Source organism: Meles meles, chromosome 15 (assembly GCF_922984935.1).
Source record: "Meles meles chromosome 15, mMelMel3.1 paternal haplotype, whole genome shotgun sequence".
NCBI classification, from domain to species: domain Eukaryota; kingdom Metazoa; phylum Chordata; class Mammalia; order Carnivora; family Mustelidae; genus Meles; species Meles meles.
Window position 1 is genome coordinate 30,936,832 of NC_060080.1, and position 72,089 is coordinate 31,008,920.

The window sequence follows — 72,089 nt, forward strand, 5'->3', positions numbered from 1 at the left end:
TAATTAGGAAGATAAGTCACCTGTCATTAAGTATTTCTTTTAAAAACCTTCCATATTAAAAAAAACAAAAACCTTCAATATTACATGGGTTACTACAAAATTGTTCCACAGAGAATATACTAACACCAAAGTTACATCAGTCAACAGTTTTGAATATGTCTTTAATCCCTTTTATTGCTTCTTACTTAACCATTACTTTCAGAGTCTTCCAGCTGAAACCCAAATGTTTTATCTTGGAATTCTTTATAGAATTTTATCTTCTTTGCGGAAAACACATTCTCCAACAAGAAATACTAACAAATCGATGGCCAAGATTTCACAATTCTTTTGTTTTTTAAAAAAGTAAGCTCTGTGTTTTTAACTGCAGAAGAATTGCTATTATACAACAAACTTTTTATTTTTTCATTCATAAAAACAGTCCACAGCATTCATAAAACAGGGTGTTAGAAGAAATAAAAAGACCTTTCAAGTGGATTCTTTGTTTTAAGAACAGATGAGTTGGTAGCAATTTAATACAGATGGAAACAAATACAATCCATATAAAAACAGGATTTGAGAGGAGGAGGGGAGGAGATTATACCAACCGAAGTAAATTTAGAACTTTCAGGCATGCAACGCAACATCTGAATTTTCTTCACTTAAAAACCAAACTAGGTGCTTTAATAATAGGTGTTTATAAAGGCTACAAAAATATTGCAAAAATGTTAGCCTTACATATACCACCAAAAAAAAAAAAAAAAAAGAAAGAAAGAAAAAGAAAAGGAAAGCGAGAGAGGGACAAAAGAAATTAACAAATCCCCAGCTATACCTAGGCTAATCACAAGTTTTCCCTAACAGAGACAAAGAAAAATAGTTTTTACAAGCTTAGCTTTGGGTACAATACCTTAGAGCTCTCACTTGGGTGTTTCCTGCTCATGCTCTTTTCAGTATGAACAAACATGGTTTATGTAATGGAATACATACTTGAAGGATTCCTTAAAAAAGAATCACAAGTTTCATTTTATATATACAACAAATTTTTAATTATGTACTGAAAATAAATTACAGGAAATAACTTTAAAATGCAACAGAGGACAAAGTCACGATAAACATTCCCACTGAATTCCCTTGGGGGTGGGGGTGAGATTGCAGTGCTCAAGGAAGATAAATATCACAAATATATCAAAAACTTCAAATTGTCTATGCATTCACACACTGACATGAGCCACAAACATTCCTTCACAGGGACTGTACTTAGCCTACCACAGAACCAGATTTTGCCATAAACTACAAAACTTTTAATACAAAATCGTATTTATATATTTATAATTCATATACATGCCCTATCTGTGATTTTAGAAAATAAAAGCTACACACTGTACAGACACTCTTAACTCATAGCTGTAGGCAACATTTTTGGATGGAATTTCTCCCCCAATAAAATTAATGGCATATTTTATGTACATGAAGGCTAAACTGCATAAAGACAGTTCAGTTTCCCAGATATGCATCTCCTTTTAGGGCAGGTTTATAAATTTAAAAAGGCAAGACAAATGTACACCTCAGAATCACTTTCTTAGCTACAAGAGTTGTCATGTAATTTCTGTGAAATTTCTGATACATGCACTTATGTAATACTGGTATTGAAGGCAATAAAGCAATATATACTTTTAATGTAGTGGCTCAAGAAAAGCTTCATTGTCATTCTGATTCTTGATACAGTGATTCATAACTTCACTAAAATTAAAATTTCAAGGGGATACTGGTGTTAGACTCTAAATAGATTTCTTAAAATATTTCCCTGAAATATCCTTTTACACAAGACAAATTTCACGAACATTAGATTAAAAGGAAGAAAAAAAATAAAAGAAACATGGCACAAATGTGCATGATAAACTAACGCTCCTCAGCCAATCTCCGTGTCTTAGGAGCCAAGAACAGAATGCTTAAAACCAACAAACAATTTTCACACTCTGTGGCAGCCATCTGTGAAGCCAGTTATACTAAACTACTTCTACAGTTGATTGTAAACTTTGGTTTATTTTTATTTGAGTTCTCATTGTACAGCAAGCATGAAAAAAAGGGAGAGTGGAGTCCATGAGGAGATGAACTGTCAGTCTGTCTTTAATCTGGCATGATGAGACACCTGGTCAGTCAGGCCTGCTTTGATAGAGTTTGTTACAGACTGCCTTATGTTTTCCTCCATCAAATTATCACCCAGGGGCTTCAATACCTGTGGTATGAGAAATGTGCAAAACAAATAAAAACATGAGGTAAAAAAAGAGTTACATATAAAAATAGATATAAAAATTCAATTCAAAGCAATGATGAAAATAACCAGGAATGTGGGAAATAAAAAGATGCTTCTCCCAAAAAAAGTTATGATGCTACAAATAATGCAGTTAGACATTTGATAATGCAACACAAACTACTTTCCTCCTAATCAAACCATTTACAATTCCTAGGAGACGGATGTGCAATTCCATACCCTATATGCAGCATCAAATCTGGTAAGTATACAGCATTTATGCAGACCGGCCCAGACGGTCCTGCTTATTGTCCTACATGTATAAGTGGGAACACTTCAGATAGAGAAAAAAGTTAAAAATACTGTCTAATTTTTCTTCTTGTTATTGTTGGATGACAGTCTCTGTCGCTGTGCTGATGAAAGAGCACGATGGACCATTCGACGTCTAGTAACTTCAAACAGTTTGGAAAATACCTAAAACATGGAGTGATTCGTTAGGACAATGACTGAGAGTGCCTGAAGTTAAAGAGTTTAAGACTACAAGAATCTGAGACTTTGTGGGTTTCTCACCTTCCTGGGACTCCTCTGAAGCAAAAGAAAAGAGAAAGGCAAGAAAATTTAGGCAAGGTTTGTTGACACAGCACAGATCTTCTCTGACTAGTGATGAACTTACCTTAACTATACTGAAAATAATTTTACCACCTTAGATTCTTCTATTTAATTGTTTTGTAATAATGGAACCTCTAAAGTCCTAGAACCAATGCTATACAGGAGAAGGACTGGTTTTCAAAATAAGACACTGTACAATGATTAAAATTCATGCTGCAGAAAATCAGTAAAGATAAAAAATTTTAAAGTAGGTAATTTTTTTAAAAAGTGAAGTTGCTGATAGCTTTTAATCCATCTTCTAGCAGAAGGTATCAAAGGGATATGAAGAGAGAGATTTTTTGAGATAAAGGATTAAAGTTAACAAATATCCAAACACAAGCTTCCAAATCAGATCTGAATAAATCGAGCATTTCTCTGAAGAATAAATACAAAATCCAAATTAATACAGTGGGTCACTTTATAATAATGACATTATTATAAGAAAAGTCAATACCCAATCAACCTTCCTCAAAAAATGATTTTCTTCAGTCTTTAAAGCCAAAACCAACATGAACCTGCATATCCTAGATCTTCAAATAAGCCCGATACTGCACTTGCCCAGAAATGGTATCTGAAAATGCCTATTATACTGTCCATCAATAATATCTGCAGCTTTCATCCTGATCCTCGACATGATGCTCAAGTATTTCACGAAGATCATTTTAATGACAGCCCTGAATGGAATTTTCGGCCAATATACAATATGGCTTTCTTTAGTAGATTCTTGTCAGGCTGACTTTGAATTCTCTGAGTTTGAGGTAAAAGATTATGACTGGAATTCTGGCTGAGATAAAAGATTATGATTAAGAGAAGCTGGCTGGGTGCCTGGGCGGCTCAGTGGGTTAAAGTCTCTGCCTTCGGCTCAGGTCATGATCTCAGGGTCCTGGGATCGAGTTCCGCATGGGGTTCTCTGCTCAGCAGAGAGACTACTTCCTCCTCTCTCTCTCTCTACCTACTTGTGATCTGTCAAATAAACAAATAAAATCTTTAAAAAAAAAAAGAGAGAGAGAGAGAGAGAGAGAGAGAAGCTGGTTCTCTTTGTGGCACTTTGCTTTGTTCATTAGTGTTTCCATAGTACAGATGTCAAAATTCCTTTGGTAAAAGAAATCCCTACAGGATTGTTACTTGTGCATCAGTAAATCACTAGTATCTGTATGGAAGGCAACAAACACCTCAATGCCATCCACTATCGTTCCTCAAATATTAAGCATGTATTGCTTCTTGCCAGTATTACTACGAAACTTTTGCTTTCCTAACGCACTACACTTCCAAATTTCTTTTCCTTACACTGACTGTATTTTCTTTCCTCTAAGAAAATAATCCTTAGATACTCTGGCCCTGCCCATGGTCTGACATCATCAGGCCTATGACTAAGAATCTATCCAAAGGATATTACAGATTCCAGCCAATCAAGCACACTATTAGTTATGACTTGAAGAAAAAAATTCTCCGGTTCATACTTTATATTCAGATTATACAACCAAACAAAACAGCAAACATCCTTTTGACATTCCTCATGTAAAGGAAAAGCAGGTGTGCAAATACTGCAGGAGAAGGGTGGGAAAGTGTCACAGGAATGATATTAGGCACTGAAAAACCAAAAGACAGATACCAACCTGTTCCCATAGTGTTTCAGCAATCTGATCAATCATTGTTCCAATTTCTCTGAACTCCCCAGAGTATTTTACATATGCCCAAGTACAAAGAGATGTCAGTGCTAACCCCATGATAAGGTTACACAAGACGGCTATAGAGTTTAGGCCAATGAAGCCAGTCAGTCCTGAGATTATATACATAGCAAACATGACTGCAAACAGTGTGGCAGGAGTACGAGCAGCATAGAAGATATTTTTGCCATCATTGTGCTTTATAAAATTTGCATAGGTTTCTTCAATTTCAGCTTCAAGCTGGTCCTGATAACGATGGCAGAATTCATCTCCACCCATTTTCTTCACTGAACGAAACTGTTTAATCGCCACTTCCTTGAGATCCAGGTGTTTTCGCTCCAGATCTGAAGGTGCAATGTAAGGCTTGTCCCCACCACACACCTGTCCAGACAGGATTACAGAAGGACACATTACAGGCTAGAAATAATTCACACATGAGAGAAGCTCGCTGCTCACAGTTTTTAGTCTCAAAAGTCAAGCCACCTACATAGTTGAGTTTTAAACTTTTTCATAATACCTCACACATAATCATAACTGATTTCTTATATGTTTAACTGACTCGGGCAAAATAAGCCTTCCAAGTATGACTAATACCTGTAAAGACAAAGAAAATTACACTTCAATCTGCACCTGACTTCACTTGACCCACCAACACACCACGAGAATACAGAAAGACTGCTGGCACGGAGCGGGTAAAAGAGAACACAGAAAAAAAGGTACTTTAATTTCAAGTTAGCAAGGTTAGCACAGAAGACGCTATTGGCCTTAAACTAGTATTACATGAGAAGCTACTAATAAGAGTGCTCTGAATCATGTGTCAAAACTATTTTAGTACGATTTATGTAATAACTCGCCACCTGTACCCTGCACTCTAACCACGCGAATTATTTTTTTAGTTTATTTCTAGCAGAGATGATAAAAGGGTAATCAGTAAATGATGTAACGTGACAATGCATAAGGAACACAAATTAGCTCAATTATTTTAAAAGTAAAAATTCTCTATCTCAGTCTAGTGTCAAATTTAAATGTTGGTTACAAACCTGCTCCATACTTTTGCAATAGATCTCTCTTGCTCCTGCTACTGCGGCAAGATTATTAGCTTCAGCTGTTGCCTAAAAAAAAAAGTGCCAATTTTATACAAAAGATATTCAAAGGCTCTATAAATTCTGATTAACACAATAAATTATATACAATGAATAAGCCAAAAAATGAACCAGAGAAAACATTCAACTTCCAGTTTTTCTTTCCAATGGAAGGGAACACAAGTATAAAAGATAAACTAAATTGCTTCTAATAGGACTGTCTAATTTTGTTTCACTTAGGTTTATTAAAATGGGTATCCAGAGGTGTCTGGGTGGCTCAGCTGGTTAGGTGTCTGACTCTTGGTTTCAGCTCAGATTATGATCTCAGTCAGGGTCATGAGATGGAGGCCCACGCTGGGCTCTGTGCTCAGTGCAGAGTCTGAGATTCTCTCTCCCTCTCCCTGCCCCTCCCTGCTCTCTCTAGAAAAAAATCAATCTTTAAAGAAAAACAAAGAATTTGTAACAAACACCACACATACTCAGTAAGTAATAGAGAAATAGACACAACCTTAAATTTGTAAAGCCTTCAGATGTACAAAACCAAGAATTACTGATAAGCTTTACCTCTCGTATCAGTATTACACAAGGACTTTTTTTAATCCACAAAACTGCTTACTGGACTTTTAGAAGAAAATACTGTTTAATCTGTTATAAAACTGAGAAATTACCCAAAATGGCCAATCTTTAAAAATAGGAACTAAATATATATCTGGAAAAAATTAAACATAAATTTGGGTGAAACATTAACAGAACACAATGGTATAAAATTTACTAAGAACAGATCGACATGAATGTAACACTAATTTTTCTTGATTTCTTAAGTTAAGCTGTTTTATCTTTTTTCAAAAAATGAACTAGGTTGGGGTGCCTGGGTGACTTAGTCAGTTAAGCATCTGCCTTCAGCTCAGGTCATGATCCCAGGGTCCTAGGATCAAGTCTCACATCTGCCTCCTTGCTCAGCGAGGACCCTGCTTTTCCCTCTCCCTCTGCCACTCCCCTTGCTTGTGCTCTCTTGTTCTGTCAATAAATAAATTCTTTAAAAAAAAAATTAACTAGGTTAAAATAACATTGTCCCAAAAGAACACCTTTAAAAATATATGTATTTATTTATTTACTTATTTGACACAGAGAGAGAAAGAGTCAGAGAGAGCACACACATGCGCAGACAAGCAGGGGGAGCAGTAGAGGGAGAGGGAAAGGAAAGGCAGGCTCCTCACTAAGCAAGGAGCCCATGTGGGGCTCAATCCCAGGACCCCAGGATCACAACATGAGCTGAAGGCAGATGCTTAACCGAGTCACCCAGGAGCCTCCAAAAGACACCTTTTTAAAAAAAAGGGAGGAAAAAAAGGGGGAAAACCTATATATACTAGAAGCAGCTCTAAATCATTAATATCAAGAAGAAAAATAAGCCTTATTTCAAACATACATTGTCAAAGACTCCAAAAACAGAATAAATCTGGTTTTGACAGGACCATTTTTAGCCATCTCCTGCAAAAGAAATTTTTCTACACTTTTCCAGCAACTGAAGAGAAGATACTGAAAACTCTTATTTCTGATGGCCTATGTGTGTGCAAGGTCTGCAACCATATAAAAACTTCAGGACCCAAGATGTGTATTGCCTTAAATACTTGAAATGTATCTGCATGCAAAGAAGCATGATGCCATTTCCAGCATTTATTTCTAAACCAAAGACTTTTCTCCTTCATTAATAAATGTATGTACAACACACACGCTACCTGAAGCATGGACTTTGGATGTGGAAGTTCCTCTCCTTGATAAATTTTAATGTAAGCCTAAAATACAAAAGACATTATGTTGGCAGGGTAAACAAATTGGCTCTACAGAAGGAAAACCATTAAATATAAAAATAATTCATACTTTGAAAAGGAAAGTCTAGAAAAAAAATCCTAAATAAAAAAATAAGTTGAAAAATATAAATAAAAGGAAAATGAAGACTTGAAAATCATATATTCTCATTTCCACAGTTAACCCTCTTCTCAACATTATTAAAAACAAATGTTGCAGCACCCTAAAATAATATATTTTATGTTAATGAAATAATACGTTGCAAAAAAATTGCTAAATTATATCCTAATGTTTCTAAATGTAATTCTAACTAACATTCAAGTTGTCTCATAGTTAAGTTATATATACAATGCCATCTACCTTATGAAAAGAAATCCATAATTCTCCCCTCCTGCACTGTTTTAATTAGAAAACATTTTTACTCAGTATTTCACTTTGACCAAGTTATTCAGTTGAAGAAAAATTACCTAATTAATGCTTTAAGAGTAAGAAGATGAAAGTTTTTAAATAGTTCATAATAGGAATTGTTCGTCTCAACTTTTTACTGCCTCTAAATTAGTACATAACTAAAGAAAACCAGTATGAAAGTTACCATCAACTGTCCAATAATTAACAAAAACACACTCTTATGTCAATTATTCCCTTCCATCTCTCTGTAACTACTATGAGTAAGAACACTGACAATGGTCTTGCTCTGGTAAGCAAGCAATGATGACTAGAGAAGAGCATAGAGAAAGAAAAAAAAAACTACGTGTAATTTACTTGAACTCAAAAACCAGTTTTGTACTTTCAACTGCTCTTATCAAATCCTCAAGAACTCAAGAGAGAAGGCTTTTATGAGAACTCAAGATACAGAACTGTACTCCCAATATCCATCATCATTCACAAATGATAGAGTGATATTACAATTATATGGTGAATGGTCTTCTTCTCTCTGTATCAGAGCTGGAGAAAAAGTAGGATAATTCCACAAACAAAATCGTTAAGAGATATAAGTTGTCTGCTGTAATTTTAAATATCCTTAAAAACTGATATAACCAATTCAAAGCAGAAAAACAAACTATAAATTTCACTTTTTTGCTTTATAAAGATAAATACATATATGAACATACATATGAGTTTTAAGTCAGCTGTATTTCTAAATGAGACAAAGTCATTTAGTGGTAGTTTTCCTACCTTAAAGTATTCTACAAGATCTCTACAAGTGACTTTAGATCCACTTATCTCTTTTTCTACCAAATTCTCAGGGGCAAGCAGCAATGGAACCAGATTTCGAAGCTCTCGTTTAAAGTCTTCATCAATATCTAGCAGACATGAGATAAAAGCCATGTTAGTCAAAAAACAGAAGGATTAAAGGAGTCCCTATTGGTACGAGTACATAAAATTCTGTTTCATGAAATGAAAATATACAGTATCTATTATTTAAGTAGATTCATTTAGAGAATCTCATCCATAGACATCATATCTCATAGAAAAAAAAATACACTCTGCTACTCCATTTTCCTCATCCCCCAATAATTCTTTCATCTCAAGTAATAGTGGACTACCAAAATAAATTCCATCTCCTTTTCAAAAGGCAAACAATTCATAAAATTATACTAAATTTTAATACTAGAGTTTGTTTTTCCAGCTATACTGTAAAACTTTCATTATTCCTCCAGCCTTTTCCCATCATGCTCCAATCCTAAAACATACTCAAAAAATTGTATCATCCCTAAAACAGAAATTTAAATCTGATTACATGAATATGATATACTGGTAAAACATTTTACAGACTGCAAACAGATGAAATATGAAATGTTCTCAGTTTTTGGAATTTTTAGAACAACAGTGCTGAGCAATAAACCACGTAATAAAATATGCTAATCCATACACTAGATGTCTGGGACAAACCAATGGAAAGCTAGACAGACCACACAAAGCATTAAAATCACCTCCTTTAAAAAAAAAAAAAAAAATCACCTCCTTAACAATGCATCAAAATGTCTTCCAATATAAAACAGAAAATTTAAGGAACCATGTTTTTTTTTTAACTCTCAGCCTCTAAAATATAAGTTTTGATTTTAGCAAGAATGGGAATTCCCACCTTTCAATCTCCCATCAAAACTAGGATTAGTTGCAACTTTAAGACCAGGATGTGGCAAAAGGAAGCAACCAAGATTTGAGAAACAATTGTGAATGTGCTTCCTTACATTCTGTAGCTCTTCATGTTGATTTTGCTTTACCTGAGGGTAGAAAGAGACAAGGCGAAGCTGAAAACAGGAAAAAGAAGTTTTAAAGAAAATACACACACACTCACAAGTGTGCACACTTAACTCAGATGCTACTCCAGATCGGAGTTTTTTGACAAAAAAAAAATTTTTACTTAGGCCTATTTCTGACCACTTAGGTAAGACTCCACTTTGTCTTAAAACTAGAAAAGATGTTTTCCCCAGGTAAGCTCCCAACGAATGAAAAAATACAAATAATAATTAATCGTAATATCCAACACCACACTTACAAGTAGTGCTTGTGGTTTACAAACCAGTAAATAAATTAAGAATTTGCCTTTCAATTACTCATAATGGCAAAAAGAAAAACGAAGTACTAATTTGCCTACAAATAAAAAGGTCAGCCCCTGAGCAAAGTAACAGCCAAAATGAAAAAGCTCCAGTGCAGTCCAAAGGACTTTGAAACTTATTGGGATTTCAGTACTAACCCCAAATAATTACTTATGATTTATGCTAGTTATCAGTGTTTTGGGAAGAGAGACTGCTATGTATTTTCTGGAAGAAAATCTTAAACTTATATTTTTTTAAAATAACTACTTATCCTAGTGTAACTCACATAACTTCTCAAAGACTCTTCTCAAACACCATTTTAAGAAAACATGCACCATTTATAATCAACAAAACCTGGAAACTACCTAAATCTCCATCAAGAATACAATGAAGAAACTGTTGTCTATTCATACAGTAGAATACGGCATAGCAATGAGAATAAATGAATTAAACTAGATGCAACAGTATCTCAGAAACATAATATTGAGCAAGAAGCCAGACACAAAAGAATACATGTTGTATGTGATTCCTTTCATTAAAAGTACACACGAAGCCTGTTAGATGTCAGGAGAGAAGTAGAGGGTTTAGGGGGTAGTGGATGAAGGTTGGGTACTTCTGGGTGCTATTACATGGCTTTGTTCATTTGCATAAATTCATCAAGCTGCACACTTATGACTTGAGCACTTTGCTGTATCACTTATGATAAAATCTTATCTTTGAAGTATATAATTCTGAGTATGCCTGATATGCTGTGTGTTCATTTCTTCTGAACAAACCAGGGGAAACTGATGACTGAAATTATCTCTGACAACAGGGTCTGGAAATGCCTTTCAAATATCCAAGAATGAAGAACTGTTTTAATCCACTTTTAGTAATAAGAAAATTATATTATACCTTATGTTTTTGAATGTGGTTGAAAAACTACATGCATCATCCTACAGGCAAACAAAATTTTATTTACCGAAAGAGAAGACCCTACTACTTATGAATTAAGGGATTTTCACATAACTTCCGTGTATGTGAGTAGATGGGTATATCTGAACTGAGGGCTTCCCCAAGTACTTCCACAGGAGGGTATGTTTAGGAACAAAGGGTCACACTGATGAGGTTATTTTCTAGGAATGCTTTAGTGTAGCATGTTGCATGTAGCATGAGTCTGGGTATTTGGGTCCTAGTCCCAGTTAACAACAATTAGTTAAGAGATCAAAGGCAAGTCACTTTTCTAGGTTCAGTTACATTATATATCTTAAAAAGAAAGCTGAATTAGGTGATGTTTAAGATTCCCTCTTCTGGCTCTATATGCTGTCACTCTAGAAGACAGTATTTTTTGGAGAAAGGATCTCACGTTGTCTGTGTTCAATGTACGCACATTACATTATCCAGTCTGTCCCAAATGTTCAGAAGGTCAGCTGGGCCAGAAAGAGACACACATGCAAGCAGATCAAAAACGTTAAGTCTCCTTCAAACTTTTTTCCTTTGAATATTGATTTATAGTTGGTTCTAAGGAGAAATACTTGTTCCTTAATTTCTATTCAAGGGTACTGGCCTCTTTGGCAGGATACCAATTTACTGTTCATCAATTCTGTATGGAGCCACCCGTGCTAACTTAGGATATGCAATTTCTGGTGGTGGCACTTAGAGACTGGAAGTGTAAGAGCAGTCCAGACAGCCCATTCCTTTATCTGGCTTAGTGCTTATGCTCTCTTCACTAGGAAATGAGGGCTTACCTGCAATCTCTTTTCAAGGAATTGTTTTCCACCTTCCAAACCATATGAATGTTCATAAGGATAACTCCAATCCCGAATTAAAAACATTAATGTCTAGAGATAGAAAAAGGTAGAAATCATTTATTATAAAGTTTGATTTAAAAAAAATCACTACTTTAACAATTTAATAATCATGCACTCCCCTAAATAATCCTTTACCAGAAATTATAATGACCAAGTGGTTAATGCTGCTCACAGTTCTAGCAAGAGCCTTCTTAAGCCTACAACACTCCCATCCCTACACCAAGCAATTGCTTCCATCTGAGAACTTCATGGTATATGAAGAAAGAGTCACCACAAGAAATAATATAGGTTCTTTAAAAAAATGAACAAAAGCATACAGATCATAATTTTAAGTCAAGGCTGTATAACTGAAAGACCAAATAATCTATTTCTAGCCCAACTAATTCTCCTCACTGAAATTTTTACTCATATATGCTTATGTTTCTCAATCTCAGCCCTACTGATATTCTGAACCAGATAATTCTTAGTTGGGCACGGCTGGATGGTAAACAGCATTTCTGGCCTCTATGCACTAATGCCAGTATCATTAACCTCCCTCCAAAACTGTGACAACCAAAATGTCTCTAGACATTGGCAAATGTCCCCTGGGTGACAAAATTAACCCAGTTCAGAAAAATGGCAGAGGCCAAAGAGAGTATATTTCATCCATATATACAAATAAAGCCGTAACCTGCCCAATATCTCATAAAAGTGATCACTTAAGGGGGACAGGAGGGATAAGGTGGCTGGGTGATGGACATCAGGGAGGGTATGTGTTGTGGCAAGCACTGTAAATTGTGTAAGACTGATGAATTGCAGACCTGTACGCCTGAAACAAATAATACATTATGTTAATTAAAAAAAAAAAAGTGATCACTTGAGCCACGTAAGACTGAAGCAGGATCGATGTGAACCCACCAGCACTAAGAATCACCAGCAATGCTGTCACCCAGAAAGGACTTCACATACTGAGAAGTAAACAGGGCGGAGTCATTCTCACAGACTGTAACACATGTGACTAAATAGTACTAATGCCAACTTATAAATTACACTTACTTCAACAAAGAAACTATCTGAAATTAGCTTTGCTTTTTTTTAAATTTAAATCTCTGTCACACAGGACTCCACAGAAGCAAGCAGAGCATATGCTTCTCACATAACTCCACCCAGGTTTATTTCTGACTTAGTACTCTGTACCTGGCATTTAAAAGGAATAAAAACATACAGGGACTGAGGGGGTATTAGGAGGGGAGAGATATAATAAATTGTGAAACTTCTCTGTATGAAACCAAATAAAGAATAACGGGACTAACCTCAACTTGTAATATACCACACACACAAAAAATCTGTAATATTTTGTGATAGTTCCCCATGTAAAAAAGAAATTTACATGACTATCTCAAGTTTAGGAATTGAATCACATCTAATTAAGAGTAACATCAACCTCTCAATCTAAGTATTAGCAATCTAACTATATTCATTTGTTCTATTTCCTATTGTTAGCCTACTACTAGTAAGGTGGTAATAGCATTAGTTTCAACTCCACTGAATCTGTTGCTAAACAATGAGTTTGTTGTAATATCCTCTTATCTTCAGATTTAAAAGATAAGATGGCTTGACAGCTTTTACATGTAAGTTTCTAAAAAAACGAGAAAATACTTATTTACCTGAAATGGTTTCTGGTAGATTTCCTCCATTGCAAGTCTGCCGTACTCTGTAAATAACTATTAAAGCAAGTTATTTAAATTAATGCCGCCAAAGAGACGGAAAGAACTGTAAAGCCATTCTATGTCAGAATAGATAGACAACAGAACCTTTAAAATCTGAAACTCAAGCATTTAATTTTCTAACAGGCTGGATATACCTTAAAATTTCTTCTAGTTAAGAAGTTCTATATCAGTTTAAAATCACATTAATATTGAATTTTCTTACACTGTAATAGGCTTCTAGATGAAAAGTCACAATTAATTAAGAATTTTATTTTCCATTCTTTGGCACACATTCTTTGAAAAATACATACTTGCAAGTGTTGAAGATCATCTTCTTGAATATTCTGAGACAGATTATATACCTGTTAAAACAAAATTGTGTTTTTATTCATTTTTTTAATACCCACCTGTGTATAACTTTACTTGCAGAAATGAAGATTATTTTATATGTCAGCACAAATTAATCACTTAGTCATTAGCTTAACCAGTGGCACAAGACAAAGGATTTTCTCTTCCTAATGGGATAAAACATTAAGGGGAAAGCAGTGATAGTAAATTATGTAAAAACTATGAATATGTAACATTGTGGTCTAGAAAGCGGGAGACATTTTCACACTTGATCTTAGCCAAAAGGCCGAGAAGCGATAAAGCGGGAGACATTTTTAAAAAGTATATTATGTAGTAAGGTTTTTTTTCTCCGTCTTGGAGTTTTTTTAATGTTATGACATGACCATTTTGAGTGAAAATTGTTTCCACAATTATTTTTCTAAGTCAACGAATGTGAGGGGCATAATTCTACAAAGATGTATTCCTCTCTGGTATAATTAATTGTGTGTGTGTGTGTGTGTGTGTGTGTGTGTGTGTGTGTGTGTGTTTGGATGGATGAATGGACGGATCGATAGAGTTTATAATTATTTGAGGGGTCCCTTGACTACCATCAAGTCTACATGGCTCATCTTAGTAACTTAAATTGAAAATTTTAGGACAGCTGAAAAAAAATAACAGTAGGTGGCACTCTTGCCCTTTCTACAGAATATTTTAGGAGGCTTTCCAGGGCACAGTCTAAGTACTGTCAAGGAAGGGAAACCAGAGGAAAGACTGGAATTGCAGAAGAGGTCCAATCCTTCCAAGTCAGGTTAAAAAGTGAAACAGGCAGCTGCAAGAGAAAAGTGGGTGTCCACAGATGTCACTTCTGCTGAGAAATAACTTATGTTTAAGAAAACAGGGTTACTCCAGGGTGCCTGGGTGGCTCAGCGGGTTAAGCCGCTGCCTTCGGCTCAGGTCATGATCTCAGGATCCTGGGATCGAGTCCCACATCGGGCTCTCTGCTCGGCGGGGAGCCTGCTTCCCTCTCTCTCTCTCTCTCTCTGCCAAATAAATAAATAAAAAATCTTAAAAAAAAAAAAAAAAAAAAAAGAAAACAGGGTTACTCCAAAGATAGAACAATTTGTTCTAATGGCAAGTAAGTGATAATCTAGCTCAATCACTTGGAGGTCAAGAATATAAACAGCCAAAATAAGACAGCAAACCTAAAATGACATTCTCAGCTGATTATTTCCAAACATGGTACTTAAAAAATAATTAATGACTGGGGGCACCTGGGTGGCTCAGTGGGTTAAAGCCTCTGCCTTCGGCTCAGGTCATGATCCCAGGGTCCTGGGATCGAGCCCAGCATAGGGCTCTCTGCTCTGTGGGGAGCCTGCTTCCTCCTCTCTCTCTGCCTGCCTCTCTGCCTACTTGTGATCTGTCTGTCAAATAAATAAAAAAAATTAAAAAAAATAATTAATGACTGAGGTGATTATACTAGAGCTAAACTTACAATCCGAAAGCATGACCACCTATTCTTACCCACAGGGGCCTCAGCTTTTAGAAAACAGGTCGAGATACTTTCATTTTCAGGGCCAGGTTGCAAATGGCAAAAAGAGAAGATATGTTTATCTTAGATCATTAGTACTTAGCACACTGCGTTTTACTTAATAGATGTTCAACAATTATTTGTTGAAAGAATAAATGACAAGTGATCTATCAACCAGATAACGTATGTAAGGAAATGTAGACTCAAAGATGAGGGAAAAAAATGAAAATAATTTTCACCTTCATTATTTATGGTTTACAAAGTATTTTCTTATCCATTACCTCATTTAGATCTTATATCTGCCTCCACACAACCATCACATGCAAGATGGGTAAAAATCCTCATTTTACAGATTATTAAGTGGCAGAGTGGCTTTAAGTAGTTGTCCAAAACCAGGCCTCCTATACTATCATAAAGTTGAATAAATAAACAAGAGAACACCAAGGTACAAATTTCAGGACAGAGAATTCCCCGATTGTAATTTAAGGAAAGCCACAGAGGCAGCTAATCTGAAACGTACAATGACTGGCTTCTGTTTGCCTCAGGACAGCAGCTGCACCTCCCTGCAAGATCAGAGGAAATGGCAGAACAAAAGGGAGAAAAGATACCGTAGGGGTCCCCAAAGCATCACTTAACTGGTAGTACCAGAGCTCCCCAACTCTATAAGAAAACTGAAGTCAAGATGAAAAGTACTCTTTTTTTTATCTCATAGTAATATCCAAAATTTGCTTTCCATTCCGACAGCTAGATACTTCAAATTGAGGAAGAAAGGAAATGGAACTTATATAGACTGGACATATACTCCAGATATGACCAGAAAGCCATACAAAAATTCCAAGACACTGTGACAGTTTCACCTATGATCTGCCATCAATAGGAAACATCATCTCAGGAGGAGCACATACTTCTATTATTCATGTATATACTTCTGGGCTCATTATCACCAGTTAGAGCTAACCATCATACTCAATAAATTCTTTAGCCGGAGGAGCATCAACCACAGATGATCTCAGGAAAAAGAAAGTAAAGAGATACAAAACGACATGTGGTGGCTTAATTCAGTCTGTTAGCCTAAATTATACAGAGAAGTGATAGACTAGCTTCAAGAGACTAGAATTTGATATAATACCAAATACAATTAAAAGTACAGAGTTAAGGGAAAACAGAAGGGATTTTACTAAATTAAACAGTTTCTATAAGTCCTTAGTGTATTACAGAAACAGCACATACATTTCCTAAGTTAAATATATGAATTAATTCTTCCACCTCTACCACCATTAGTTCAAATAATCAAGTATTAGTTGTCATACATACCAAGTAGAAAACTAAGTTAATTACTTGAGTTTCTTTGCTTTATTGGTTTAGCCAAAACATAAAAGATATAGATATACTCTACACCTTCATATATCTGGGAACCATATGACTGAATTCAACTAAAGATAACATGCAATATCCTTTCCTTTAAAAATAAAAAAAATTTTTAAAAGCATAGGGGTGCTTGGATGGCTCAGCAGGTTAAGCCTCCAACTCTTGGCATCCGGGGTTGTGAGATTGAGCCCGCTGTCAGGCTCTGCACTCAGTGCAGTCTGCTTGAGATTCTGTCTCTACCTCTACTCCTCCCCCCTTTCATGCGTTCTTTCTCAAATAAACGAACAAATGTTTAAAATATATATATATTTTTACATATATATACATACACACACACACACACATATATATATATATATATATATATTTTTTTTTTTACAATGAAAAATCAAAGGGACTGGCTATTGGTTTAATTCCTTCCGAACCAAAGTATGAAATTTCACACTATGAACCAGAAAAGCATGGAATATAAATGACTATTAAGAAACATAAATAACAAGGGGCGCCTGGGTGGCTCAGTGGGTTGAGCCTCTGCCTTTGGCTCAGGTCATGATCCCAGGGTCCTGGGATCGAGCCCCGCATCGGGCTCTCTGCCTGCCTCTCTGCCTACTTATGATCTGTGAAATAAATAAATAAAATCTTTAAAAAAAAAAAAAACCATAAATAACTCTAATTTTAATCCTTTCTTTAATCAAAAAACTTTTCTTTCCATGTGGATTTTTTTTCTTTTTCAAATTTTTAAATTCTAGCTAGTTAACATATATAGTGTAATACTGATTTCAAAAGCAGAAATTTAGTGATTCATCATTTATATGTAACACCCAGTATGCAACAAAACAAGTGCACTCCTTAATCTCCATCACCCATTTAGCCCATTCCCCACCCCTCCCCTCCAGCAACCCTCAGTTCTCTCTGAGTCTTCTACAGTTCAGTTTGCTTCCCTCTCTTCCCGCCCCCCGTGACCTATGTTCATCTGTTTTGTTTTCAAAAAACATTTTAAGAAAGAGCAAAGGTATTAGGATTATCTGAACTGATCATACCACAGCATTTCATGTCTCACCTGGACAGAGCTAGTCATGGTGCTCAGAGCGAACACCGTTGCACAGTCTTTGATAGTTGACTGGCTATCAAAGGCACCCTGGGTATCCATTAGCAGCACAGCCACCTAGGAATTTAAAAGTTTAAAACACTAAGTAAAATATTCACAATAGTGACTATTAAAACCAAATTTAAAATGATAAATGTCAAAATTGGTAATTAAGAAAAGTACTCTAAGCTAAATATCTCACATATTTTGACATAATAATCCATATATGTTACATTGAAGTTATCAGACATTAATAGTTCTGTGTTGTTTTGATCTTTAATACCATGAAAAGGCTCAAAAATTAATACTGAAGGAAAAAAACAGTAAGAAATATGAACAGTATTTTACTTTTGTTCCATTAGGTCTGTCAATCACAAATACTTCATTCCAAACTTGTATGCCTGTTGTTTCTCTCTCACAACCACCTCGCCATGTAAAGCCAGTCAATGGTTCATTGTTTCCACCAATCCAACTTTGGGAATCCTGTCAAATCAAGCATAAATGTTAAATAAAACACAAAAAATTAAGAACTAAGGAGAAGTGTAAGAAATCACCCATTCTTTATTTTACAGATGAGGCATGTTAAGTCCATCAAGATAAACACACCATAACATTACACATGTAGTTACAAAAGCAATCACAAGTCCCATCTGAGGTGTTTTGTCCTAAAGTTGTAGTCTCCTACAAACTGAACCTTCTCAAATCTCCTATTTTTCACTCTTTAGTTTTCTAGGTTAAGTGAGGTCATACCCACTTTTCCCCCATTTTGAAGATTTCCTATGTTTAAAAATCATAAAAAGTAGATACCAGCTATTGTGACATCTCCTCATACATATAAGCAAAACTAAGTTCCAGAAAGAATGGCTGTCAGAAAAGCACTGCTCTCTTAGAATAGCTTATACTAAAATGTTTTCACACTGCCTTAATTTTCTCTTTAAAATATATCAAGTTTAAAAATAACCACAACATTTGCTTGGAACCTGATTCAAACAATCCAACTGGTTTAAAAAAAAAAAAAAAAGAAAGGAAAGAAAGAAGGCCTTTTTCAAAACCAAGGGAAATCTGATCCCAGACATGGTGTTTTACTAGGCGGTACTTGATTGCTTGGTGTGATAACAGTACTGCAGATAATACTAACAATAGCAAGAGTTCAAAAAAATATACCTGGCATTTGCTTTAAAATATTCCAGCAAAAAATGAAAGGGCAGGGAAGTATACAGATGAAACAAGACCAACAAAATGTTGACACATACACTGGGGTTCATTATACTATCCTATCTTTGGGTTAAGTTTAAAACTTCCCACAATGAAATGTTCTAACTAAACCCACAGGGTCAAACAGCTATAATTAAACACTGTGAAATACTATAAAAGTTCATATACTGTAAGATAATTATCTGGAAAATTAATTCTGGAACATAATAAATGAGTAAGTTCGTCAGGTATCAAGGCCCCTATACTTTAGCCCACATACCCTTTACTCAAAGAACCCCACAGAAAAAATTCCTTTGTTTCAGATAAGCTTAGATACATAGTCCAAAACAGATAACAAAACTCACATTACGAGTAAAGATGTTTAAGGTAAGCTCAATGAGGGATGAAGCAATTTGTGAAAAGCAGATTTAAGGTGGAAAAAAAAAAAATGGACACCTAATGTGAAGATCAGCCTTAAACTTCAAACTATCTCTATTGATTATTATTCCACAAAACTCCCATCCCCAGTAGGTTACCAATCTTATCAATTATAAAATTCTCTTGGACTCTTCTTCACCTTTCAGTATCTTAAGGCCCCCTCAGCTCTGTATTGATGACAAAGCTGCCTCATGGCACAACTCCATTCACATTATGTACTTAGGAATTATGCTTCTGTAGGGACCCTTCACAGGATTAGAGGAATAATGGTACCCCCTAAATAAACACATTTTGGATGCTCTAAATAGGTCTTCCTGTACCTCCATGCTATGCTCTCCAACCCATTCCCCCAAAGTCACTTATTTTCTCAACAAGAAATAGAATCATGCTACTGTCCTAAAAAGTCATCTTTGGGGGTGCCTAGATGGCTCAGTCAGTTAAGCACCTGACTCTTGGTTTCAGTTCAGGTCCTGATCTCATGCACGGTGACATCAGCGCTGAATCAGGCTCTGCACTCAGCAGGTAGTCTGCTTGAAGATTCTCTCCCTCTGCCCCTCCACCCCACTTTCTCAAATAAATAAAATCTTTTAAAAAAAAAAGTCATCTGCAGTTCCCCCATTTACCTATAGAACCACTGAGAGATCTGTTGCGTACAATCCACCTTCAATTTACTTTTCCAACTTCTGCTCCTATATACCCTATAGTCCACTAACACACAACACAAATTTCTACCATACCAAAATGACCACTATTCCAAATATGTTATGTTGTTTAGCATATCTATACCTTTGTTCCAGCTGTTCTCTGCCTGGCCTAAGCCAGCACTCAAGAAACTCCAACTCTTCTGAACTCCTAAAAAATACTGCTGACATTACAGGTGGTTATCTTTACAACATGGCATTGCGCTGCATTTCTTGTGTTAAGTCTTAAGGGCACACACTATAAATTCCAACTCTGTTTACTGAATAGCTCCTACCAAAGTGTCCCACACCATTTTTGGCTCTCACATGTGGCTTCTCATTCCCTACTCAACAAATTGATTACTTTTAAAAGGTCCAACCTATATGCGTAACTTAAAAGAATCCACCCTTTAGATAAATCGATTTTTTACTCTACATTTCACTTACCTGTCTTATTTCTCTATCTCCTCTGTGAGAATATAAGTTCCATAAGGAAGGAAGTTTTGCCTGTTTCTCCCCCCTCAAAACACAGAACAGTATACCCAGGACATAGAATAATGCCTGGCTATAGTAGGCACTCAAAATATTTGTTCAACAAATGAACACGTAAAAAAATTTTAATTACTAAGCTTAATAGTGTGTTTCCTTTGGAGCATGGGTAAGAGATATGGAAGAAATATATCCCTTTTATTATTCCTAAAAACAATTACACAGACAGCAAATATCAATTTTAAAAAGCAGACTGACCTAAATCACAGGCTAACACGTTTGTTAATTTTACCCTCTCAAAAACTTTAAAAAGAATTGATGTCTCAAAAAAAAAAAAAAATTCTATTGACTATGTATCATCTTTTCTTAGTTTACCCTGTAATAGAATGTTTAAAAACTAATAAACTGATTAGTCAATAAAAAGATGAAAGAGGAGCGCCTTGGTGGCTCAGTCAGTTGGGCCTCCGACTCCTGGTTTCAGCTCAGGTCATAATCTCATGGGTCATGAGATCTAGCCCCAAGTCAGGCTCCTGAGGGGAACCTGCTTAAGATCCTCTCCCTCTGCCCCTCCCCCCAACTAGTATGTATTCTCTTTCTAAAATAAATAAATCTTTTTAAAGAAAAAAAAAAAGAATGACAGGTTTAAAACTTGAAGTTAAGAAGTCTATCACTGTATCATCAAGAATACTGGTAACTTCCATAAAATACATTTATACATTCACTCAGCAAGTACTCACTCAATGTCTACCACATGCCAGCTACTGTTCCAGGTTCTAGGACTACAGCACAGCACAAGAACATACATTCCTGCCCTCCAGGAGCATTCCAGTGAATTCTAGAAGCAGCCGCACTGAAATAGATACTGTCTGTCATAAGGTACTAAAAATAAATCTAAGAACTGAAAAACAGTAAACTGGTGCCATTTACTACTGTGGAGACCAAAAAAAGGGAAAAAAGCCTCAAAATTCAAAATTCCAAAAATAATCTTAGTCCTCCAGCAAAATAAAAGTTCTTTAAGAATGAATCTTAATGGTAAAAGGTAATCTGAAAACACCTTAACTTTAAATATAGTCCAATACTATAGTGAATAAACGTAAGCTCTTGTCGAAAGACTTACCAATGTAATGCAATTGTCAACAATAAAGAACCCCCACCTACTCTAAATAATAAACAAATTTTTATTTTACCATAGGAAAGGTAACATTCCCTAGCAACAAAGTAAAACAACAGCTAGGTAAACTTTTAAACGCAAGAACTGGTAGTCCAGCCAGGTCTGCATGTGTCAGAATACATACAACTCCCCGTTTGCAGACCCACACACTCCAATAGATGGGCTGGAAGAATAAAGGCCATGATAACTTATCATAGCTGTGAGGAAAAATGCCAAAAGGGATGAAATTAAAGATTTAAGTAACACTACAATAAAAGAAGAAATCCTTCTTAGTTGAGAGACATTCTTCACAAATGCACCATGGATGAAAATCTTAATCTTGTAAATCTACCTAATTTAGGAGGTAGGTTATAAACAATCAACACCCAAGTTGTGGATACAATATACACATTCTGACCACCAAGCATCATTTACTATTTCCGTTATCCATGTGTAAGAATACCCTGCAAGTCCTAGAACAAATTAAGAATCATTAGAGTCTTAGAACAGTTTAAAATTGTCTAACATCTTACCTAAGCCCATGTCCAACTCCTCCTCTCTTCTGAGGCTAGACAAATAGGTAACATAATGACTGACCCAAGTCACAAGCTCAGATAAAGGACAACTCTATCAACTTAGGTACACACTCAACAAGAATTAAAATTAAAAATCTACAGTTAAAAAGATATTGTTAACTTTGAAGACATTATGCTAAGTGAAATAAGCCAGCCACAAAATAACAATACCTTGTGATTCTACTTATATGAAGTACCTAGAGTAGTGAAACTCAGGAAGACAGAGGAGAATGGTGGTTACCAGGTGCTGAGGGGGAGGGGGAAAATGGGAGTTTCATGGGTACAGTTTCCATTTGGGAAGGTGAAAATGTTCTGGAGACATTAAAAGAAAGGAAAGCTACGGACCCATGTATCTCATGAACATAGAAGGAAAAACATTCAACAAAATTAAATTAAATTAGCAGATTAAATCCAACAACATGTATTAAAACATTATATACCACAGCTAAATGGGATTTAGTCCAGGGATACAAGAACTGACTCAATATTCAAAAAATTAATAACAAATCATATCAAGCCAAGATAAATCACATAATCCTATCAACAGACACACAGAAAAAACACCTGAAAAAACCCACCATCCATCTGGTTTTTATTAAAAAAAACAGAACATAACTAAACCTCCCAACAGACTAGGAATAGAAAGGAAGTTCCTGAACTCGGTTAAAAAAAAAAAAAAAGGCAAAAAATCCTACAGCTAAAATCAAAGGTAACGGTGAGAAACCTCAATGCTTCCTCCTTAAAGATTAAGAAAACAGGGCGCCTGGGTGGCTCAGTCAGTTAAGCGACTGCCTTCAGCTCAGGTCATGATCCCGGAGTTCTGGGATCGAGTCCCACATCGGGCTCCCAACTCCATGGGGAGTCTGCTTCTCCCTCTCACCTTCTCCTCGCTCTTTCTCAAATAAATACATAAAATCTTAAAAAAAAGAGGTACTTAGACTGGGAAGGAAGAAGTAAAACTATCTCTACTTACAGATGACATGATCTGGTATATAGAGAACTGGTATATAGAAAACTTTAAAGAGTACACTAAAAAACTACTGGAACTAATGAAGGAATTGAGCAAGGTTGCAGGGCACAAGATCAATACACAAAAATCAATTGTACTTCTGTAGCTTGCAATGAATGATCTGAAAAAGATTATGAAAACAATTCCATATACCATAATAGCATTAAAAAAGGAATAAATTTAACAAAAGTAAAACATACTATGTGAACCATATAACAAAAGTAAAACATAGGTGCAAACCATAAAACACTTCTGATAGAAATTAAGGAAAATCTAAATAAATGGAAAAACACTGTAAAAGCAAGTAAATACATAATAAATAGACACTGTATGTTTATGAATTGGAACACTTTATATTAAGACGGCAATACTCGATCTGATCTTACATAGTCAACCCAATTACCAACAGAATTCCAGCTAACCTCCCATAGAAAATGACAGGTTAAGTCTAAAATTCATATGGAATTGCAAGGGACTTAGAATAGATCACCTTCCTTTATTATTTTTTTAGAACAGACAATCTTTAAAAAAAACAAAATAAGAGGACTCTCACTTCTTTATTTGAAAACTTACTAAAAGACCAAAAGTAATCAAGACAGTCTGGTCCTGGCATTAAGAACAGATACATAGACCAATGAAATAAAACTGAGAGTCCAGAAATAAATTCACATGTCTATTATCAACTAATTTTCAACAAAAAGTGCCAAGACATTCAATGGAATAAAGAATAGACTTTCTAATAAATGGTGCTAAGACAAATGGATGGGTACATACAAAATAACTGAAGCTAGATCCTTACCTATTTCTATTATTATTATTATTATATACTCATATATAATAATTAGTGAAAGGTTATATTAATATTCATATAATCATAGCATTAGTTATAACCCAAAAGGTGAAGACCCTTATGTCCATTAACTGATAAAATGGATAAATAAAATCTATGTCTATACAATCAAATATTATTCAGTCTTAAAAAGGAATGAAGCACGATAATGCTACGACATAAACGAACCTTTGAAACATTACGCTGGGGGCAAATGGGTGGCTCAGTTGGTTAAGCATTTGCCTTGGGCTCTGTCATGATCTCAGGGTCCTGGGATCAAGTCCAGTGTCAGGCTCCCTGCTCAGTGGAGAGTCTGCTTCTCCCTTTCCTTCTGCCCCTCAATTCCCATTCATCCTCTCTCTTAAATAAATCTTTAAAAAAAAAAAAATTATGCTAAGTGAAAGAATTCAGTTACCAAAAGACCATATATGGGATGATTCCAGTTATGTGTATGTCCAGAATAGGCAAATGTATAGAGACAGAAAACAAACTGATAGTTCCTTAGGGCCAGAAATTTGGGGGTGGGGAAGGAGAAGTTATCGTTAAAGGGTACAGGGCTTCATTTTTCTCATTCTGAGGTGATAAAAATGTTCAAAAAATTGATTGTGACAATAGTTGTACAACTCTAACATACTAGAAACCACGAAACTGTGTAGTTTAAGTGCATGTATTATATGGTATGTGAATTATATCTCAATAAATCTGTTAAAAGAAAAACCAAAAATCAAATACACTTAGTATACAAGCTTAACAAAGACTCCCTGTCATACAAAATCCATCAAAATACTACAGAAGTCTAGGAGGAAAAGGAAATGTCCACTGGAGGTGCTGCTCTATTTCCATGTACTAGTGCAGTATGTCATAAATCCTATGGCTGGAACATTTTCTTAAAAGATTGTATTTTTAAATAATCTCTATACCCAACATGGGACTCAAACTTTCAACCTCAAGATCAAAGAATCTCATGCTCTACTCAGCCAGCCACGTAACCCTAATCTTGCTTTTTTAAAATTTATTTTATTTATTTTTTTTTAAAGATTTCTTTCCTTAAGAGAGAGATCAAGTGTACACAAGCACAGGAGGGAAAAGAGAAAGAAAGAGAAAATCCTCAAGCAGATGCTCCACTGAGCACAGAGAACAACACTGGGCTCAATCCCCCATGACCCCCAGCCAAAATCAAGAGAAGCCGTTTAACCAACAGAACCATTCGGGTGCCCCTAAACTTGCTTTCTGATGAAAGGATTATGGTGAACATTACTGAAGTGTCTCTACAAAATGCATCCTACTGGTTACTTAAAAATATGTGTAAGAAAATAATGTTTCACAGTCAGAACAAAACACTGCCTAAGTTCAACACAAAATTGTTTGGGAAAATGAAGGAAAGAAGCAAAGAGTTAATGACTTCTAAAAAGTATTCTTAAAAAGTATTCTTCAAGGGCACCTGGGTGGCTCAGTGAGTTAACCCTCTGCCTTCGGCTCAGGACACGATCTCAGGGTCCTGGGATCAAGCCCCGCATCAGTGTCTCTGCTCAGCGGGGAGCCTGCTTTCCCCTCTATCTCTGCCTGTTGCTCTGCCTACTTGTGATCTCTGTCAAATTTTTTTAAAAAAAGTATTCCTCAAAAACAGTTAATATTAATATAAAAGGAACTTAAATTACACAAGACTGTTTAACTCCCTAAATATCTTAAAGCTGTATTTGAGTAATCAGTATTTACATTAACAGTCTATTATTTAAGATATCCTTCAATAAGTGACCTAAATGAAATCAAGCACTTTAGAAATAGTAAACTTTAACTTAAAAGGAGCATAAACTTCGGAATGGAAAAAGACCTGTTGGAACAAATAATTTATGTTCTCTCAAGCCCAAATATATTATGATATAGGTACCCTAATTTTGATGATAATACACACAACAGGCAGTACATACGTTCAGGGCTTAAAGTTAGAGAGGTGTTTTCAAAGACTACAAATGACAGCACATTTTTCAGGGAACAGATTCAGGAATGCAACCAAGAAAGTCTCTCCCAAAACACTGCTATAAGTACTTTGAACAATATATTGTAGACTCCTCCATCTCCTCTGCTTCTGATTCCTCTAGCTTTGGCAACATTTGGTGAAGTTTTTCGAACTGAAATTACTCATACTAATTTTAAACCTGCATATGAGAGAACAGAAGATTAGTTTCAACCCAGAAATAAAAATCTAGGAGGATAAAAAAGTCAGTGTGCTAATGAAAAAAAAAAATAGTTCAGAGATCACATAACCTCTATAACCAACCTGTCAGCTTATATTCAGGGATAAAAATAAGCCCACCAATGTTTATCTTCCTTTTTGAAATTCTGATCAAATTTTGCTGGCTTCTTGCATACACTGTTTCACTTGCATTAAGTGAAATACGCAAAAGCTTATGCAGTTCAAGTAATAATTAAATGAATAGGCTAAATTTCTGCATTAAATGTGGCAACAGTTTTATAAGCAAGAACCTACATAGAGTAAGATGATGGCTTAAAACTTAGAAAATGCATACCTATCAGAACAGCTAAAATTAAGAAGCCTGACAATACTGTTCATCAGATGTATAAAGAATGTAAATCTCTTACATTGCTCATGGAAGTACAAATTGGTAAAGCCAATTTGGAAAAAAAAAACTGTCCCTACTACAGTTAAATGGGCATTATGGACTTAGCATTTCTACTCCTGGGAATATATCCAATAGAAGCAAGCATTTATGCTGCCAAGACTTGTACAACGAAGTTCATGGTAGCTTTATTCATAACAGAAAAAATTATAAATAATCCATATGTCTACCAAAAGGAGTGAATTGTGGTATCTTCATCCAATGAAATGAAACACCACTTAGCAATAACAAACAACAATTACTGATGCATTAATAACATGGAAAAATCTCTTGGATTCAATATTGAATGAATGAAACTAGACACAAGAGTGCATACTTTATGATTACATTTATGCGAAGTTCAAGAGTCAACAAAACTAATCTACGGTGATGTAAGTCAAGATGATGGTCGGACTCTCAATATTAAAGATAGTAATACCTGGCAGGGGAAAGCAGACACCATTCTAGAAGGCTGGTAGTGTTCTCTTTCTTGATCCAAATGGCAGTGGTTACATAACTATAGGTACATAAAAATTCACTGGCTATACTAAGGTTTGTGCACTCTATTGTATGTAAGTTACATCACACACACACAAAAAAATAACCCTAGGAAGAAATTTTTTTTAAATTTTTTTTTTTTTGAAGATTTTATTTGACAGAGAGAAAGAGACAGTGAGAGAGGGAATACAAGCCAGGGGGAGTGGGAGAGAGAGAAGCCCCTTCCCGCAGAGCAGGGAGTCTGGCGCAGGGCTCAATCCCAGGACCCTGGAATCATGACCTGAGCCAAAGGCAGCCACTTAATGACTGAGCCACCCAGGTGCCCCTCTAAATACACTTCCTTCTTAGAAAAGAACATGAAACAAACCAAATTTTTCTCCATGCATTCACACATCTCCCACAAGTCTCACATCTCAGACATTGTTAGCCTTAGGAAAAAAAGATGAAATCAAGTTCAACATCTGATATGGCCAAGTTAGAGATATTTGTGCTTTTGGCAAATTATATGCAGTAGCCCATATGATCCTTAAAGGTATTTCTTATTACTGATCTCTGGAAGCCATTCGGGGAACAACTCTTTAAATCATAAAAAATAAAAAACCACATATAGTTTCCCTTAAAATGCCTTTGGTAATTATGCTATAAATGGAGTCAAAACTCTACTCATTAAGCACAGATACCAGTGGGGAGCAAAACAAGTTAGCATGCATGCACTTCTGTCAGTCTGTCTCAACTACTGAAGTAAACACTGAAAAGAACTGTTATAAAAGAACAGTTCAGTGTAAGTATGGAAAGGGACCCAACATGATTTTATATAGTGGTTTTAAGAATAAAGACTTTGGAATCAAACGGCCTGGTCTGGATCTTACCCTTGCCAGGTATGTCCTTTGTGACTCGTTTCTACAACCATGAAGCTGAAATACTAAAAGACCACATAGGGTTAATGTGAATACTGAGTGAGACAGTACCTATTAAATACTCAGTAATCAGAATACCTATAATTCAGTAATGATTCAAAAACTGTTATCTTAAAAGATAATCTATACTTCCTCATGGAAGAATACATCATCTATGAGCTGCTCTTACCAAAAAGTCAAACCTGAGTCTGATCAAGTCCTCAGCTTTAACACTCATAGGACAAAGGAACACGTAAAGTATACCAATGGAATAAAAATCAGCAAATCCAGACTAGGGAAACTCTGTAAGACCAACAACCAGTTTCTTCAACAAATTAACTGCCAAGAATAAAGAGATGGAGGGAAGCCTAAAAAGAGTTTAAAAATGCTTTAAAGGCCACCAATCACGATGTGGATCTCATTCGGTTCAATCTTGACTCAAAACAAACTGTTAAAAATTTTAAAATTAAAACATCTGAGTCAACTGGAAAGCAGATCCCTTATATTACCTAACAAGGAATTTGCTTTTATGTATGATATTACTGTAATGTCCAAAGACCCCTTATCTTTAAAGAGATATATACTGAAATATTGACAAATAAAATTATGTATCTGGACATACTTCAAAACAACACATAAGGTACAGAATGAGTTGGGGTTTAGATAAAATGAGATTGAGTTGATAACGTAAATACATGAGCACTCATTACACTATTATCTACTTTTACATGTGTTAAAAATTCTTCATAATGTTTCTTAAAAAATAGAGAATGATATAAAACTGCAAGCAACCCTATACAGAATTAAGATTCTATCCAGAAGAGTTTTCAGTAGCAGCTGTCCCCATTGCTTAATGTTTAATATGTCCCAAGTATTAAGTTTTATAGACATAATTTAATTCTAAATTAAGTCTTGACCTTCCTAAACTGATTCCTGAAACTGAAATTACTTTTGCATGATAACTTTTGATCAGAAGTAACAAAACACAAACTCTTACAGGATGACTAATTCATGTAAAGTTCAAAAACAGGCAAAACCAGTCTGTGGTATGACAGTTCAGAATAGCAGTTACCTTTTGGGGTAGATATGAGCTGGGGGGTAAATATTAAATGGAAGGGATATAACAAGGTGGAGGGTAAGGTTCATATCCTCATCTGGGTAGTGGTAATATGGGAGTATATATATAGATAGATAGATAGATAGATAGATGGATAGATAGATATAGATATGTAAAATTTCAGCAAGCTATACACTTTTATAATCTGGGTACTTCCCTGTATATAAATTATACTTCAGGAAAAAAAAGAAAAAACATTTACCTGAACTATTCCCCCAACAACCAAATCAGCATTAGAAAGGCAAAGGCATAAAATACTTGAGAGTATATACATTTAATTAGCAAGGAGAAGTCATCCTCTCTCCCACCGTTACCACCTATTCTGTCTCTCATTACAGATTTTCATCTTCTCTTGTGTAACTCCCTACTTCTATAAACGAAATCATGGTTTTTTAAATACTGACATACTAGGGGAGCCTAGGTGGCTCAGTGGGTTAAGCCTCTGCCTTCGGGTCGGGTCATGATCGCGGGGGCCTGGGGTTGAGCCCCGAGTGGGCTCTCTGCTCAGCAGGGCCGGCCGCCTGCCTCTCTGCCTACTTGTGATCTATCAAATAAATAAAATTTTTTAAATAAATAAATACTGACATACTAGACCTAATAGTTCTCACATAAATTTTTATAATTATTTCATTTGTAGTTTGAGAATGACTTTTACAAGCGATAAACATTCGACTTACAAATTATTAGGTTCACCAACAATAACTTAATTTCTGTGGTATTCCTCATATATGACATTCCTTATATGTTCAAAATGTTTCCCACATTATGAATTCAAGAATTAGCAATTTTAGTAACCCTCTCATATCTTGTATTTCATGGTATAAGTTTAACTATAGTAATTGCTCAACTCCAATATACGAGGTGATTTTATTCTAGAAAAATGTTTAGTTCGCCTCTTAAGCTTACAAAAGAAGACTAACTTCTTTCCTCCTATACTTTTGATAATGTATTTTCAATATACAAGTGGCAACTCAAAAAAACGAACCAAAAAAAAAAAAAAAAAAAAAAACACCTGTGTAAGAAGCTATTTACTTCGTAAGAACGAGACCTAAAAATCAGAATTTCCCTATAATTTGGAAATGTTTGGTAAACACCTCAGAATATTCTTAGTTTTAATAACTTAAATACTGAAGTTTTCATTTTTGTCCAACAGAAACGAGCCCATATTTAAACCTGTATTATTACTTTATTAACTACTCAAAATGAAAACAGTCATCTATTTCTAAATCACAAAGTAAAATATTTATATTTAGCTCCTTTAGTGAACTGCACCCTTACCATAAATTGACTCAGGTCAATAAAGAGGACATACAAAGTCAGTATAAGCCACTACTCATCTCCTACCTTCTTCAGCTGGCATTCCACCTTTGCAGGCAGATATGGTTCATGAAATAAATTCAAAACTAACCATTGTGACTTCTCCTTCTATACTTTCATTCTCAGAGGAAAAGCATGACCCACCACTGAATCAGTGTAAGTAGAGGCATGCTATCCCAAAAATCAGACAATGTTTGATGTCATTTTTAATTAACAGAGTATTATTATTTATACCAGAAATTCTATATGGAAACCTTATCAATGAAAATTAGTAACAACATTTCAGCTTAAAGGCCACTAACTAGGTATATAACCTCACTCAGGTCCTCATAACCTTCCTGTGGCTCCAGTGTCTCCCCTGGAAAAGGGAAAGCATTATTTCAGAGACTGCAAAAACATGACACTGTGTGGGCTGCTACTCCCCCTCTGAACAACCACTACTAATAGATCAGAGATGGATTCAGAAATGGCACCTGAGGTGAAATTTATCTGTCACTGCTAGGCAAGTGATCTACGCTTTCTTCCCCTTTGAACATTTGTCTGTGACCCACTTGGAATTAAATACATTTGCACTAAACAGATCAGACATATATACACACACAATATACACAAGCTAATTTAAGGAGTTAGAACCTCAATTATCATCTTTAAATGGACACTCTTTAAAAAAGAGTATGTCACTATTTATTCATTTTTCTATTTCAGATGTAAAACTGTGAGAAATAATCAAGTCTAAATGGATGAATTACTGAATCTTTCTCAATCTGCTAAACATACACAACAGTGTTATTTAATTTGAACTACATTCTTGATACTGAGGCATACCTGACCGTGTCTGAAGCAAATACTATGACAACGGAAAATCAACTAGGAATGTTTACCCTGTTACTTACCTTAGGGCAGATACACACCCAGTTACAGACTGATACAGAACTCTTAAAGGTGAGCACCCTGACATGTGTTTAGACAATTACATAATTCTGTCAAAGTGTTATTTCTAGCATCTTCATGTAGTTTCTGAATGTCAAACGCCCCCTGTAAGAAATTTCTTCCTCCTAAGTACTCCATTCCAAATTTCTAATTCCTCCTTCTTTGTCTCTATCAAATTCTCACCCCCTCAACCCAACTCTTAACTGTTAGAAGAACACTCCGTTTAAGTGAAATTATTTTTTGCTTTTATTCTCAAGGGAGAAAGCCAAAATCAGGGAGGGAGAGGGAAATAACAGTTGTTTAGTACCATTAAAAAGTGAAAAATCTGTGGAGAAAGGGAGAGTCATTGGTCAAAACAGAAAATAAATGCTTACTATGGGCCAATTAATGTGTTAGGTGAGGAAGATGTAGTAATTAAGGTAAGACTCCCTCCTGGCAGACATTAAACTGGCCAGGAAAAACAAGTAACTAAAGCAGTATCAATGAAACAAATAACTTGTGCCATGAAAGCTGGATATAAGATAGTCTTAAAAATCAGAGAAGGCCTCAGGGCACCTGCTGGCTTAGTCATAGAACATGCAACTCTTGATCTCAGGGTTGTGAGTACAAGCCCCATGTTGGGCATAGAGTTTACTTTAAAAAAAAAAAAAAAAAATCAGGGAAGGCTTGCTATACAAAGCTTAGCCACGGATACACCAACATTTGAGAAATAACATGAAACACTTGAGCAACTGCAAAAACTATAGTATACCTGACAGAGCTCAGACATCATGAAAAGCTCTGGAAGCCACACTAAGGAACTGGACTTTATTTCAAAATGTAATAGTGACTAAAGCTGACTTATTTGAAGAGCACAGGTGTACTTTTACAAAAATTTCTATCAGCCTACTTCACACATTGTTGGAAAGGTGATCAAGAAGGGGAAGATGTGAAGAAATAACAAAAAGGGAGAAATGAGCAGTACATCAGAGACTTTGGGGTATACTTAAGACACTGCAGGTTGGAGCGACAATGTCTCTACAGCAGATGCTCCATCATATGCATCATCGTGTACTATAGCAAAAAGCAATTACGGAGATGAGAAGAATCAAAACTCAAACAAACTTAGATTACTGTCTTAATGAGAAGTCTTAGCAAGAACTGGATTTTTGTAAAATTAAAGACACAGCTCTCACTGTTTTTTGTCTATTATTTTTAAACAAGGTTGGTTGTTTTTAACTGGGTTCAATTTAAAAGACACTATTCACCTTGTTATACATATATCTAAGCATGAAGTCCAGTAGAAATGATTTCCCTTTACGAAAAGCTCCTGCCACGGATACCACTACTATGTTAAGATCTCGTATGTGCTCCTGTAGCAATATCTGCTCCAAAGCTTCTTCATCGAGCTCAAAGTTATGGTCATCTTCATGAGCAAGAACAATCTGCACTGGACATGGTTTCTTCATAACCTCATCAGAGTTTACTAGGTCATCATCTTCATAATTCTCACCTAGAATTAAAACAAGAGAAAGCGGTTACTTGAATTCCTACAGTACAAACTTCTCCTAAAGCATCAAAACTAAACAAAATTTCAAATAACTTCCCCCTTATTCCAGATCATCTAAAAATAGTTACAAAATGTGATGGTCAAGTCATACTGGATTTCTCATTCCCTCTATAATAGGATCAAGAATATTGATAAGAGGGGGGGCCTGGGTGGCTCAGTGTGTTAAACCTCTGCCTTCAGCTCAGGTTATGATCTCAAGGTCCTGGGATCAAGCCCCGCATTGGGCTCTCTGCTCAGCCGGGAGCCTGCTTCCCGCTCTCTCTCTGCCTACTTGTGATCTCTCTCTTTCTCTCTGCCAAATAAATAAAATCTTTTAAAAAAAGAATATTGCTAAGATTTCCCACTATATATACAGATAAGCAGCAATACTGAATACAGCCTCTATTAAGTCTTTTTTTTTTCTACTATTAAGTCTTAACAGCTAAATGTGAACGGTAGCTATTTCTGGAGCACGCACTATTCCATAAACAACTTCTGCTACTGTATGCACACAGAAACTGGATCTGTGATCTGTGTAAAGGGAGGCTGGGGGATCGATTTTACCCGATAACTCAGAACCCAATTTTCCCTGTGGGTACCACTTGGAAATTACTCTAAATTACAAAGATTAAAACAGGAAATGTAATATTGTTTGCTGTGAAACTTAAATGGCTAAGCTAAGGTCCTAAGAAGTTTCTAAAACTCACACATCTGGTAAAGCTAACAAGTCCCTAAGAGTAATATAATAGCACACTTCCCTTATTAAAGCAAAGTCCAGGATTAGTATTTTAATGGAAAACACAAAAAGAACAGTCAGTGAGGTACAGAGTTCTATCCTACAGTTTCAACAGCTTCTGGGCTCTTTTTCACCAGAGACCACAGCTACCACTTCAAAAATCACATAACTCCCCAAAACAGCTATATAAACTCTTCCTTTGTTTACCTAGGACACTAAAGGAAGGTAACCTTTGCAGAAGAACTTTACTCAATAGTAATAACTATAAAACATGAAACAGCAGAGACAAGTTCCTCAAGTGTAGGTTTCTGCTCTTTTAAAAACAAAACAAACAAAAACACCTAATAGCTGGCTTCAGAGTCTATACCCATTTGTCTGGCTTTCTTCCCTATCAATGGCCTGATCCCACACAGTAACAACTTACTCCTGGGGGACCTTATTTATTACCCTTTCCCACATCAACGTTTTTTAGAAGACTCTCCCCTTGAACCCGTCTACTAAATGCCCCTTTCCAATCTATGGAGACATACAGTATCTATTGTGTTCAATGCAATGACAGTCCCTTCTCTTCCAGGAAACAGTCTACTGGGGAGTGGAACATTATTAGCCCACAATCCAAGAACACCTTATCCAACTAACCACTATTCTTAAAGATTATTTATCTACATTAATGGACTTTTTTTCTCCTTACAGAAAGAAATACCTAGCTTACTTGATTTGCAAAAGCTAAGAGCCTTTACTTCCATGTCACAAAGCCCCTTTCCCTGTACAAAGCAAAAGTAGCAACACTATTTCAAAATGTGCTACGAACAGTGATGATATAAAGCACAAGCGATTTCAAAGGAGAATCTTTGAAAGAAAAAGCAATCAATATTTAATTAAAGGGGATACTATCACTTCCAGTTTCAATGGCACACAAATATAGAGCAGTGCCTAACTGGCCTCCCTTTTGCCCCCTCTTCTAATCCAGTCTAAATTCCACAAAGTAGCAACTAAACAATACAGGTAAATATGAGTGTGATTAAATTATTCTCCTTAAAATCACTGTTACAGAGGATTAACAACCAAAATCTTACACATGTCTTATAAAATCCTATACTCACTGCCAAATCTCTCCTGCCTCATTTGGTGCTACTCTCACCTCTGTAAGCTAAAATAGACACACTAGCCTTTTTTCAGATCCTTATGCTATTAAAGCTCTTTCTAGACTCGTATTTCACTCATGATATTCCTTTGTCTAGAATATTTTTTTCCACATCACTGCCCTAATCAATTCATGCTTATTCTTTAGGTCTCAGTTTAAACATCATTTCCTCAGGAATATCTTTCCTGAGGCTCCTAACCAAGTTTAGTTCTCCTATACTCCCCCAATCTTTATCCACTCATCATTTGAATATTTATATACGTACTTATTTATTATATGTTTCCCCCTCTAGACTATCAATCCTCTGTTCAAACCTTCAATTAGCTTCCCACTACAACTAGAAAATAGAGAGAAAAAACAAAACAAACTCTAAGTTCCTTACCATCACCTCCACAGTCCTGTGTGAGCTGGCTCCTACGTCTAGTCCTTTAGCTGTTCCTTGAACCAGCCAAACCTGTTTACCACCTTAGAATCTTTGTTTGTTTCCCCCTGTCTAGAAGGCTCTGTCCCTAGAAATTCAGGGGGCTTAATTCTCCATCATCGAGGTCTCAGCTCAAGTATTACACCTTTTTTTTAAGACTTTATTTATTTATTTGACAGAGAGAGAGGTCACAAGCAGGCAGAGAGAGAGAGAGGGAAACAGGCTCCCTGCTGAGGAGAGAGCCCAATGCAGGGCTCTATCCTAGGACCCTGAGATCATGACCTGAGCTGAAGGCAGAGACTTAACCCACTGAGCCACCTAGGCACCCTCAAGTATTATCTCTTAAATGTGGTCTTCCTTGACTACTCAGTCTAAATTAGACCCCTCCACATCACTTTAACAAAACAGGGGGTTCCCCCACCCAGTCCTTCTCAGTATCTAAAATAACCCTTTTTTATTTGTTTACATGTGTACCTTATATCTCTCCCTCCATAAAATATATGTACCACAAAAGTAAGGATCCCAAGCACCCTGCTGACCACTCTGTCTCCCAGCACCCAGAACAGTGCTTGGCACCTAGCAGGTGCTTAATAAATACTTCTTGATTGGATGAAATTTACACATTTTACTCAGGAGTTTTATACCTGCCCCTATGTATTTTATGGGCAAATGTGACAATCACATAACTAGTTTGGGAAAATACTTCCGGCAACTCAAAAGTAGTATATTTATTACAAAATTACAATTAGAAGTATGAAGTTCTGCCAAGTAATACACTAATTTTAAAAAACCTAAAATGAATAAAGTATGCTAAAATATCATCATGATCCAATTTGGATTGCAGATTTTATTAAAAATGAACAAACAGGGGCGCCTGAGTGGCTCAGTGGGTTAAAGCCTCTGCCTTTGGCTCAGGTCGTGGTCTCGGGGTTGTGGGATAGAGCCCCACATCGGGCTCTCTGCTCAGCGGGGAGCCTGCTTCCCTTCCTCTCTCTCTGCCTGCCTCTCATCTCTGTCTGTCAAAGAAATAAAATCTTTAAAAAAAAAAAAGAACAAACAGTCCTGTTCCTACTATAAAAGCATTAGTCTCTGAAAAATAAAACAGACAAACCACTTGGAAGGAAATTTTTATTAACTTGAAATTTCACCTGGATTAGTTGACTATAGTTACCATGTAGCCAGTTTTGATTAGCATGGATAAAGATAGGTACCTAAGATATACAGGCAGCAGATGTCTACACATCGTCACCATTTCTAGTCTACAGACTTCTGAAGTGAAGTGCCGCACACACATTTCAAAGGTATGATGAAGCACAATGACATGGTTCACTAAGTTTACTCCCCCATCATGATTTCTCTACCAAATTTGTACTAACCACAGATAAAGTATACTTCATTCATCACTGATACAAGCAACTGAATAATTGTAATATACATTTCATTAGACTACTTGTAAACCTTAATAATACAGTGATTACCTAAATTGGAAATCTTTTTAAATTTACCATTACTCTGAGATTTTAAACTGAAGTTAAATGTTATGCAGAGAATAGTGATTTTAATTCTATTTCCGTTTTTTAGTGTCAAAAAATGACTGAAGGTGACTTTAGACCTGCAATAAATTTTCCTGATTCACTGCTCCAAGTCAGTTCTTCCCCCACTCCAACTCCCAAATGGATCTTTCAAGGTCAAAGCTGAAAGATACCTACCTAGAGAAAATCAGTTGTTCCTCAAATATTTCCCCATGCCCTAATGCTAGCATACTTAACGTATATGTCACAAGGCTTACAAAAAGGCATTTACCTTAGTAAAGAAGATCAGTAGTTGTCACTGGTTGAGGGGGAAGGAGACATGACCAGGTGGAGCATGAGGATTTTTAGGGCAGTTAAACTATTCTCTCTAATGCTATAGACATATGGCATTATACATTTGTCAAAACCCACAGAATATGCAACCCCAATAGTGAAACCTAATGTGAACTGGGCTTTGAGTAATAATGAGGAGCCAATGAAGATTCATAAATTGTAACAAATGTACCACTTTGGTCTGGAGCAGGAAGGCTGTTGATGTGTGGGGACTAGGGAACATGCATACTGTCTGTATTTTCCACTCAGTTTTGCTGCGAACCTAAAACTGCTCTAAAAAAGGAAATCTACAAAAAAAGACACTTGTCTTTTTGATCGCTCTTTAAACATACTTTATCTTAAATCTGCCAAATTCATACATTCAGCATATACTCCAATGGCAAAATTTACACTTCAGGACTGACCTAGATCCATCTGCCAGCTTCCAACATAATTATAAGCTAAGGCAATAAAAAGATGCTACAAATCTGCATTACAATAAAATGTTACTAATGTTAGATTATTTCAACCCCAAACTAAACTTGTAGAAAGAGAACCAAGTAAAGGGTAATTCACTTTTCAAATGAAATGAAATGCAACGAAAAGTATATTTTTAAGTTATTATTCACATTCCAACTAAAAATGTAAAACAATCTGCATGGAAAGTAGCATGGTTCAGTCTACTCACTATTTACAAAAATTAGTTTGACAAAAGCATTTTTGTGTCTGGTACTTGGCCCTCAATATTTATACTCTATAACCAAATAAAAACAGTATCTAAGTATTCAGAAGTTTATTCTAGCACATATTTTTAAAAGCCTTAAAGAGGTTATACCATAGCAAACCTATTTGTAGGAATTTTATAAGAAAATAAAAGATGCTAACAAAGATGAACAAGTTTGTTGAGCAGCATTATTTGTGGCAGTGAAAACTAATGTTGAGGGGACGCCTGGGTGGCTCACTGGGTTGAGGACTCTGCCTTCAGCTCAGGTCACGATCCCAGGGTTCTGGGATCGAATCCCACGTCAGGCTCTCCGCTCTGCAGGGAGTCTGCTTCCTCATCCTCCCCCCCCCCCCCCCCCCGCCTCTCTGCCTACTTGTGATCTCTGTCAAATAAATAAATAAAATCTTTAAAAAAAAACAAACTAATGTTGAGTGTGGAACTCCACTGGAAATAGACCAATCAGTTCTTTTAAACCACGTGGACATATTAGATGGCTTAAAACACATCCACACACTTAGGATATTAAGGATATTTAAGACATCAGTATAAAATAAGTGGGAAAAAGGCAGATCACAAACTGTTACAACTCACCCCCAATTCTGTTTTGCTTTGTTTTTAAAAACATTAAGTACCTTACAGAGAAAAAAACAAAAACAAAAACAAAATAACACTTGGGACTTTCTCTTCCAGTCATTAGAGTAACTGTTGGCCCTCTGCCACAAACTGTAAAACTAAGCAAAATATATGAGGATCTTTTTTCAAGGATGGACAATAATCATAGGAGAGTAACCCTTGATAGAACAAAACTCACAAGGTGAGCCCCGTGATCACCACGCCCATCTCTCACTTATCCTCCCACTCTCCCCAGAAGCAATTTCCTAAACATAGCATGGGGAACCATAGCACAGTATCTGAGTTCAGTACTGCTAAAGCAGTTGGAACCTGTTACACACAAAAGAGAAAAAAAGAAGCTGTGCAGAGGTACAGCCCAGAAGATTCACAGGTACAGAGGAACACAACACTATGCAAAGCTTACCAGAAAGCTGCTACTACAGGGTTGAAAGATGAACAGAGACACCAAAAATGTACAGTACTGGGATACTTTGGCATTCTGGTCCAGCTGTGATGGAAAGATCTTATGAACACCTCAGGCACCACAAAGGCGTAATAATCTGATGGGGAAGCGGGCTACAGAATAGATAAAAACACTACCACTATTAGGCTGATAGTCTCTGAATCTGGCAGATGTATATACACAGGTTCCTTATGTGATTCTCGTCATTTCCACACATATTTGAAAATTTCCATAGTATAAAGTTTCTTTTAAAAAGTAGTAAGGCTAGGGGTGCCTGGGTGGCTCAGTTGGTTAAGTGCCCAACTCTTGCTCAGGTCATGATCTCAGAGTCATGGGACTGAGGCCTGTGTAGGGCTCCAAGTGTAGCAGGGAGTCTGCATGAGATTTTCTCCCTCTACCCCTCCCCCCTCTCATGAGCATGCTCTCTCTCAAATAAATGTATCTTGGGGAAAAAAAAAAGTAAAAAAGGTAGTGAGGCTAATAAAGGTTTTATTAAGAGATGAAACAGATCCAAATACAAAAGACAGAGACGCAGGTCAGTGCTATTAGAAATACAAAAAAAGTCTCAAAGATTCTATAACACAGCTTTCTCAACCTTTCTTCTACTTCCACAGCCCTTTAATAATTGGGAGAGACAAAGGAGTGCCATGGAGGATTTTTTAAAAAAAAAAGTTTTCGGGCGCCTGGGTGGCTCAGTGGGTTAAGCCGCTGCCTTCGGCTCAGGTCATGATCTCAGGGTCCTGGGATCGAGTCCCGCATCGGGCTCTCTGCTCAGCATCGAGACTGCTTCCCTCTCTCTCTCTCTCTGCCTGCCTCTCTGTCTACTTGTGATCTCTCTCTGTCAAATAAATAAATAAAAGCTTTAAAAAATTTAAAAAAAAAAAAAAGTTTTCAAAAATACACAATGTCTCGTTAGAGTGGGGTGGGGTTATGGACACTGGGGAGGGTATGTGCTATGGTGAGTGCTGTGAAGTGTGTAAACCTGGCAATTCACAGACCTGTACCCCTGGGGATAAAAATACATTATATGTCTATAAAAAAATAAAAAATAAATAAATAAAAATAATAAAATTTTAAAAATTAAAAAAAAATACACAACCTCAAGCACTTGTAAAGTTCTGTCTACTCTACCATTCCCATCAACCCAATTCCCCATAAAAAAAGTTCATCTAAACTCATCAATCCTTGCCTCATAAAATCTGAAAGCAAAAACCCTAAAAAACTCATTATCAATTGGCTAACTAAAAGTAGGTACTAATCTTTACTAGGGAAAACTGAAAAAAAAATGAGATTTAAAATCAAATTCATTAAAAGCCTAAAAAGACAATTTTAGGACCAGATGGCTACACTGGTGAATTCTACCAAACATTTAAGGAAGGAAAAAAAAAACATTTAAGGAAGAAACTATACCAATTCTACAAAGACTCTTACAGGGGGGAAAAAAAAGGAGTATTTCCCAAAACATTTTATGAAGACAGTATTATTATCCTAATACCAAACCAGACAAAAACATTACAAGAAAAAACTACCAACCAAATAGCCCTCATGAACAGATGTAAAATCCTTAATCAAAATCCTGTATTCAGAATACATAAAAAATTAGTTGTTCAATAAGAGCAATTCCATTGTTTTTAAAGACTTTATTAGAGGCAGAGAGAGACAGAGAGAGAGAACATGCATGCACATAACACATGGGGAGCAGCAAAGGGACAAGAAAACTCCCTGCTGAGCAGACCCCTGACACAGAGGCCTAGATCCCAGGATCCTGGGATCATGACCTGAGTCCAAGTCAGATGCTTAACCAGCTGAGCCACCCAGGCACCCCCTAGAACAAATTCCAGCTTAAAGTGGATGAAAGATTTTAATAAGCACTTCAAAGAAGACATATGAATGGTCATTAAGCACATGAAAATATACTCAATACCATTAGATGTTAGGGAAACAAAAATTAATACCACAATCAGATACCACTACACACTCTTAACAGCTAAAATTTGCAAGACTGACAGAACAGCTGGTGGGGAACAAATGGCACTCACATATATTTCTGTTAAGAGTACAAAATGATACAATCACTTGGAAAAACATTTTGGTAATACCTTATAGAAAATTAAACATAGTTTAAATAATCTCTATGCCCAACGTGGGGCCTGAATTCATGACCCCAAGATCAAGAGTCCCATGCTCTAGCCCCAGTTAAACATGTATTTACCATACAAACTGCAATCATACACCTAGGTACTTAAAAGAGAAATTAAAACATATGACAACAAAAGACTTGAAAATGAATATTCATAGCAACTTTAATTATAACAGCCATAAACTGGAAAAAACCCAAAGGTCCATTCACCGGAAAAATGCATAAATTGTGTTAAACCCATACAATGAACTATTACTTGGAAATGAAAATGAATTACTAAAATACACACTAATACAGATAAATCTAAAAAGCTATATACTAAGTAAAAGGACCCACACATATGAAATTCTAGAAAAAGTGAAACTACAGTAACAGAAAGCATATCATTGGCTCCCGGGAGCTGAAGACAGGGGAAGAGAATTGACTACTGCTACAAACTCAATGTGTATGTGTCCCCAAATTCATATACTGAAGCCCTCCCTAATCCCGGATGTGATGGTATTTGGAGGTGGGGCCTGTGGGGTGATAATATAAGGTCTTGAGGGTAGAGCCCTCATGTATGGAATTAGTAAGGGACTTTAGAGAATGATCTTTCTCCACCCTGTGAAGACACAGAAAGCCAGCCATATGCAAACAAGAAAGAGGACTGAAACCAAATCTTCTGGCACCTTGATCCTAGGCTTTCCAGTCTCCATTAACTGAAAAATAAATGTCTGTTTAAGCCATCCAGTCTATGGTAATCTGTTACAGCAGCCCAAGCTAAGGTAATTATTAAAGGATGCAACGAGTTTTTTGAGATGATAGAAATGCTCTGTATCATGATGGTGGCAGTGGTGGGGCCTACACAACTACAAAATCATCAAAACTCATTAAATTGTACTCAAAAATCAGTGAATTTTATGTAAATTATTTCAGCAAGGCAGATTTTGAAAAAAATCAATGCAGCCTATTCCCCTTAGCACTTTTGGGTTTTTTTTAAGATATTATTCATTCATGAGAGAGGGGCTGGGGCAAGGGAGGAGCAGACTCCCAGCTGAGCAGGGAGCCCAACCCCCAAGATAATGACCAGAGATCAACCCAGATGCTTAACTGACTGAGCCACCCAGGTGCCGAACCACACCCCCCCTTAGCACTTCCATTTAATAAATAAGAGGATAAAGCAATACAACCAATTTATTGGTCATTTTCCAGAACAAAAATATTGTAAATAGTATTGTCCACTTCAAGGAGTATTGCCCATGAAGGTTATACTCCAATGGGATGAAAAACTAGAGCTGTCCGTCAATTCTGACACTCTTCAAATTCCATTTAAAATGTTTTCTCTTGGGTGCCTGGGTGGCTCAGTGGGTTAAGCCTCTGACTTCGGCTCAGGTCATGATCCCAAGATCCTGGGATTGAGGCCCACATCGGGCACTCTGCTCAGCGGGGAGCCTGTTTCCCCCCCTCTCTCTGCCTGCTTCTCTGCCTATGTGTGATCTCTCTCTCTGTTAAATAAATAAATAGGGGCTCCTGGGTGGCTCAGTGGGTTAAAGCCTCTGTCTTCCACTCAGATCATGATCCCATGGTCCTGGGATCGAGCCCCGCATTGGGCTCTCTGCTCAGCGGGGAGCTTGCTTCCCCGTCTCTCGCTGCCTGCCTCTCTGCCTACTTGTGATCTCTATCACATAAATGAAATCTTTTAAAAATAAATAAATAAATAAAAATCTTTAGAAAAATCTGTTTTCTCTTGACCTGAATTTAGGAACTGGAAAATATAATTCTGAGTGTCTCCAATGGGTGACAAATGTACTCCTTTGTGAATGAATTTCTGTGAATCCATTACCTCACCTTGCCAAAATATTTTGATTAGGAAATAAAAAGGTTATTGGGAAGTTACTAATACTTATTTTCTTAAAGAATTCAAAACAGCTTTTTATATTGGGGAGGTAGGACATTTTATTATTATTGTTATTCCTATAAATTCCACAATCTGTTAAGGCATCAACAGATTATGCATATGCCTCCCAGAATACCTATGTCAAGACCCATGAGGACATTAAAGTTCTAATATATACACTTAAAAATTAGCCTCAATACTCAAAATTATATCTAATATATCACTCACAGGGGCTTTAGAGATCAGGCAGCCAAATTCACTAATTTTACAGAAAAGGAAAACAAAGGACTAGGCTTCCGTTTGCAGCAAGAACTGGGCTAGGTCTTATTAATTTTGTGATTTTCCTCTCCAGCAGTGCTTCTCAAACTTTTTTTTTTTTTTAAAGATTTTATTTATTAATTTTGACAGAGAGAGATCACAAGTAGGCAGAGAGGCAGGCAGAGAGAGTGAGAGGGAAGCAGGCTCCCTTCAGTGCAGAGAGCCCGACGTGGGACTCGATCCCAGGACCCTGAGATCATGACCTGAGCTGAAGGCAGCGGCTTAAACCTCTGAGCCACCCAGGCGCCCTTCTCAAACTTTTAACATGCATATGAATCACTTGGGAACCTTGTTAAAATGCATATTCTGATTCAGTAAATCTGGAGGGGAGCCTAAAACTGCACATTTCTAACTTCAAGATTGATACCAGCACTGTTGGTTTCTGAACCTAATGGAGAACCATGAATCACCGTATTTTACATATGTTTAGTAAGTAAACTAATTTTATTTTGTAGTTTCTTATGTTTTTACCGAAGGAAAAAGTTTTCAAGCTAAACTATAATCCTGTATCCTTCCTGAGAGACTGCTAATACTCTGATTAACTAACCACTCCAACCTAGCCACTGAGGATTCTGGGTAAGGTGAAAAAAGGCAGTGAACAAAGACATCCCTACTTTAAAAATGTAAATGTAGAAAATGTTTTAATATGTGACATGATATATAGCTGGAGTTTAAAATTATTGGTCTGTTGGTCAGACCAGTAACAAAATCTGAAGTCAGATTGGTCAGACTTGGCCAGACCAAAAACAAATCACAACACCATCAGTTCACCTGGGGGAACTTTCATAACAGTGCTGGGCTTCCCTCACCCCTCCCCCAGACAGATGCAGCCCAAAAGAAGAATATTGACCAACACATACTTGGATTTCGATAATACAGTATTTTTTTTTGAAAAAGAGACGCAGCATCAGGGACTTCAAGTTTTAACTATTTGTTCCTATAAAATAGTGTTAATAAGAACTCACAAGGTTAGGGCACCTGGGTGGCTCAGTGGGTCAGGCCTCTGCCTTCGGCTCAGGTCACGATCTTAGGGTCCTGGGATGAAGCCCCACATCGGGCTCTCTGCTCAGTGGGGAGCCTGCTTCCCCCCCCCTCTCTGCCTGCCTCTCTGCCTACTCATGATCTCTCTCTCTGTCAAATAAGTAAGTAAAATCTTAAAAACAAAAAAACTCACAAGGTTAAACTTCTCCATATAAAACGAAAACTACAATGCAAATTGCAAAAATAAAAACTTCAAAGATTTCAGAAGACCTATTAACAATGTCAGATATCAGATACTTTCCCACATTAGGTTTTCCCCTTTTGCTAATCATTTTGCTAAAAATGTTTTTAAAGAGTATCTAATGTAATTCATCTCCTTCCTTCATTACTGTCAAATTAAGAGATACACAAAAATTGTTTTCTTAAAAGATTCACATATTATTTTCCACTTGAAAACTACTGTTTCCATAGTAACCAGCACTGATGTCACGGAATTTTTGCTGTTCCCATTTAAAGAATACTGAGGCATAAAAATGTTTTTACGAATTTATCTAAACAGATTAAGAAAAATGTAGAATAGATTACAAATGTACAAGCACAAGGTATTTTCCCCAAAGCTTATCACCAAATATTAAGCAGTTCTTAAAGCATACCCTTCGGAAAATGTTTAAGTGTACTCTGAAGAAAAAAATTTTCAACTGAAGTTAATTTAAATTAGATAGCTTAAATGAGGATGCAGTTTATGAAGTCAATTTTGTTAGCTAGTTAAGAGATGCTAGAATAACGGCTCAGGGGACTCTTAAGCAACAACACAGAAATTCAGAAAAATTCTACTTAGGATCAGCAACAAGGGTTTTTCTCAATTTCTTTCTCAAGTTAAGTCCTGTAGAAAATCTCACCCAAGTTACCCCAGGGGTCTTGCATCTGTTCTTAAGCACTTTTTTTGGAGGGGGGGAGGTGGGGAAGATACACTTTTGTTCTGCAGTCCTAGTTTTTAAAGAATCAGAGTACACAATACTGAAAAAATTAATTTTTAGGGAAGTTATTTATATGCTAAAGAAATTCTTACACACAGATGAACAGGGGAAAAAAGTTTCCTTGTCCATGAAGTACTATTAGAAATGGGGCGGGGTGGGGGAGGATCTGAAACAATCTAAAAAATAGAAAGCCAAAATTAATAAATAAGATATAAGTGTGTATACATGGATAAACTTTAAAACCGAATGAAAAAAACAAATCACAAGTACATCCTCTGGGCCACTTACTAAAAATTGTTAAATAAAGTACAATACTGTGTATCATTTATTTTAAAAATACATGTAAGGGGGTGCATGGGAGGCTCAGTTGGTTAAGCATCCAACTCTTGATCTTAGCTTAGGTTTTGATCTCAGGGGTGTGAATTCAAGCCCCACACTGGGGCTCCATACTGGGTATGGAGTCTACTTAAAAAAAAAAAGAAAAAAAAGATATATATGCCAACTTCAAGGGTGTGTGTGTGTGTGTCCGTGTGTGTGTGTGTGTGCGCGCGCGCGCGCGCGCGCATGTAGGAAGGGAAGAAAAGAAAAAGATGTTAGGAGAACCCTTCAACTTGTAAAGTGACATTTTATTTCTCTTTAAAAATGATTCAAAGCAATTAGGGTAAATACTACGCATTAGATCTAGGCAATGGGCGCTTGGACATCTGTAATATTTTCCTATCATTTTTTATAAGTTTGAAATACGTTACAATTGTTTTTAATGAAGACTTTTAGATTACTTCAGAATTTACTTCACAGAAAAGGTCTCTTCTATTTATTGAATGACTCCATGACTTTGGGCCAGGCACCGTGAGAGGAACCCCCTCAACAACCCTGCAATTTAGCAATTATCCCCAATTCAAAGATTAGAAATATGCACAAAATTTTTTAAAAAGAAAAAGCAGTATATGCATCAAGATTTCTATTGGGGGGGGGGGCACCTGGGTGGCTCAGTGGGTTAAGCCTCTACCTTCAGCTCAGGTCATGATCTCAGGATCCTGGGATGGAGCAGGGAGCCTGCTTCTCCCTCTCTCTCTCTGCCAGCCTCTCCTACTTGTGATCTCTGTCTGACAAATAAATAAAATCTTTGGGGGGAAAAAAAAAAGATTTCTATCTGGGCTTTTTTTTTTTTTTTAATTGTTTATTTTATTTTTTTGACAGAGATCACAAGTAGGGAGAGAGGTAGGCAGAGAGAGAGAGAGGAGGAAGCAGGCTCCCCGCCAAGCAGAGAGCCCGTCTATCTGGGCTTTTATAACAAGTCCATGCTGTTTCCTCTATACCAAACTTAAAATGTTACAGGATAATTTTTATAAAAAATCATTGTTCCCCAGTAGCATAGCCATAGGAAAGGAGACACAAATCAATCCATTATTTCTGAGAAGATGTTTATCACTTAAAACAAATCCCTGATATCAGTTTATCTATCCTTATAAAGTAAAAAATGACAAGTAAAGATTATGTGTGGGCTTAACGAGTTTGATTTTGTGTCACTGGGAAAGGTTAACTGATAAACATCTAAAATTTGAGATTTTTAGATCCTTCAAGTCCTGGATTAAACTGGAGTCCTGGACAAAAAAAATAGAGTAACCAAAATAATTAAAACTACAGATACACATGTCTTCCTTGATAGATCAACAGGAATTAAAAAAAAATGTCTGCTATAGCACAGTCTAGCTCTAATTTAATTATACGTGGATCTGAGTTATACTGACAATATTTAATTAGCCAAAACCACAATGAGTTCCATGTACACTAAAGCTTAAGAACCAGCTGGGTGGCTTGTTTGGAATACAGACTCTTGGACCTCAACTCCAGAGCTGATTCAGCTAATCAGGAGCGGAGTCCAGGAACCTAAATTTGTAAAAGCACCCCACTAACCAGCACCAAGGTCATTCTGACACAAGGGGGTTAAAGGACTAGAAGTAGGAGTGCGTAAGTCTTTATTCCTTCAACAAACACTCACTAAACACCCACAACAAGGTTCTAAGAATTGCAAAATTCACTAGTGAACAAATTTAAAAAAAAAAAAAAAAAAGTCCTGCCCTTAGGAGTTTATTACATCCTAAAGATGAGGAAAAAGAAAACAAATAAATGACACTGGCTAGTATTATGTATAGTACAGAGAAAAAGCAGGTTAAAGGATATGGAACAGGGGCTTGCTACTTCATGAAAGAATGATCAGGCTAAGTTTCTCTAATAACGAAACAGTTGGGCAGAGAACTGAAAGAAGTCATAGTATCTGGGACAATGGGTGAAAACATCATTAGTAACTTTCTCACTCTTTGAAATAATGTATGAAATAATTTTAGGTGTACCTTCCACTATAGAAGAGGGAAAAACACTGTTTATTCCAGGTTAATAGCTACATAATACCCCTTTAATCCTCAAAGTCGTTTTGTTTGGTAAACTATGAGTTTCCCTGTTTGTATAAAGGAGGACTATGAGGTTCAGATTAAGCAATCTGCAAGGACATGTATTTCCTAAGTAATCTAATCTGTATGCACACTCAGGTCCTTGTCAAATCCATCATCTTCCAACTATGCCAAATGAGCATGTTTGCTGAATAAACTCAGAGCTGAATTGTTACCTGCTCAAGAAATCTAGAAAGCTGGAAAAAAGTTACCAAAACCACAATTTGTTTAAAAAGAAGAAGAAGAAAAGAAGAAGGGGGATTTATTTATCTCCTTTATAACAAATCTTAGCATACAGCTACTTTTCCACCTTTCCAAAAATTTCTTTGTCAAAATTTATTTATATAGTCGGTAAAGCATTTATACCATCCCCCAACATGTGGGAAATAATCTTTTTTCTCTTCATTAGCTTTCTAGAAGGGCAAATTTTAAACTGGAGACTTTTAAAATATGAGATGCAATAAAATTATATTTGCCCATCTTTGGTAAGATATGCATATATATTTACATGTAAATAAATGTGTAATTCATTGTTTCATATGGTACACCTATACATGTGTCATCAATAACCGAGGAAGGTCCCCCACCCCACCTACTTCAAGCTAGTAGTAACTAGAGAGCAAGGCACTATACTTGATACCAGAGAAATGCAATTTGCTGATAACAGTCCTTACTCTCAAGGCTCCAACAAAAACAAGTATAAAAGAACAGTAAAGAAAGCACTACATCAAATTATTTCGCTAGTGTTATCAATGAAGACATCCTCTGGAGAAGGCTGCATCTCTCTGAGCCCTGAATATCAGATTAAGGCTAACCTTCAAAGTTTAGGCTAAGAAAACTAGGCATTATCCTGAGAGACAAGGAAAATTTTGAGGCAGACGAGTGACAGGATCACAGCTGTGCTGCAGAGATAAACCAATAGTGATGAGTGTGTAAGAAGTATGATGAGAATCTAAAAACAGGGAAATCAGATATTAAGTAACTAGAAGAGCCTAAGTATAAGGTGAGAAGCCCAAAGTCAGGACGTGACAATAAAAATGAAAAGCAATGCATGTGAGAGCTAGCCAGTTCCTCTTCAACATCCCCCTTTGAACTAGGCAACAGGATACACTAAATTATTCCATTATTTCTATAAGGAACATATTCTTTTCTTATAAGCCTTTATAAAACAACAATACACTACATTTCCATTTCCAAAAGTAATTTTGGCAGTTACTCTAAGGTTTTCTAACACAGGGATCAGGTATCCATCAAAACCAGAGTAGGTTTCCTTGACTCAGGCAAACCACTGAATCATTCCCTTTTGGTCCCAAAATTATCTCAGCAGTGAGTTAAAGATATTAAATCCCCAGAAAAGCTATTGAAATTTGGGATAATCAGTTAGCAAAGGAGTCATTAATACACACACACAGATCCAGGCTTAAATTTAGAGTAAGGTTTTTATGATAAATCTCAAATAGGTTATCTGCCAAGACTCTGGAAATAAGATGTACATTCCATTTTGCCACAACTCTCTACCTTAGATGGCTCATTATAGCAGCATTTTATTTATTTAAGAAAGACAAAAAGAGAGAAAGGAAGGAGGGAGGAAGAACGAAAGAAAACTGATTATCTGAGAGGGTTTTGCACAAGGTGGGGTGCGGCTGGGACAGAGGAACAAGCAGACTCCCCACTGAGTGTGGAGCCTGACAAGGGGCTCAATCCCAGGACCTTGGTATCATGACATGAGCTAAAGTCAGATGCCTAACCAACTGAGCCACCCAGATGCCCCTATAGCAGCACTTTAAAAAAACGAAGTATACACTCAAGCACAGGCAAAATTCCTACTAAGAGCTGTAAGAATAAAGGAATAGTGCAAAACAGACAATCCTTCCAAGTAGATATATGTGACTAATCTGAAATAACTTGAAAAAACAAAAGGTGTAAGAAACTCAAGAGATTCTCATTATACTCTTCCTTTTATCCTTTCTCTAGTTTGGCAACTTTTAGAGTACATACACATCAGGATTCCTTGCAGTAGATAAAAGAGATGCTCAAGGGGCGCCTGGGTGGCTCAGTGGGTTAGGGCCTCTGCCTTCGGCTCAGGTCATGATCCCAGGGTCTTGGGATCGAGCCCCGCATCGGGCTCTCTGCTCAGCAAGGAGCCTGCTTTCCTTCCTCTCTCTCTGCCTGCCTCTCTGCCTACCTGTGCTCTCTGTCTGTCAAATAAATAAATAAAATCTTTAAAAAAAAAAAAAAAAAAGAGAGATGCTCAAAAACCAGTAGGGGAACACATCTCTATAATTTTTAAGAAGTCACATTTAGGGCTATTCAGACAGTTTTTCCAGGAATCATCCAGTTATTTAAAACAGTTCTTTGCTCAACTTGGCTTTGCTCAACAGTTCTTTGCTCAACAAAAACAGCCCATATTCTCTTTTTATTGCACATGCTCTACCACCATTTGATCCTTCAGTTACTTCTATCTAACTGCTTTTAAATCCTTTTTAAGTATCCCTTCTGAAAAATTCTTAGAAAGGAGAGACAAATCCTTAAACCATTTTGTAAAAAACCTTACCACATACTGCCTTTTTATCTTCAAACAAGTGGTATCCCCTACTCTCTGCCTCCTAAGACCCACCCATTCTTCACGGTCTGACAAAGCCCACCCTCCTCCCTGAAGTCTTCCTCAGTAACACGAGCACACAGTAATTCCTACTTCTGAACTTAATAAACTTAATGATACACTTTACTAACAAATATGCATAAGGTCTATCTGATCTCCCAACAACATGAAAGCTTAGAACGGGGCTCTGTTCCTACACTTTTCTACACAGGTACTCATTACAAGCAACTGAAAAGCCCTTTCATAAGGTAGGTGGCTCAATACGTCAACTGATAACATCAAGGGGAAGAAGCCAGTTCTTTGTCTAAAAATGGTCTTCTATCAGCCTGCCCTCCTCCACCTCTTTACTCCCGAAAAAAACTGTCTTTACCCTGAAGGAGTGATAACTTTGTACACTCAAAACAAGACAAGTGTTTTTAAGACATTATCTTTTCATGTTAAACTTCCAAAGTATTAGTGGTGGTAACAAGGCATACCAAGCTCCTGGGCACCAAAACAGATGACCATACTGTCTGCCATTAAAGAGTGAGGAATAAAAAATTCTTCAGGAAGAATTCAAAACAGTTAAAAAAAAAAAACAAAAAACCACCCTCTGGCAGCATACCTAAAAATTCAGAAGAGACTAGCACCAGTAAGTTGAAAAGTTGCCAATTTATTTAAGAAAATACTCATGGAACCATTTAAAAATTTTTTTTCAAAAACACAATATACCCACAAAATTAAAAAGTCAAATATGAAAAAATCCCTTATGTGCAAAAGGACTTTTACAAAACAGTAAGGAAAACACTGAGAGATGGTCCAAGATGAAAATGCAATTAATAAAAAGAATACACATTCAGGGCACCGGGTGGCTCAGTCATTAAGTGTCTGCCTTCCGCTCAGGTCGTGATCCCAGGGTCCTAGGATCAAGCCCCATATCGGGCTCCCTGCTTCTCCCTCTCCCTCTGCCTGCCACTCTGCCTCCTTGTGCTCTCTCCGTCAAATAAATAAATAAATAAATCTTTTTTAAAAATGCATATTCAGTTGACATATTAAAATTTAAACATCAACTGTAATCAAAGAAATACAAATGCAACAGTAAGATCCTCTACCTGTGTGTTAGCATTCATTTTTAAATAACAACACCCACTTGTAAACAAAGTATTTGCAAACAAGTACAAACCTAACCCAAACAAACACAAGATAAATCAGAACTTTCTGAATGGACTGGCTGACACGTCTTCAATATTGAAAGGTACAGATGGTACAAACATATACTTTTTTTTTTTAAGCATTTTATTTATTTATTTGACAGAGAGAGAGAGATCACAAGTAGGCAGAGAGGCAGGCAGAGAGAGAGGGGGAAGCAGGCTCCCCACCGAGCAGAGAGCCCTGTGCGGGGCTCTATCCAAGGACCCTGAGACCACGACCCGAGCCGCACCCGAACCGCGGAAGGCAGAGGCTCAACCCACTGAGCCACCCAGATGCCCTCAAACATCCTAAAGGTCAAGATTTATCTACATAAATGTGCAGCCAGCATTATTCACAAAAAAATAACCCTGTATCTAGATGAAGAATTAGTTTAGTATGACAATGCCATTTTGAAAATCATGTTGAAGGGGCGCCTGGGTGGCTCAGCGGGTTAAAGCCTCTGCCTTCAGCTCAGGTCATGATCCCAGGACCTGGGATCGAGCCCCACATCCGGCTCTCTCTCTGCTCGTCAGGGAGCCTGCTTCCTCCTCCCTCTCTGCCTGCCTCTCTTCCTACTTGTGATCTCTGTCTGTCAAATAAATAAATAAAATCTTTAAAAAAATAAAATAAAATAAAAATCATGTTGAAGAGATTATTTAATCACAAAGGGAAATACAATGAATGGAAAAATAAATTACAAAATTACAGTAAGATCCCAATTTAGAAAACATTAAATTATGCATTAAAAAAGGATATAAACTACAAGATGTATACCCTAATGCTAGCAGTGCTTACCATTAGTAGATATTTTTACTTTCTTCTTTATTTGTATTTTCCAAAATGTCTACAAAGATTTACTGCTTTTGAAATAAAAAAAAAAATTTAAAACTTTCACTAGGTATAAATTACCTATGACTTATAACAGATTAAGAGCCATGATCACAAGCTCTGATCAATAATAAGTTTAACTGTAATTTAAAGGCAGTAAGTTTCTATCTTAATATCGAATTGTTAGACTTCTGGCATCAGTAACATTGTTCAACCTTTCTGAGAACTCCTAGCCTACATTTCTGAATTTGCGAAACAATACGCAAGGCAACTGCCATTCTCCTTCAATAAAAATCCTCTCAACTCTAAACAAACTCCGCAGATCATATTGTAGTATCTATTTTAAAATTAAAGTGCTGATAAAAAGAGTGATTTCTGAAGATGTGATTAGAAATTAAGTTCAAAAAAATCTTAAGGGTGATTCATGTCAAAGTTTCTCTACAACTTACTTCAAAAACAACTCACCCCCCCTTTCTGATCAAAGTAAACTTAATCCAAGTTTTAATATCTCATAGGGGCGCCTGGGTGGCTCAGTGGCTTAAAACCTCTGCCTTCGGCTCAGGTCGTGGTCCCGGAGTCCTGGGATCGAGCCCCGCATCAGGCTCTCTGCTCGGCAGGGAGCCTGCTTCCCCCTCTCTCTCTGCCTGCAGGGAGCCTGCTTCCCCCTCTCTCTCTGCCTGCCTCTCTGCCTACTTGTGATCTCTGTCTGTCAAATAAATAAATGATATCCTTTAAAAATTTTTTTGAAAAAAAATTAATATCTCATAAACCCATTCATTCAAATATGAAATGAGAAGCTCATTTAGCATGCCAATTCCACCCCCCTTTAAAAGACAGTTTCTTTATAGAAGGCTTTAAGGTTTCTACTGTGCCTTCACAGATTATCTATTTAATAAAAACAAAAACAAAAAACCTTTAAGTTTGCTATGGCAGATTATTACCTACCAGGAAGGAAAAAATGTTATTACAGAGCTAGTATTAAAATCCAGCCCTCCATTCTAAATCCATTCTGAAGATCAAAATAAGTTTACAGAATTCAAAAGTTAAAATATATCCTAATCACTATTCAGGACACTAAATCATTACAGGTGAGGGGGAAAAAGCTTTTAATGGGATTCACAATTTGTGTACTTTCAAGTCAATCATTCTTTAGGCATTTTTGTACAAAACAGACTGCAGTTAGATTCTGCACATTTACTACCTGAAAGGTAAATGCACTCTACTTGAAAACTGCCATGACCTTAAGAAATTACTTCATACTGAATCCTATACTGGAAATAAACAATTTCAGAAGACTATTTTGCTATGATTGATTCTCTGAAGTGCAAGTTTATTGAAAGACAGCTGAGAAGTATGAATTTTTTTTTTATAAAGATTTTATTTATTTGACAGAGAGAAATCACAAGAGAGGCAGGCAGAGAGAGAGGAAGGGAAGCAGGCTCTCCGCTGAGCAGAGAGCCCGATGCAGGACTCGATCCCAGGACCCTGAGATCATGACCTGAGCCGAAGGCAGCGGCTTAACCCACTGAGCCACCCAGGCGCCCCTGAATGTTTATTTTTATCTTATAAAAACCAAACAAAGGTTTTTCAAGTCACGTATTTTGAAATTTAACTTTTCGTTCAAAATAACGACACATTATAGTAATACTACCATCAACAGAATGTCTGCCACTGGGTTAAGCACTTTTATCACATTTAATACTTGCAATACCCCTAATCAGGAACACATTATCAGCATTCTACAGGTAGTTAAAAATTTACCCACCACCCTTGCCCAAACTAAACCTCTGTCTACATTGCAGAGGAAAAAATTAGAGAAGAAACTGACAGGAAATATGCACATATATACATATAATAGCATAAGTAGTCAAATAGGCACATTCTTACATAAGCATTACAGTCTCATACACACAGACAGCTTTACAATTTATAAAACATCTGTACCTATCTCATTTCTTTCCCACAACAGTCCTATTACGGGATTACTATCACTGCAATGTGTGAGGGGCTTCAAGGCTCAGAGAGTTTAGTCATTCAGCTTTTGATTCCTTTCCTCATTCTTTCCCATTGCACTATCTTGACTTCTCTATAATTAAAAAAAAACACTGCCCCCACAATAAAAAGAGGAAATGTACTATAGATCCTTGACAAGCATCTTTCATAAATTTACACAGCTCACCAAGCTATTAGAATTACTGGTTATTGTGACTTAGAGCATAAACAAAAATATAACTTGTATGAATAATTTTTATTAAGCTGGTTCATTAACAAGGAATCCCCTAAATCCTACTTGTACTGGCCAGAAAACTAAACCCCAAGTCAAAAGTGCACACTATCTCCTTGGGAAAACAAAGTACATATATGTTAGCCTTTTCTGACTTAACAGTTGCTTCTAATAGGTATCATCTGCCCATAAAACCAACTACCTACAGCCATCTGTCCCACAGTAGATAGTGAGAGTGGCTACTTAATTAAGTACACATTTTTATAAAAATATACCTAAGTTTAGCAAATATGTGTACACCTAAACACAGAGAGATATGATTACCAATAACTTAAAAAATCATTTGTAAAATAGTTACCCTGGCTTTGCACTTACTCCGTACTTCTCAATGTCCTTAACAAGCAGAATTGTTCTACTTCATGAATTCTTCTTTCTACAACATCTACCTTTTCCCTTCTTACTTTAAAATTTCCCACTCCACTTAGTAACTTGCTCTAGCTTTACTTATTAACTGCCCCAGCTTCTCATTAGTATGGTTTCAGACATCACTCATTCAACAGTTTTACCAAGACATTTCTAATTATGTATGTGGTAAGAAAGCACTCAACCATTCTTTCTATAGGATAGGTGGTGAGTGATAAAGAGAAGAACGTTAGGATTTGAAGCCAGATGCCCAAGAAAGAATTCTTGAAACATCTTTGGTGCAAAATGGTAATTTTATTAAAGCATAAGGACACGGGGCACCTGGGTGGCTCAGTGGGTTAAGCCTCTGCCTTCAGCTCAGGTCATGATTCCAGGGAGCCTGCTTTCCCCTGCCTCCCTGCCTACTTGTGATCTCTGTCAAATAAATAAATAAAATCTTTTATTTAAAAAAAAAAAAATCACAATGACAGGACCCATGGCAGAAAAAGCTGCACTGGGGAATCGAGGAGTATAGCCCATTACATACTTTCGAGTTGGGAGAGAGTTAGGGATAGTTTAAGTCTCTAAGGAATTTTGGAAGCAAGGTTTCCAGGACCGTGAGGGAGCTAGCTATTGTTGGGAAAAGATCATTTATTACTGTCTAATAAAACCTGAGTTATGAGACCCTTCAGATGTATACTGGTGGGTCATATGCTTGGAGGATGATTGCCAACACATATCTTGGGGAGCTTGTGCTTACAACTCTATGTCAAATAGGTCTTCCAACTGAACATAAACAAATTTTTAAAATGCATCTTGCTAAAAATATCAAAACTGTAAAAATATGCTTTGAACTATAGCATGGAATGAGGTGACAGGTATTCTTTAACAACTGCTTAATATCAGACAGATGGAAAAAGCACAATTTTGGAAAACTTTCTAAACAATTTCAAGAAAGTTACTTTCATCTATGAATATTTTAAAACTTTATCCTAAAGTTAAAACACACTGGGGCGCCTGGGTGGCTCAGTGGTTTGAGCCGCTGCCTTCGGCTCAGGTCATGATCTCAGGGTCCTGGGATCGAGTCCCGCATCGGGCTCTCTGCTCAGCAGGGAGCCTGCTTCCTCCTCTCTCTCTGCCTGCCTCTCTGCCTACTTGTGCTCTCTCTGCCTACTTGTGATCTCTCTCTGTCAAATAAATAAATAAAATCTTTAAAAAAAAACAAAAAAAACAAAAAAACACACTGGCAAACTAAAATCGAATCCCAAAATAAGTGCACCCAACTTAAATCAATCTCATTTTAACTCACCGTTTATTTTCCCTACAATAAATACCTCTTTACTGTATGTAAAACAGCTCCTTCTTCCCCAAATAAAGAATTTCCAAGAGATTTAATCATCCTACAAAGCCATTAAAGTACAAGATTACATAATGCTTTATAAAGACCCTACATTCCTAAAGAAAGTAAGCATTTCTCTTAAGAGACACAAAGCACCTTCCTAAGACTAAACTACTATGGCACCTGACTCACCCCAACTCAATTCTTCAAGTTTACTTATTCAGAAAGCAGAGGGAGACAAAGAGTTTCTTATACACACTCAAATATAGCTGAGTTCCTACTCATTCACAGCCTGTTGGCTCTGACTAAACACAAATCTTAAGAAGTTTTATTGGGAGGGGCGCCTGGGTGGCTCAGTGGGTTAAGCCTCTGCCTTCGGCTCAGGTCACGATCTCAAGGTCCTGGGATCAAGCCCTACATCGGGCTGGCTCTCTGCTCCGCAGGGAGCTTGCTTCCTCCTCTCTCTCTGCCTGCCTCTCTGCCTACTTGTGATCTCTGTCTTTCAAATAAATAAAATTTAAAAAAAAAAAAGAAGAAGTTTTATTGGATTTTAACGCCGTACTGCGTGACTACAGAGCAAACGAAAAGGTTTTAGGCAGTCATTTGATAGGTATGGTTATCAAGGAAAGGGCTACCTCCAAGAGTGGGGGGAAAACATAACACAAAAATCTGAGTAGCAGACAAAATGTTTAATAAATGGTGGGCCCTATTTATCAACTCTTAAGAATCACATCTCTTCTCAATGTACCACAAAATAAAAATGATGTTCATAACCATGACCAAATCATGAAGTTATGCTTCTCCGAATAAGGCAAGTACATAAAACACTTTGAGGGGTGCCTGGGTGGCTCAGTGGGTTAAGCCTCTGCCTTCAGCTCAGGTCATGAACTCAGGGTCCTGGGATGGAGCAGGGAGCCTGCTTCTTCTCTCTTTGCCTGCCTCTCTGTCTACCTACGATCTCTCTCTGTCAAATAAACAAAATCTTTTAAAAAACAAACAAAAACCACTTTGAAACTACATCTAAAATGGTTACATTAAAATATATATAAGTAAGTGCAAGAGCAAACACACAGACAACACACACACCCCTAGGGTCCAAAAGATCTAAATCAATCCACCAGCATTCCAGAACTAATTACTTGAGAATTCCAACCAGAAGAGATCTAAGGCAAAACCTCTCTTCTCTGGTGTTGTGTGGTGTGTGTGTGTGTGTGTTTCTACGCAAACAGTTCTGTCAAGTGCTTTTGTTGGCAGGCAGTAATAAAATAAGCTTTATTTCCTGTTCTTTATGCTGTATCAAAACTCTAGTTTGTCATCACCTCTGACATTATGTTCAGCACATCCAAAGGTTACTATGAATGATGAAATATATTTCACATAAACTTTTCTAACTTAAGTTAGTCTTCACGGATAACACCTTATCAAAATGTTTCACATTTCATCTCACAAAACCTTTATCAGACTGCGGAAAGAGAGGAATCTGAAGACCACAAGTTCACATTTAGTGTCGTTTATAAACTCTTACGTATTCCATGGCCGTACTTACCTAACCGTAAGCTTTTACTATTTATAAGCCTTTGAAAAACTTTATGCCTTTAAGTACTACCAAAATTCTCAATCAGGATTACATGCGTTCAGTTCACACCAGCGCGAAAGATCAAATGCGGAACTCCTAAAAATAGGGGTGTTATGAGAGGAACACACAACACTCCGCAGCCAAAGCAAACGCGTCTTGGAGAGGGCAGGGGCGCTCCTTGCACACGTACAGTAGCAGCTCACATTCCGCAAAACCGGGGAGCGAAGGATCAGATGACTTCACACCACAAACACTTGGAGTCTGATCGGTCCTTACTATACCGTCTAAGTGACTAGCAAACTGCTCGCAACCCTAGTTTAACAACTAAATCTGAACTTGCATCCTAGCCACGCGAAACCCGCGCCAATGGGTTTGGAGGCCGAGGAGCCCCAGAACCCCAGCCCCGGGGCACAGCCCTGGCCTGCGGACTGCGGTTCCCTCCTGGAAGGGTGTCTGGAGAGCTTTCCGACCTGGCAGCGAGGTGTCTGCTCCCCCCGCGCCCTCCGCGTCCTCCTCCTCCGTGGGGCTCATAAAGCCCCGGCCACCCCTGCCTCCCTGTCTGACAGAAGGACAGAGAACCGAGTGCCCGCCAGGAGACAGATCGCCCTGCCGCGTCAGGAACTCTCCAACACCCAGCCGCGGCGCCACCGACCTCCCCGCGCCCCAGGTCTGCGGCCCCAGCTCAAGGCCGCCCCCTCAGGTCGGGGCGGACGGGGCGGCAGCCACGCGGCGGGAGGGCAGGGGGCCGGGCCGGGCGCAGACGCGCTCGCCGCCCCTTCACCCGACAGCAGCGAGAACCGCGGCCCCAGTGCCGCCCTTTCAGGCCGTGCGCCGCGGAAGCTCGGGGCGCGGTGGGGGCTAGGCCCGGCGGCCGTCAGACGAAGCGGCGGGAGAAGAGCTGAACCAGCCGGGACCGACGACCCCGCCGCCTGCGGCCGATGCTCGCGGGTCCGAGCGGCCCGCACCTTGTCCCCACCCGGGCCCTGCGGCCTCCGCCCCGCCGGCGCGTACCTAGGAAGGTCGTGGACGAGACGTGGTTAACCCCGGTGCTTGGGTCGCTGGTCCCCCGCCGGCGCCGCAGCCCCTGGTGCGGCTGCTGCCTCCGCGCTGCCTCGTCCCCCTCCGCCATCTTGTACCGATTTAAAATTAACTCCCCACTGACGTCAAACGCCGCCGCCGCTTTATCAACCTCCCGGGAGCCGGCGGGGCGCCCGCGGGTCCTAGCGCCGCCTGTAGCCAGCGTCTCCTTGTCCTCCCCACGCCCTCCCCCGTCCCGCCCATCGGCGCCCTCGCTCCGCCTCCGCCCTGCCAGCCTCCCTGCCCGCCTGCTTGCCAGTCGCTAGGTTTCCCTGGCCTTCCACTGCTAGAAGGGATTGGGCGGCGCTCCCACCGCGATAGCCTCGCTCCACACGTCTCTGAGCTCAGTACCACACCCCCTTAGCGCTGGGCTGGTCCGTGTAAACGCAGAAGGGATCTCCAGAGAACCAAGTCCCTTCTTCCCCGTTCAGTAACCCAATTCTTTTTACTGCTCTTCTTCGTAATCGTTACTCGTGCCCTGCACATGCGGTTGCTTTCGCACGCCTTTCTTTCTCTTTTTTATCCTCCACCTTCTCCTCCACAGCTGTTCTCCCTCTCCCTCTCTGTCCCCTCTCCCAAGCTATTGCTCTGCTTTTTCCTTTTGATCTTTCCTCATCCAAGTCCCTAATATTGCTTCCCCTCCGGAGACCATCCTGTGGTTTGTTTGCAATAGTTCCCATCTGCTTAGGAGACCCTCCACCTATCTTATGACTGTGCATACCCCTTCCTGCTCCCAGTACCTGCAGAGAGAAGTCAGAAAGCATTGTCATCAGATAATGAATTGTAGCAGGTCCTTTACTATGATGAACCTTCTTGTGAGAATCCAGTGATATCCTGTAGAAAGTTAAGTCACATTTTAAAATTAATACCAGCCTGTGGAAGCTTCTGCAAAACGCGGTCTCTTTTCTTTTGGATTTTTTTTTACCACATCACCAATGCATTAAAAAGTCCTTTTCTTGGTAAAGACAGGTGTCCAGTTGTCCAAACTGCTGTCTTGTCCAGGTCTTCTCACAAGTCTTAAAATCAGGGCCTTTCTTCCTGCGTAATCTCTAGAAAAGCACTGGTGTCCTAGAAACTTCCACATGCCATTTTATCAGGGTTTCCACTGGGCTGTTAGTTATTCATCTGTTTTCTGTCTTTATGGAGAGGGATTTGGAGCTCCTCCTGGACTTGCTACTCCCTGCCTCCTGGTTCAGTGCCCCTAAGCTCCCAGCCATAAGCCTGACTTGATGATGGATTTCCTTTTATAATCTCCCTATGTGGCATTTATTTAATGTTGCCCACAATCTGCTTTATGCAAGGTATCATCTTCAGCAAGAAGATGCAAAAATGAGTATTTTTGCCATCAAAGAATAATGTTTCAGTGAGAGCTAGCAGTTAACTTAGTACTCAGTGCACCCTATCATGGACCCCCAGGGACCTAAGGCTACACCCCTCCTCTTCTATTGACCTAACTGCTTTCTTTTCCACTATTAGACGCTAATTGTTTCCTAGGCTGCTACTACAGTACCCTGAACAAGGCCACACAGCTCCTAACTTTAAGGGGTATAGAGAAGCCAAATGCAAGTATAGTCAAGAGATTGAGCATTATCCCACAGTTGCCCCAAATCTGTGTGTGTTGAAAAGTCCTTTCTTCATTTTCCCCAGTCAGCTATCCCTCTTCAGTTACTCAGCGCAGTGAAGCCTCAGTGTTACTTCAGACTTTTCCCTCCTCTCTCCTGCCCTCTGCACCAAACAAGTCTGTGTTAAGTGGGTTCTGACTTCTGAATCTCTGTCCAGGTCACCTCCTCTCCATCCTCGCAGCCTCCCTCTTGATTTGGCACCATCATTTCCCACTACACTGAGGTAATATTGCATGGGCCCTTCTCCTGTGGGTCCTTCACCCAGCCACTACCTTAAGTTTTCTTCAATGAAGATCGGTTGATGTGATTTCTCTGCTCAGGATCAAGTCCAAACCCTTCTGAGTAGTTGACAAGGCCTTTTACTATTTGGGCCTCACCTATGTATCGTGCTTCATTTTTCACTACTCTGTCCCTTATTCCTCATTTTTTTTTCATTTAACAAATGAATGTTGACACTGTAATGTGTGCTGAACAACAAATAATGAACATGACAGACAAAATTGGTTTACTTAGTTGTTTGGTTTTTTCCTTTCTACAGCCCACACAGACCCCTCCAGCACAAGAAAGTGAGCTTCAGGGGCTCAAAGATCCATCTTATTCAGGGGTACCTGACTGGCTCAGTGGCAGAGCACGTGACTCTTAACCTTGGGTCTTGAGTTCAAGCCCCATGTTGAGTGTGATTAGTTTTAAAAAATTCTGGTTCTACCACTGATTCACCTAATGTTTCTAAACTTCCAGGTCCTCATTTTTAATAACCATATATAACAATATTCTTATGGGATCAAATCAGTGTATTTCAGAGCCTTTTCTTGATTGTTAAATAACATTTACGAAATGTACTTTACGTATATGTTAAGTCATTTAATGCATAAAACAAACCTAAGAGGTAAATGCTGTTAATATTCTCATCTTACAGTTAGAAAAACTAATGCGCCAAGTGGTTTAAAACATGCCTAAATGAGGACACCTAGGTGGCTCAACTGGTTAAGCATCTGCCTTGGGCTCAGGTCATGATCCCCAGATCCTGGGATCAAGCCTCACATCCCCTGCTCAGTGGGGAGCCTGCTTCTCTCTCTTACCCTCTGCTGCTTTCTCTCTCTCTCAAATAAATAAATAAAATCTTAAAACACACACACACACACACACGCCCAAGTGGCGGGACTGGCATTTGAAGGCAGGCAATCTGGTTCCAGAGTCTATGTTTGGACCCACTATGACAGTGCTCGGTTTATATACTGTGAGTTCCCAGAGGGCAGAAGCCGTTGCTTATCCACAGTAGGTACTTTGGGATTCTACCTTCGATTAGTGTAAATTGTATTAAAAACTATTTCTTCCAGGGCACCTGGGTGGCTCAGTGGGTTAAAGCCTCTGCCTTCTGCTAGGGTCATGATCCCAGGGTCCTGGGATCGGGCTCTCCGCTCAGCAGGGAGCCTGCTTCCCGTCCTCTCTCTCTGCCTGCCTCTCTGCCTACTTGTGATCTCTGTCAAATAAATAAATAAATAAAATCTTAAAAAAAAAAAAGTCTTCCAAATAAACAACTTTAAACATGTTTAAATCCTATTAATAAATGGGCAAAAGATGTCCACAGACAATTAAAAAAAAAGTGTAATAAAAATTAACCTTAAACATAGGAGAAAGTATTCCGTTTCATTCATAATTTTTATAAAAGAACGCAAATTAAAATAACATTGAGACACCATTTCTCACCCATCAGTTTGGCAAAAATTCAAAAGCTTATGATGGCACTGTTTTGGCAAGGACATGAGGGAATACAGGCACTCACACATTGCTTTCTCACTGAGAATGCAAAATCGTGTAACCCCTATGGAGAGGAATTTGGCATTGTCTACACACTTAATCTGCATTTACACTTTGACCTGCCAGTCACACTTCTAGGTATTAACTCTGAAGGCACAACTCCAATAACACCAAAAAAAAAAAAAAAAAAAAAAAAACACATTTGCACAAGGTTATTCACTGCAGCATTATTTGTAGTTGCAAAATATTAGAAACAAGATATCCAAGCATAGGTGATCAGTTAAATAAACTATGGTAAATACTCATGATGGGGCAATTTACATCTGTAAAGAAAGAAGAGAAAGATCTCTATGAATTGGTATGGAGTAATTCCCAGAGATATTCCTTTTTTTTTTTTTTAAGATTTTATTTATTTGAAAGACAGATCACAAGCCGGTGGAGAGGCAGTCAGAGAGAGAGGAGGAAGCAGGCTTCCCGCTGAGCAGAGAACCCAATGCCGGGCTCAATTCCAGGACCCTGGGATCATGACCTGAGCCCAAGGCAGAGGCTTTAACCCACTGAGCCACCCAGGTGCCCCCCCAAGAGATATTCTTAAGTGGAAAAATCAAACTGCAGAATAGCATCTGTAGTATGCTACCTTTTGGATAAGAGGGAGAAATAAGAAAACATGCCTAAAGCCACTTATCTGTCCAAAAGGAAACTCAGAAAGGTTAAACAGAAAACGACAGCTCTCTCTAAGAGAGGGTGGCAGAGGAAATAAGAAGGAATTCAGAATGGAGTCACACTTTCCTGGATCCTATTTTATATAGTTTTGACTTTTGAAAACGTGGTCTACATGATCAAAACATAAAATTAAATCAAGGACAGGAAGGAGTTACTAAAACTAAAAGCAAACCAAATAAATGATTATAACAGTATCTAAATGAATAACATAGCCACACTGAAGAGGGGAAAAAAGAGCCAACTAATCCAAGTAATTTACAAACATAGAATTGGACTATAAATATTTCTCAGTCTTGGTTGGGATGGGGGAAAACAACAAACAAATCCTGAACCTTTTCTAGTAGGCTTGTTTTTGTAGAGGTATGGGCAAAGCAATTCTGAATCTATTTTAGATGCATTATAGATAAGTACATGTATATATATTTATATGATATATATAATATTGTTATATATTCTATACGACCAATCTATATAAATATATTTGCATAAATATACATATATTAGATATGAGTAAATAAATATATTTTATATGAGTTATACATGAGTAAATATGTTGATATTGTTGAGAGCTAGGGTTCTCAATGGAGAAGTAGGAACATACAAATAATGAAAAGGGAAAAGCAAGGTGGATCCTATGGGATGTATTAAATTGGAGTTACTGATATGGACTGAAGATGTATAAAACATGCACAAATAGATATGTGTTTGCAAGTGTACGTATGCTTGCATATGTATATGTACAATGTACATATGTAAATACATGCATATATTTCCTTTTCTTATCCACGTAAAAGGCCTATAAGCAAAGATACCCAGGTAGCAACGATCATACCTAGTGCCCAATCTTGGCCTCAAATACCATTCCCTACTAAAAGGAAGCAGAAGTCCATGGAGAAACGATTGGTTTCAGAGCTGGAGCAGGGAGGAGGACAAAATGATCCATGAGCATCATTTTTATGTCAGAAGATGGAGGTACTCAAAAAGAAAAAAAGAAAAGATGGGGGCATGTCAAAAAGACACCTAAGGGGCTCCCACTGGCCAAATCTGAAACAATTCAAGCACTAAAACAATTAAGGACAACACTGAATTATAGAAAATACGGAAAATAAGAATCTATGTGTCTATACCAATGATAGATTAGATGGGTGTATAGAGAGATGACAGATGGATGGATGAACGGAGGACTCTTGCTGACAGCAGGACGCTGGGGGTTGACTGGGAAATGTGGAGACAGTGCTAGAGTTCAAGAATCGTCAACTGGCAACAATGGTAGCAAAGAGTGGGTCAGACAAGAATCATCTATGGGTGCCAAGTCTAGGGGCAGAGATTTGATGACGAGTCAAATATTTGCATGTCTTAAAGTTTCTCTTCACATTTGCCTATTAATTGCAAGAGAAAAATAGAAACCAAAATTAGACAACACTTTGAGTAAGTGATTAAAATTAGCATCGCCAGAGGTGCCTGGCTGGCTCAGCTGGTAGAGCGTGTGACTTTTGATCCTGGGGTCATTCGAGCCCTACATTGGGTGTAGAGCTTACTTTAAAAAGAAAAAAACAAAATTTAACATCACCAATGAGGACACAGATGGACATGCTGTGCCTCCAGGTATAATGCCCCGAGAGAAACATAGTATCACTTACACAGTATGCCAGTCTGGAATGGACTAACCATGAGGGAATCTAAGACAAACCTAGAACAAAAAAACATTCTATTTAAAAAAAGAAAAAAAAAGAGGGGACATATTCTTCAAAAGCATCCATGTCACAAAAGTCAAAGAATGACTGCAAAACTATTCTAGATTAACGGAGGCTAAAGAGACATGACAACTAAGTAGATCAGATATTGATCTGATCTTAGACAGGACCCTGTACTGGAGGGGGAAATGCAATAAAGGACACTAGTGAGTCAATTACAAAATTGGAATATGGATGGTAGATAGAAGTATCACATCAATATTAAATTTGTAAAAGCACATTCGTATTTATACAAAATACATATAGGAGTATCTTAGAGTAAAGGGCCAGTGTGTATAAAACTTCCCCTCATACGGTTTAGAAAATATTAGAGAGAGAGAAGGCAGAAAGGAAGAAAGCAATGATAAAACAGATGGGGCAAAATATTAATAATAGTGAGTCTGGATACAGAATATATAGGTGGTCGATGCTTATTCTTATTCTTGAAAACTTTCTGTAATTTTGAAATTATTTCCAAAATGTATTTGTTTGGGTTTTATAATTTTAAAAATGTAAAATAAAAATTTAAATTGTTTCTTTTAAAGGACGAGACATCATCTGTCTTTGATTGGATCAAACACCAATAACAGCTTACAGTTCATGAGATGCCTGGGTGGCTCAGTCCCTTAAGCATCTGCCTTCAGCTCAGGTCATGATCCCAGGGTCCTGTGATCACGTCTTGCATGGGGCTCCTTGCTCAGCAGGGAGACTGCTTCTCCCTCTACCTGCCACTCCTCCTGTTTGTGCTCTCTCTCTCTTCCTGACAAATAAATAAAATCTTTTAAAAAATTTTTTTGAAAACTTACACTTCATGTATCACTATGCAATTATTAAAAATGATCGGCAGTGACAACTCAGCAGTAGAAGAAATTTTTTATTTCAAGCAGGAAAAAATCACATTACAACTATGTAAAGACATGTGTGGACATAGAAAAAACTGGAAGGAGGTATGTTAAAAACTGATAAGATGATATGGGGTTTATATTTATTCTCTCACAAATTTTCAGTAGTCCTACAAAATTGCCCATAATATTTTAAAAATTACTTTGCAAGAGGCTCATTTGGGCTTCTAAAATATTTCTGTGATAGAGGATAGAAGAGACCTTAATTTCAGGAGGAAGGATTTAAGTTGGACATTCTAATGTCTATGACTTCCTTCCTGGAAGAAATCTTGGAAAATACTGGCACAAGTCAGCAATAATAGAAAAATTTTAAACAGAATAACTAATGACCCAAAGTCTCTCAAAGTCTATTTCTGATACATGGTTTGTTCCTTTTATGTAGAACACTGCTAAAATACCTTGCGATATTCTTCACAGTTTATTCTTTATCTCTAGAAGAGAAGGAAAACTCTCAGCATATTCTCCAACCATACAGCCTGGATTTTCCAGCTGATTCTACTTTCATGCATAATTACCTATTCTGTATGAAATTGTGCATTCAGATGTTTAGTTGTGAATATGTCATCACTATCCTTTTAGGGGAATTGAAGAACTTGCTTCCCCATTTCTTCTACTCCTCTTAATAATTACTCCCTTTTCTTTTCTTCTCACAGAACCTCTAGAAATTGCTTGATTTCCCTGAAAAGTCAGAAAGGAAGAATAAAGCTGATTTACAGAAAAGCCACAGACTCAACCCAAATACTTAACCTGAATCAAGAGTTTGTTCCAGTTGTCACAGAGAACTAAGGGAATAACATTTCCATGTTCTTGTCAATATTCTTTGAGTAATTTGAGATTGTCTGAAGGTTCTAATTCCAGTTCTGGGACCTGAACTGCCACCACAATCCAAAGAATGATAACCCTTTCCTCCACTTTCACAGTAATGGCAGGATCTTTATCAACTTGTCAGTTGCATTCTCCTTTGGTCTGAGTGACATGCAGTTTGGAAAGTCTGCTTTGTCAGGACATTGCCTATTTTATTATTGGCCTGAAGAATGTAATATTTACAAAGGAAGATGAAAAGAAAAGAAAAAACTCTAAAAGGATTATTCCAGAAAGATTTATACGTTGTCATTTACTCACTAGAAGAATGGCCAAGACACACAGAAATAAACAGTTTATAAGTAGGACAGCATAGACCATTTGCTAAATTGAAATTAATATAGTCAACCAAAAAACGTATTTAAGTCCTTACTGACCTGTAAGTTGACCTAGGAAGTCATTTCTCCCTCTACTAGTTAGTGTAGGAGTTCTTTCAGGAATATCATGTAATACAGCCCTTACGGTTCTCTCTCACTTCAGTTCCAAGGAATCCATTTCTATCTGTCAGTCTGGTCTCCCATGTCTTTTCCTTTCCTTTCTTTCAATAGACTTTTCTCTTTTTGGTGTTCTGTGTATGTTGCCCCTTCCTCCAGACTCCCTCCCCAATCTGTGCTTACTATACCTGAATCAAGATGGGCCAATTCCTTACTTTTCAAAAAAGAAAGCAAAAAGAGAAAACAACAACAACAACAACAATGATTCCTAGAGAAAACGTTCCCTCTCCTATCTCAGGGATTCTAGCTGAGTGTTCCATGAAAGGAAAGCACAAGGTACCAAGTCAGTGAGAACTGACTGAAATGGACCCTATGATCTTTTAAACCTTCACGGAAATGGTGTAAGATGGAAAGAATGCTCCTCCCCGTAAGAGGTCGAGATTCGGCTATCCACTATGGAAAAGTCTGCCGTTGGTTTAGGGGACACCAGACAGATGGAGCAAGGTTAGGGTAGGGGAACAGTTAAACAAATATAAAGTAGTGACTACACTAGAAAAGGTGTTGGACATGGCTAAGACTAAAATGAGACGATTTAGTCTCCGAGAATAAAAAAGTCTGCGTTAGGGGCAAACCGCATCTCTGGAGACCTTGTTGTGTTTTCTAGAAGTACAGTTTAAGCTCTGCCATGCTTACGTGCTTCGCTCCTTCATGCGAAGATGTACGCTTTCTTGTACAAGGGTCGCTGACAGAAGATGAATGCACCATTTCCCCAAGACCATGGTGAGTTCTGCCTACCCACAGAGTTGCTTCAGGGCCCAGCTGACAAGAGAGCTGGCTTAGGATCTGGCAGCGTCAGGGGCATTAGGAACCAGTGAACTTGACCCAATCGCTGGCATCCCTTGGTGGACTCCTCAGACTGAGCAGTAGTTCGTGGCCACCGATTCATCCCAGTAGTTGCATGGTGACTGTGGCTGGCAAGCTGCTTTGCCCCCCGGGAGGCTTTCTTTGAGGTTAAACATCCTGAGGGAGAGGCCAGAGACTTTTTTTGCAGGAAAAGAGAGAAAACCAGAGTAGATGTGGACAAGAATAGGAACTCTTGGTTACTGATTGGCAGGGAGATTTTACTTATAACCAAAGCCGATGAGACAGAGAGGTTTGGTTATTTTATTCCCTGAAGGAGATCAAACCAAAACATCAAGTTTCCTTGAGGCTGGTACTTGGAAAGGCCTGGACATCCGTGCGTGCTTCTCCAACACAACCGTGTTTGTCTCCTATTGAGAATTGCTGGCATCTGAAAAGGCTTGAAGAACTAGGGAACCCGGTGGATGGATGAGTCTCCCCACGCCCCAGCCCCAGGCTTGCTGCTTAATTGTAAGTGTCCATTTTTCTCTAGAGCAAGAGGGAAATAATGACCCTTCTGACCCATGTTGATGCTGAGAGAGAATGACTTGAACTGGGATACGTTAGCATCACTGTGGCTTAGTGAAATACAACACCCAACTTTGGAGTTCAGACCCCAGCTCTGCCGCTTGGTATGGTAACCTTGAGAAAGTTAATTAACCTCTCTGACCCTCAGTTTCCTCTGTTGTACCGTAAAGCTCTCTTCCTCGCATGTTTGTCACGATGATTACGGGTAATACAGATCAAGTGGCTGGCACATAATAAGTGATAGCCAACTTGATTATTGTTCCACTGAAGCAGCTCTTTTGAGTCTGAGACTGAAAGGCAAAAATACAATTAATAATAATACCTATTCATAATGTCATTTAATCTACAAAATACCTCAATGAGACAAGAATTATTGGCATCATCAGCTTCTGACAAAAGAAACCCAGCATTTCAAAGGTTTGTGTGTGTGCCTGGGTGGCTCAGTGGGTTAAAGCCTCTGCCTTCGGCTCAGGTCATGATCCCAGAGTCCTGGGATCGAGTCCCGAATCGGGCTCTCTGCTCAGCAGGGAGCCTGCTTCTCCATCTCTCTCTGCCTGCCTCTCTGCCTACTTGTGATCTCTGTCTGTCAAATAAATAAATAAAATCTTAAAAAAAAGAATAAAAGGTCACATCATTTGTTCAAAGCCACACGATGAGTTGAAGAGCTGAGGTTTAAGTGCAGTTCTCTTTGCTTGCAGAGCCTGTGTTCTCAACCATGTATCTCCAGATTACATACTGGTCTTAAGGCGAGGCACCGAAAACTCTATCATCATAAGCCATTTCTACAGACCACTAAGTAGCTAGAAGCAGCTTCTGGATGTCCAGGAGACTGTTCCAGGTCGCTGAAATGGAGGTAGATACCCTCAAAGTCCAGGACGGGGGTACCCATGAGCATTCTGACAAGCACTCTCCTAAATGCGCCAAGGGCAGCCCCTGGAATGACCGACTTCTACAGAATTGATGGGTGTCTTGCAGTCACTACGATAGGTTAGCAATAGAAGCAACAAAAATCCAAATCTGTGAACTGAACTTGCTTGAGAATACTTGGAAAAGTAGAAAGAGCCCAGTTTTTAAATGAAGATCAGCATACAAAAGACAGGAACACTGTCAGGAACCCTTTAAGGACAATTATCATATTCTATCACACTTTTTTTCAAAAATAATAACAATGAAGTGGATGTAGCCATCACGGTACAGAAAATGTGCTTGTGGCTTGAAGGAAACACCACCGTATGTTTTCCATTCCTCTTGGGCTTCTCCCCAAACAGCCTTCAGAATACACCTAAAGTCCTCCCCATCACTCCTCAGACTTCAGGAATGCCCTTGAAGTCAGTGGGAAATCCAGGCGTCCCAGAAGGAATTGCATATTTCAGCTTCTTATTTGTAACTGGAAAGCAGCCAAATCTTTTCTATCTCACATCCAAGCTTAATTCCAAGCTCCCAAAATCCGACTGGCTAGTTGGTAGCCAGAACACTCCACCTTGACAATGCCCTTAGAATTGATTGTCCTTGTTATGACCTATTTAATCCTCCTAGAGTAGTTTTATCATTATATTTTGACAGATCTGCACCTCACCTCAAACACCTCCCCAAGCCCTCACCACCCCCGCCACTTCTCCCCTCCCTCATACTCTCAGGGTCTGTCTTCACGTAGGAGGGCTCAGAATTAAGCTCCTTCGATTTCCCACAACCGTTCTTTGCTCGAGCTGAGATGATGTCGGCAGTTCATGCCACTGTCACCTGATCAGTCTGGCAAATATTTATCTTTCAAGCTTGTCCTGATCACCTCCCAGAAGGTAAGCTATCTAAAAACAATGAAACGATTGTTGCTATAAGGCATTATGTTTGGGGGCAATTTGCTACATGACAACAGATAACCGGAATGCCTATTCATGGTATGATAACAATGCATAAAAATACATATGTGCCAAAACAATAAACGAGTACGCAGCAGGCCATAAACACTGGAATTCGGGATGGTGGTAATCACTCTTGTAAAGCCCCTTGTTTGCCTCTGCTGTAGAACAGTGGATCTTAATTGTTTGTTGTTGTCATTTTGTTTTGACAGTAATAAAAACGTTAAATGGCACCCACTTACAGGACATGTTCCCACAGATGAGCCCAAATATCCATCGGTGGTCACTGTAAATTAGACTACTGGCCATGCAGGAGCAGAGTCAGGGTTTGTGGGGCCTAAAGCATCCACAAATTGGGGGAAACCTCTTTCAAAAAAAAATTTCTGCAATGAGATGTAAAAGTAAATATGTATTAAATATATATATATATAAATATATTTAGAATGAGAAATCACAAATTTGGTAAAGCTAACACATACCACCAACATACAGAAAAATAATATTTTTATTAATGCCCTTTATGGCATATCTTTCTCAAACTATTTTTCTCAAATTTTGGCTGTCTAGTCTTTGATTGGCTCTTCACAGTATACCAGTGTAGGGGATAGCATTTTCTGGAAAAAAAAAAAAAGGAAAGACAATTTAGTTTTTTCTTCCAGCATAGTTAATAAAGTTCTTACATTTACTTATTTATTTATTTACTGAGAGTTTTAAAAAGTCTCTGTCAGCTTTTAACATTTTCTTATTGATGTCATGTGAATTTTGAGGATTATTGTCAAAGTTGGGGAGATCTCTATCCGGCTTTTTGTGCAGGACTGTCAGATTTCAGGGCATATCAAGTTATCTTTCCTGTGACTAATCTTAAATTCTCTGACTTGAAAATGTATGCAGCATTTATAATTGCATATGCTGCATTTTGCAGTAGATTCTTGACAGGAGAGAAATTCTATTTCCTTTCTTTTTTTTTTTTTTTCTTTTTGAGGCGGGGTAGGGGCAGAGGGAGAAAGGATCTCAAGCAGGCTCCATACCCAGCACAGATCCTGACGTGGGGCTCCATCTCATGACCCTGAAGTCATGACCTGACCAGATACCAAGAGTCTGAAGCCCAACTGACTGAAGCACCCAAGTGCCCTGAGAGAACTTCCAGTTCTAATTGTTACTGGTGGAGTCAAAATCTTCTTTATACAATTGTACCCATCTAGTGATTGGATGGATTTACCCCAGACTACGTTTTTTTCCGTCCTACCCAAACATTATTTTCCTTCTACTCTCCACGTACTATTGGAGCTTATTCTTTTTTTCCACATATTCCTATCACCTTTGAGTCTAAGAACACAGGACCAGAGAGACAAAGGGTACTTATGTTCTGGTTTGCTCCTACAGGGCTTGAATCCAGGAAGCTGAAGTGAAAGAGACTGAAGGGATTACAAGAAGCAGAGGAGGTTTTGGGCCCTCCCCTGTTTGGAACTTGGGGAGGAAAGGGCTGCAGAGAATGGGCTTGCTCCTTTAAGAAATGCTCACTGTAGGGGCACCTGGTTGGCTCAGTGGGTTAAAGCCTCTGCCTTTGGCTCAGGTCATGATCCCAGGATCCTGGGATTGAGCCCCGCATCAGGCTCTTAAGCTCAGTGGGGAGCCTGCTTCCCTTCCTCTCTCTCTGCCTGCCTCTCTGCCTGCTTGTGATCTCTCTCTGTCAAATAAATAATAAATAAAATCTTTTTTAAAAAATGCTCGCTGCAGATTAAAAACAATGGTGCATGGGTGTTAGGTGGCAATGGGCCTTGGTCATCCCTCTGAGCTTCCTTTGGTTGAGACCTGGTTGTCACCATATATCCCCTGAAGGAC

The 72,089-nt window shown here is 37.9% G+C and overlaps 1 protein-coding gene and 1 pseudogene across 4 annotated transcripts; both read right to left on the reverse strand.

The window, feature by feature from the left end:
• Positions 1-998: 998 nt before the first annotated feature.
• ATL2 (atlastin GTPase 2) lies at positions 999-59,017 on the reverse strand. Of its 4 annotated transcripts, XM_045979191.1 has the most exons (14): positions 58,865-59,017; positions 32,746-32,990; positions 18,107-18,241; positions 17,732-17,836; positions 13,760-13,810; positions 13,407-13,463; positions 11,698-11,790; positions 9,517-9,655; positions 8,607-8,734; positions 7,361-7,417; positions 5,583-5,654; positions 4,492-4,923; positions 2,798-2,812; positions 999-2,701 (listed from the first exon to the last, which is right to left on the reverse strand). In XM_045979191.1, exons 1-14 carry the CDS (start codon positions 58,980-58,982, stop codon positions 2,594-2,596), a joined length of 1,755 nt encoding a protein of 584 aa, XP_045835147.1. In that variant the 5' UTR covers positions 58,983-59,017; the 3' UTR covers positions 999-2,593. The 4 variants fall into 4 exon arrangements, with proteins under 4 accessions (XP_045835147.1, XP_045835148.1, XP_045835149.1 ...); XM_045979192.1 differs by lacking the exon at positions 2,798-2,812 and having other exon boundaries at positions 999-2,212; XM_045979193.1 differs by lacking the exon at positions 32,746-32,990 and having other exon boundaries at positions 58,865-58,973.
• Positions 13,948-14,094, reverse strand: LOC123926289 (annotated as a pseudogene).
• Positions 59,018-72,089: the final 13,072 nt, after the last annotated feature.

What these genes read in the sequence shown, in the direction of transcription:
- ATL2 (XM_045979191.1), bottom strand. Translation starts at nt 58,982, where the DNA reads ATGGCGGAGGGGGACGAGGCAGCGCGGAGGCAGCAGCCGCACCAGGGG. An exon ending in TTAGATATATGTATAACAAG is followed by an intron (nt 18,242 to 32,745) that starts GTGAATAGTGTC and finishes TTGATTTGACAG; the next exon opens with GATTCCCAAAGTTGGATTGG. An exon ending in CCATGACTAGCTCTGTCCAG is followed by an intron (nt 13,811 to 17,731) that starts GTGAGACATGAA and finishes TTGTTTTAACAG; the next exon opens with GTATATAATCTGTCTCAGAA.